The sequence below is a fragment of the Electrophorus electricus genome, chromosome 3 (genome assembly GCF_013358815.1).
Source record: "Electrophorus electricus isolate fEleEle1 chromosome 3, fEleEle1.pri, whole genome shotgun sequence".
Classification (NCBI taxonomy): Eukaryota; Metazoa; Chordata; class Actinopteri; order Gymnotiformes; family Gymnotidae; genus Electrophorus; species Electrophorus electricus.
In genome coordinates, this window is record NC_049537.1 from 18,869,138 (window position 1) to 18,941,226 (window position 72,089).

The following is a 72,089-nucleotide window of genomic DNA, read 5'->3' on the forward strand; positions in this document are numbered from 1 at the left end:
GAGAGACAATACCTGAGAATATATCAAAATCTACACCAGCATGTCACTATTTGCTATAGTGGCGGGTGATTCAAAGTCAGTCAAATTTACTTATATAGCACTTTTCACAACAGCTATTGTCACAAAGCAGCTTAACAAATGTCCGAGTCCAAGCCCCCAGTGAGCAAGCCAAGGGCAAGAGTGGCAAGGAAACACTTCATACAGCATGAGGAAGAAACCCTGAGAGGAACCAAGACTCAAAGCGGGGGCCCATCCTCCTCTGTCTGACGGACACCACAATAGCCAAAATATAAACAATAAAGAGAATAATAAATATAAAGAAATAAGCAACAAATGTCTATTCTGGTTTTCTAGAAGTCCTAGTCTGGGTTTGGCGGTGTACGTGTGTCTGAAACCCATCTTGCATGAGCGTGTCTGTCAAGGGCAATTAATAAGGAATTGGCTGAGGTGTAGGGGTGGTAGGCTACAGCAGGGGGGCATCAGGGGTTGGTGGAAGGACTCATAGCAGCTGAGATGAGTTGAGGCTCAGTAACAACACAACATCAGGTGTGGGTGTACCTCAGCGGAAAGAGAGAATATATTGTTGAGCATGTCCAAGTACAAAGGTATATAAATTATGGAGCTATAATGTGCAAAGATGGACTCCAGCAGATCTAGCTATGGTAGCACAGCTAAAAGGATAGAGCCAGAAGGAAGCACAGATGTGAGGGCATCCTCACAAGCAGACATGGTAGGTCGTAATGCACTAGGAGTTCGCTATGGTACCATGGGTAAGACCATTCAGTGCTTTGTAGGTCATAAGAAGTATTTTATAATCAATACAATTTTATAATTTTATAATAAATACAATTTTTATAATCAATACAATATTTTATCAATGTAACATAGCTAAGATAGGAGTAATGTGATCAAATTTTCAAGTTCTAGCAAGAACTCCGACTGTGGCACTTTGAACTAGCTGGAGTTTGTTTAATAACTTAGTGGTACATCCAGATAGTAAGGCATTACAGTAGGCCAATCTTGAAGTGATAAATGCATGGACTAGCTTTTCTGCATCATGTGAGGAGAGTATGTTCTCGATGCAATGTTCCTTAGGTGAGGAAAGGTGGTCCTAGAAATATTATTTACATGCACTTCGAATGATAGACTAGGATCTATAATCACACCGAGATCTTTAACTGTTAAAGAATGAGACCATCGAGGTTTATTATGCAATTAGAGATTGAAGTCCCAAATGTCTGTGGGCCTAATAGAAGCACTTCTTTTTTGTCAGGATAAAGTAATAGAAAGTTTCTTAACATCCAGTTTCTGGCATCCTTTATACATTCCTGAATAATAGTAAGTTGATATTTGTCCTTTGCTTTGGCTGAGACATATAATTGAGTATCATCAGCGCAGCACTGGAACCTAGCACAGTGTTTATGTATAATGTCACCTAGAGGTGAAATATATAAAAAAGGAGAGGCCCTGGAACAGATCCTTAGAAAAGTCCCAATTTATGTTCCCAAACATAATGATCAGCTAAATAAGATTTAAACCAGGAAAGAGCTATTGCCCTAATCCCCAAAACATTTTTGAGTCTATCTAGTAAAATGCTGTGATCTATGGTGTCAAATGCTACATTCAGATCAAGCAATATAAGCAAAGAGACATAACCTTGGTTGGAAGCCAAAAACAGGTCATAAACTAATTCTTTCATTGTTGTCTCTGTACTATGAAGGGGTCTAAACCCTGACAGAAAAAAATTCATGTATCTGGTTCTAATTCCGGTATGATCTTAGTTGCTGAGCTACAGGTTTTTCTAGGATCTTGGAAATAAAGCAAAGGTTTGTGATCAGCCTGTAGTTTAACAACTGACATGAGCCAAGGTAAGATTTTTTGCTAAATAGTCTGATTACTGCTAATTTGAATGATTTAGGTATGTAGCCAGTGTTCAAGAAGGAGTTTATTAAGTTTAGTAAAGATTCAATCACTTCAGGTAGAAATTCTTTAAGAAAATTCATTCTTCACCTTTCTGACCCCCTCACCCTCATTGTTCGGAGAGATTAAAAACCAACATATGTCAACATATGGCCAGAGGCTTTTAAGATTCCTTGGAAAGAAATGAGAGGTACATCCACACACTTTTGTGTTTCATCGTGAGAGCTTTGGGTTAAATGGCTCTCTGTGATAATGCCAGTTAGAGCTAATGTCCTGCTCTTCCCATTTGGGGGCAGGTTACTGTCTGAATGATTTACATGCTATAGGGCATTTTAGCGTTAAAACTAACCTTACACATATCTGTAGGGCATTACACCTTTAACACTAACCTTACACACATCTGTATGGCATCACACAGTTAACACTAAATTATACACGTTTGCAGGGCATAACACCATTAACACTACACATGTCGGTAGAGCTTTAACCTGAGCACAGGAGCACATAATACTATAATACCAAGCCCAACAGTGCCTGCATTATCTAAGAAGTCTGAGCAAAGTCTCCCTATATATATATGAAAAAATGACAGAGGTCTGGAGACAATGATCAGCATTGTCCCAGACCCTACCCAGCCCAACCACAGCCTGTTCCAACCACGGGCATCCAAGAAAATGATTCCAAACATTCAGCACTTTCAAGCTTAGGAATAGTTTTTTTTGTTTGTTTTTTTTTCTCCCCACAAGCAGCCAAGATACACCACACAAACTACAAATGAAATATATATCCTTTTTCTGTCTTGTCTGTGTAAATATATCACTTTACCTATACCCATTACATATACCCTACTCTCAACATGGGATTGTAAACAGATACACTTCATTCTGTTATTACTGTAAAACAGAAAAATAGACAGCAGTTCCAATTCAGCTAATGCTCTTTATATGGTTTACATTTAGCAAAGTCTTATATTATTTATGAATCAGTTATCAGAAGAACAATAAAGACACCTGTCCTACACCCCACCTCACATCCATGAACACCGTGAAGTGTTCTAAACAAAGTACTCATGGAATGTCTCAACAGTGGACTGCCCAGTGACTCTCAACTTGGCACTATATGTGCTAATGCTAACTATACGTCATAGAAGTTGCACAGTATTGACATTTGTAAAGCTGCTTTGTGACAACATCTGTTGTAAAAAGCACTAGATAAACACATGGAACTGACATGTTTATCCAAAGAAACATACCATTGCAACTGAGTACAAGCTGAAGGGCCTTGCTCAGAGGCCCAACAGCTGCAACTAAGAAGTGGTGGGACTTGAACTGGCAACCTCTAATCTACAAGTCAAGTACCTTAACCACTAACCTACCATTACCAGGTTTTTTGCTATTTAATCATTTTATGTGAAGCATGTTGGATTGCCACTATATATCAAAAGTGCTATATATATATATATATATATATATATATATATATATATATATATATATATATATATATATATATATATATATATATATATATATATATATATATATATATATATACATACAGCACATCTGTATGCTGGTATACTTATTATGATGATGCAGTTAAAGTTAATTTAACTAAAATGAACTAAGAGCTTTATTCAGACCACATCTAATCAGTCTAGTCCTGTAACAATAAGTATTTTAATATAGCATAGAATATTGTATAAAGTATAATACTATTTTGTATTGCTTTAAATTATATAAACTTTAAATTTTGATGCTATGGGGTAAAATTTTCAAGGAACAAAAAGGTGTAGATTGGAGTAAGGTGGGCTGTTGAATGGAATTGCTCTGGATAACGCTGTCATCGCTGTAAATGTGAAAAGCTCCACTGGTACCAAAGACATGCTGCACAATCTTTCCACCTTCTCCAGCAGGACTCCCAGCAGCCCATGTGTTCTGTGTGCAGGCAGAATGTCTTGACAAAACCTCTTCTCCCTGTCATCCCAAACTGCACAAACACCTGCCCCATTTTATCCTTCACTTTAGCACAGATCAAAGGGTGAATGCACAAAGATACCCATCGTTGTTTTCTGTGAAATAAAATGCTACTGTGTTATTGCAAAGATGCATGCAGCTTGATAATGCAGCCTTTGCAAAGTCAGAGTGAAGCGCTGGCGCTGATCAAGAGCGATCTCACATCAATTTACACTGCCGACATTTTTTTGTCTGGCTTTTCACCTCGGAAAAGTTGCTGCCTGCACAACTCATTGAGCTCATTCCAGTATCAGTAGAGTGCTTTAGCTAATTGTCTACAGTCTCTTTCCTTAGACACTCATAGAGTCCTCTGGGAAAGGGAGGAGGGTTGGTTGTGCTGTGTCAGCCCCACACCAAGGCATGTGTGCAACAGCCATGGTCTGGGCCTGGTTCCTGGCGCCCTCATCCTGGGGGGCTGGCTCTCACAGAGTGTTGCTAGGTATCAATCTATGCCATCAGCATTGCAATTGAGAAGAGTAGATATGCCAAGGCAGTGTGCATACGCAATGTACACAAACGCACACACAGGCACACACACATACATGTACACACACACACACACACACATACACACACACACACACACACACACAGGAGGATAAACCTGGGTGGTGCTGCGTCTGGGAGGGGGCCTATTTCCATACTGGCCACCTGAGTTGAGCTTTTGCTAGAGAGGCAGTGTATGGAGATGGAATTTGAGATTGGTATCAGGACTTGAACTCTCTCGCATCCCTGAATGATGACAATCAGTCAGCAGCATGGTGGATACACAGCTATTCATTAAAGATGCTATCAGCGTTCATGCAGCTCTTTCAGAGGAAGTTGCCACAGCGAGATCAATGGACAGCATCTCTGTGCTTTTACCCACCATGCTTTTCTTCCTCTTTCTTTTTCTTTTTTTTCTGACCGAAAGGACAAGCTGAGCACAATGATAATTCTGATGTCATCGCATAGGAGAGACTAATCTGACCCGGTCGAGCAGAAGAAATGGTGGCTGTTGGGCAGAGCTAGGCAAACAAGAAGGGCCTGGGCTAATGTGGATTTTTTAGTTCAATATTTATCACAAAAAGACATATAGCATTTAATTGAACAGAAAATAATTCATCTCGCCAAAGAATTTTTACACCAGTTTGTTTTGATATATTGACTATAAATATAAAATAATTCTTAATGATTATAGATACATAATTCACTTATCTGTGTTTCATCCATATACTTTTGACTGTCTGAAAAATTGTATATGCCATTATGGAATAAAGTTTAAGAGGGTTTTATTGCTAAAATTGTGCTTTTAAAGTAAAACAACATAATGTGCCATACGTAGGTTTCACATGGGCTAGAACTTCTGAATTCAGGTTAAAAAAAAGGCTTTGAGAACTGCATGCGACATACCAGTTCAATGACATCATGTCCTTGGATTTTTAGAATTTTCATTTAACAGTTACAATGTACAGTTAATTACATAACTCCATGATAATATATATTACATTTATTTTGTTGTCCCTGAATCTAGCACTGGTTTTATTAAATGTGATTTCCATATAAATGACAAATTATGTATTTATATAAGCTTGCCATTATTGCCTTAACTCATTCATTTCTGTTGAAAAAAAGTGATAATGGCCCAATTACATGCCAAAGCTGAATATTAATATGTTGGTTTGCAAATAATAAGATTCAGATGTATGAATGGAACAACAGCAGAACAGCAAGATACCAGACCATTGAGCCACTGGAATATTTTATAAACGCTAAAAGTGATTGAAATATGGCATACCTTAACATATGGCATGCTCCTAGATGGACCCACGTGCTTAACGGCAGGAAGTCATTAGTTAAGGTGTGTGCCGTGACTGTTAGACATTTTCATTTTAAGACAATTATGACCACAAAAATGTTTTTGGGTTGCGGTCATTAGTCCTCTCTCTCTCTCTCTCTTTCTCTCTCTCTATCTGTGAGTATGAGCATTCCACTGTGTATGTGTGTGTGTGTGCGCGTGTGTGTGTGTGTGTGTGTGTGTGTGTGTGTGTGTGTGTGTGTGCGAGCGAGTGTGTGTGTTTGTGTTGAGCTGCTGCAGACCTATAGAGAATTCATGCATTGAGCTGGAACACCATTTAGTCATGCCAGGCAGCTTAGCCATGATGTACGCACACACACACACACACGCACACACACACACGCACACTCTACTTCTTTCAGCACGTACTGTACCTTGTACAAGCAGACATACACCAAAATTATGTCTTATTCAATTCACTTACAATTAAATTGACTCATACCACTTTCATATAACTTTTTATATTCTTTTTCTTGTGTACACTTCTGTGTACTCATCATATTCCCCCATAACAAGAGGATTCCTCACAGTTTGGAGACTTTGGATTGCTTTGTCTGCATGTTCTCACTCTACCCATCCGAGGGAACAAAAGCAGAGTAGCACCCTTCACGTGTCTTTGAAGCCTGGACAATACAAGTGAAGAAGACTGGATGACCTGACCCAGCTGACAGCTCTCCTGCTTATCTCTGTCTCTCTTGCACACATTCACTCACTCACACACAGACAGAAATACACACACACTCACTCGTGCGCACATGCACATGAGCACATGCACACACACACACACACACACACACACACACACACACACACACACACACACACACACACACACACACTTGACTTGGGCTTTGACTGAAAGCAGTTAACAAACAATGTAATTTAACCCTGTGCAGGCCACTTAAGAGTGTGTATGCACAGTTTACTATGCCACCACTTCCCATGAAGTCTCTTGTTTGCATCAGTCAGAGAAGGAAATGTCTGTGATGAGTTCCCTAAACATTTGCATTCTGAACAATTATATTACGGTGGTAAAACTTTAGAGGGCGGAATTGAAGAGAGATGCTGTGGTAGTTGAAAAGCAGCTGCATCATCACAGGTTTGTGCAAAACTGCATGTATAACACAGTGTAACTGCATGTGTGCATGTGTGTGTGTGTCTGCTTGTGCACGAGCGCATGTATATGGAAGGTGTTGTAACCTCAGGACACGACGCTGTAGTCCTGGAGGGGTGGAGATATGAGGCTGTGGTTTCATGCTCTGTGTGCGATGTATCTGACGGCGCCTGCAGTCTGAGTGAACTACTGTGACTTGGTACCCTGGACTACAGCTGTCTGGTACACTAAATCATGTTTAACTTGGCTGACTTTAAAATGATCTACAAACTCCAAGTCATGGAGAACAACATAAAAATAACATAACACTGTACAAGATAATACCCATCAAATAACAAGTCAAGACTGATGCATCGCTTCTTTGTGACGTGTTATCAGCCTTCTCTGTCTCAGGTCATTAATCATCGATGGTGTAATATGACAGCTCGCTTTCAGAATGCGTCACATAGAACCTGTTCAATTTAAAACGAGGATTAAGGAACGTCGTGTTGTGGTGTCTTTTTCCGTGTATGCGTTGATCACTGTCGTTGCTTATTGAAAAGGAAGAAACAACTACATAACAAAACCGCTTTGAATCGAATCAAAATGAACTATGCAGAACTGGATTATTTTACTATGAACCTAACACTCTCGCAACTTGTGCAAATAATAAATGTTGAGACAAGCAAATTGTTAGGTGTTAACATTAATTCAAGGCTAACTTCAGTGATTGCTGAACTCAAACCTAGCCTTCCAGTGTTTTCTAGTGCAGTGAATCCCGAGACCACACTACGTTATTTTATCGTATTACACAGTCTTTCAAAGCATTTGTGACGCTCCGCGTTTCCAGAAAACTGCTTAGCACATTTGCATTGTGGTGTACATATACTAGTGGGAGCCCATTGTCCTCTGTCTTATGTCGACGGCATTATTTGCTTGGTCCCACCGTATCTTGCTCTGCGATGGCATGTCCCGTTCAGATAGAATTGTTTGCTGTTGGATCAGGTTGCACCTTCCATTACCTAGGCTACCGGATTTGTCTGAACAAACACAAAGTTAAGCCTTGAAAGACTGATGACCAACGACTTACTTCCGACTGAGTAGGTTAACAAACTTAATAACTGAGCTTGAGCAGTTTTCGAGTCCTACGGTAAAAAAGTTAAGCTATTTAGTCCAGTTACGCGAAAACGACTTGGTAAAGGATAATAATAAAAATAAATAAATAAATAAATAAATAGTAATAATAATAATCAATTTAATTTATATAGTGCCTTTACAATGAAAATGATATAGAGAAAAAAGACAATTTACATAATCAACAAATTAATTTACGAATAGGAAGAGAAGTTATGAGAAATTATGAAAAAATAGGTAAGTTGTGATTTAAAAGAGGAAAGTGAAGAGACGGAAAGGTTGAGGTAAAGTGTTCCATAATTTTGGGGCCATAACACTAAAGGATCTGTCTCCTATAGAGACCAATCTAATGTTGGGGATGGATGCGTCAGAAGACCGAATATGTAACTAACCTGTCATGTTTTGTTTTTTTTTATTCTAATGATAACATTCACATATATTGGATTTTCTTATTAAATCTGTATCTACTTTATAACTTTTTTTTTAATTAAAAAAGACATAAATATTCTTAGACTAATGTCAGTGTTAATTACTCCTCTGATTTATTTTCAAAAACCTTTAGAATTATATTTTTCATCAGATTCTGGTTGTAGCATGTATGCACATTGTCTGAAACCAAGACGAAGCCAGGATTGCCCTGTTTACCGCTAAGTTGAAGCTCCCCAACTGACTTTCTAAATAGAACATAAAATGTATCTCTATGTGTGTTTCTTCACTGAATCAGCGCATAATTTTGTCCATGTGCTTGTGCGCCTGTTAGTGTGGGTGAACTCGTATGTTTTCATTATTAATAAAAGGAAATGGTATAATCTCATTGGTCATTATTTTTATGAATTAGTGATTTTGCAGTTTATAACTTTTAGATTTTTTTTGTTGCGACGATTGTAATGTTATTCAACTGATTTGATATTTTATTTTCCTAATTATTATTAAAAAATAACAATAACAACAACAACGACCACGACCTTGATTTATGAAGTTACAGTTACACATTGCTTAGACTACAAACTAAAGCGCCAGTGAAAAACACATCAATGTATGTAAAACAGACTACATTTTGAGATCAATGAAGCCGAAGTAACAAAGCATAAGATACATATAAACTGATAACATATAACACATAATCTTCAGTAGAAACATAATCTTCGAGTAAAAGCCATCGTTTAAAAAATTAAATGCAGCTAATCAAAATTCTATATTGTCTACCATGTTTGTAGGTACTTTCAATAATAGCCTACATTGTTTGAGTTTAATCTTTTTTTATCGAATCAAAAGGAATACCGCACCAGTCTACTCATCATTAAATGGTCGTGGTTTCCCCGTTTCCGATATAAAATAAAAATGATGATGAAATAAAAAAATTATGATATGTGCATCTTTTGCGAGTGTTTCCCAAAAGTCTTCAGAATTTAGTTTAAAGCTCTGTGTTCATTCCGCCTCATTACCACTGCGGCATCGGGCATTAATTAAGCTTTTAACAGCCTAATAAAAATTAACCGGCAAACCCATGAAACCTTTAGTCAGTCGGGTTGGTTACACACACACACAAAAAGATTATCAATATTTAAAATGTTACAATTGAAATTAATATGACACACAGTTACACATAACTAGATGAAATAAAATTCCGAAATTGCTGTAGTGCAGCGCGTTTACATCACGTGAAGCGTAAGTTAAATATAAGGTTACATTACAAAGGCTATATATATATATCGGAATATGTTGTGCGTGTGTACCTTTATGTTTTACTATCTATCTATCTATCTATCTATCTATCTATCTATCTATCTATCTATCTATCTGTCTATCTGTCTGTCTGTCTGTCTGTCTGTCTGTCTGTCTGTCTGTCTGTCTGTCTGTCTGTCTGTCTGTCTGACTGTCTGTCTGTCTGTCTGTCTGTCTGTCTGTCTGTCTGTCTGTCTATCTTGCTTGCACAGCTGATAATAGTCCTCTTATCTAGTATACTGCAATATGACTACCTCTCTTTCTATATATGGTACATATACTTACATTTCTACTGTGAAAAAAGAAGCGGGAATTATTGAGATCGACAAAACCATAATTTCAAACAGTTTCAGACAGACATTTTAGGGGTGCATGGTCATGCGACCCCTGACTATCAAAAAAAAAAAAAAAAAAAAAAGGAAAAAGGTTATGGGCGATTTACAAAGCACTTTGCGATAAACGACACGGTTAGTTGGCTCCTTCAATAAGGAATCAAATACCTGCCGTACTACGTTAGGTAAGGTTTCTGGTTTTAAGTTTTAAGTTTTAAGTTGACATGAAAGTTTATGACTTTTCATAAAGTTTCATATCATAATATCATTCTAAACATAGCTTGATATTGATTTCGACAATTAAGCACCAGAACAAATAATACACAATACTCAAGAGGGCAGTTATTTTAAACATGCTTTTATTAGGCAAATTGATTTATAAAAAAATATAGAACGGCGACTTTGTTGCCACAATACGAACGTTGCCCTTTTATTAATTAAGCTCATTCTTAGGCCAGCATTTTTATGAACAGGCGTATATTAGTTGTAATTTTCCACATGAAGATTATAGGTCCATATGCAGAAAACAAGTCTCCAATGGTCTTCATTCAACTCAATTGCTATATCACTAATTTGTTTTAACAATATTGTTTTAATCATTAATAAAATGTTATTACAGAATCTATAGAAACCGCAAATATTGCAGAAATTCCATGTGGTAATGCCCACACGTCAAGCTATTAAAATTAAGTTACTCACCAATTTGCGCATCTAACGCTTCTTAGCCGTAACATTCTGAATTCAGTTAATAACTTACTGTTTATATACTGAAAAATAAACTGCCCTTCCAACTGGCTATGGGTTTGTTCTAACCAATGTTGCTTCTCTTTGGGGTAGGCTTAGATCTCCGTGGTTATGACGCTGTGGTAGGTAACGACAACGCGTGAACACTGCTCAGCGCCTCGTGCTGGTGCTTGCTCAGAGGACTAGGAGGCTTTCTGTCTCCGACTGAAAATCAAACAAGAAGGGTTTATGGAACAAATAAGTAGTAATTCATCTCTTTAACTAAACACTAAGCAATCCGAACATTTCGATCACTGCCAAGTTGAACGAACAAAAGTCTATGAATATTTTTACAGAGGCTGACAAGGTGGTTGGGTGTAGTAGTAGCCAATCATAGATTACTGGAACTCGCGTCAGTGCTTGCAAAATAATCAGCTGACTACCACGGAATTTAAAAAGCGTATGCTACGCGTAGCTACTCAGTTCTCTCGGGCTCTCTTAATGACTTGTAAATATAATATATAGTTGTTACAGCCCTATATGCACTTAAAATGTCTGGATTTTTTTTTTTTGCCAACTTAACACTTCATAATACCAACTTACTTTTTATTCACATAAATATCCAAGGTATCTCCAAGGTGCATCTGATATTAAACACATCTAACAGAACATGCGCGTAAAGCAGAAATTCGTTGGAAAATAGCTTACCGTCTGGTGGACGTTTGAATGTCATCGCGGTATGAATATTAGAGCTGTGCGTCATGGCGCCATTGTTTGGATGAGCCAGACTCGCGCCTTGAGACTGCCAGTGATGACCGTAGTTACCGGGCGGGCCTCCGTACACCCCGTATTGGTTAGTGGCAGAGTAGGCGCAGGCGGGAACATATCCGGAAAGGTTTGATGAAGACTGTCAGATATTTAAACTGTTATCTTATTTGATTAAAAAATATATTGTATTATATACAATAAACCAATACATTTCTAAACCTTTTGTAAACAGAAACAAATAATAACAGTCCAAAAGGTAGGCTTTACATTTAAATGCAGCTATTTTAATCATTCATCCAAGTAAATACATTTAAAAATGGCTGTAGTTCAGAATAACAAATAAAGAAATTAGGTACATTGTAATGTACACTATAGTAAGCAATATGCTAAGTCGAGCTTACCTGGTTATATTTAATATCAGCTTCCATATGTGATTTATCAATGCCATTGACTGCATGGGCGGAAGGAAACGACGCTCTATTAACGCTTGCCCAATCCTCCATTTTTTGCTGATAGCCATCTGGACCAGCAATCGCTATAAAGAGTTTGCAAGCACGCATTAACTCCGAAAACTCCAAATCATTATGTGCAAAATGTTGTAGATATTATATTTATTTATATCTACGGCAGTTTGTTGTATTTACAACATACATACATACACACACACACACACACACACACACACACACACACACACACACACACACACACACACACACACACATATAGATAGATAGATAGATAGATAGATAGATAGATAGATAGATAGATAGATAGATAGATAGATAGATAGATAGATAGATAGATAGATAGATACACACACACACACACATATATATATATATATATATATATATATATATATATATATATATATATATATATATATATATATACACATATATATATATACACATACATACGTGTGTGTGTGTGTGTGTGTGTGTGTGTGTGTGTGTGTGTGTGTGTGTGTGTGTAACTAAACAACGAATAGCATAGCTCATAAAATGGAACGACAAATAGAAAATCGGAAAATCGGAAATCGAAAAAGTTTTCCAAAGTCGTTTCGCAAAGATCGTCATAACATGATTGTTTTTGTACATTATTTAAAATGATTTGAATTATTCAAACAACAACACTTCGGGGAAACATGCGTTTGACGGGTAATAAATAAAATGTAATAAAAGTTACATTAAAATCAGTATAGTGCGTTCCGCTCTTGAATCAATTGATCAATGCAATTTAATGTATCATAAGCGCACACAACAAGGTCACCTGAACATTGTTCTTCTGATATTATACCAGTCAAGCATCAACTCGCTCGTTCTCTAATCAAATCTTAATATTGTATGTCACTATTTATCGTTTGTATTGATTATTTTGATAAATAAAATTATATTCTGTAACCCATCTATACAGCCGACTTACAGAAAATATTCAACAACCTATAGAGCAAAACAAAAATGACTCCAGAACAAATTATACACTATATAATACTACAGAAATTATACGCAAAATGTGAAATTACCTGAGGGATCCATGAAAGCCCGTATTCCTAGAATGTTGCTAACAGTGTGCACCGAGGGCCAGGCCCTGGAGAGGCTGACATGGCCGGCTGTTACAGACACGCCAGGAGGGTTTCCAAGTTTAGCGCCGGTTGGTGAGATGGCGTTGGGATATGAATAAGGATATACAGGATTGTAGGGAAGTTGCGGGGGAGAAGGCTTGCTGCCCTCATACTGACTTGGCTGTGAAAGATTTCCAATTTTATTTCTTAAAATACGACTGATAGAGCTCACTGATGGCACGTTGTATTTGTCGCAAACGCCATCAGCTAAAAGTCTGTCTCGTATTTCCCACGCAAATATTCCAGGATCTGCTTGCTTGTAATCCCTTATGCTTTTTACCACATTCGGCGTCGTGACCCTAGGTTTACTTCCACCGATGGCACCGGGTAAGATGGAGCCCGTCTCGTTGTATCTTGCTAAAATCTTGCTTACGCAGCCATGAGACACACGAAGTTGCCTACTTATGTCACAGGGTCTTATTCCGAGTTGTGCCAGTTCAACGATTCGTATTCTAATCGCATTGGGAAGAGGCCTTCCGTTGACAAATACGCCGCCAAGCTGATTCACCTCGCCGTACGTCTGCTCTGTAATATTGAAATACTGCGCATTAGTGACCATATTGAAATATGTAATAGGCCCACACTGAAAGCACTTGAAAGCTATTACTTTACATCATTTCGACGTTTAGGAAAGACTGAAATGTAATATTCCAATTAACAATATAATATGCAGGAATGTCAATGTCCAAATTTAGCTATACAGAGCTAAAAAGCATAACACAACTAAAATGATTGTAACTCATCAGTACTGAGAAGTAAACGGGATTATTCCCTTGCTTTAAACGCATCGCCACTTCTAACGTATATTTATTGCATGCATTTCACATTTCTTTCTAAAATTTTAGCGAAATATTAAGACTCTTACCCATTTGTCTTTATGGTGACCACCCTTTAATAGTTACTCTCGAAAGGAGTCGGTAGCCTTCTTCCCCTTTCTGCGCATTGGAAAAGTGTTTTTCCTCGCGTCTCCCGTTTGTGGCTATCCTCTACTTCTTTAACGAGTCGCCGTTTAGAACACAGACTGCAATGATCTTTCCCTTTCGACAGTGTTCACCCCTCAGGCTAGAGTGTGCGAATAATTTGAGGCGTCAGTCTCCCTGGCTAAGTTTCCAACTCCTCCCTGTTTCCACCAGACTCCGCCACCACGCATGCTGCTCTGCGCGATTTTCCGAACGTAAAGACCTTAAGGACATTTTAATATTCAGTCTATAAGATATTTCAACAATAAATATTAAATAGATACATAAAAATACAGTTCATCACTTACAAAATATGACACTAGCCAACTGAGTGATGTCCAGAGGTTATTTTCTGGTGTAATAATTTTAACTATCTGCAAAGTGAAGCCTATATTTGTCCACACGATTTATCATAAAAATGGATCAAAGATGTTCACATTTATCTTTAATATATTTCAATATTTATCGACACAATATTTATTTTCTATTCATTCTGTTCTTGTATAATATGGAGGCTTTAATAAACTCGGCAAAAAAACCCTCAATTCCAGCTGTCCAAAGCATAACGTCACAGATTGACTTAGACGTCACATAGACGTTTTAGTGTTAAGACTACGTTTTTGTTTTTTTTGATGCCGACTCTAATACATTAGCCAACTACTTGGAATCTTGTCAGTATAATTCGTTATAATGCATTATTGTGTGTTGGCCATCGGGCATCTAAAAGCCCAGCTACACTTTACCATAGAGTATTTCTATAGTGCGCCTGCGCGGTGTACGTGAACGTGGCCCATTGCGCCTGTCGGCCAGCTGTCAAAAATAAGGAACGTAGACTTTTTGCTTAAACTCTAACTCACTGTGTTAGAAACTGTCGTAAAACATTCTTGTGAAACATTCGTTTTCTGAAAGTTTTTAGGATGCCAAAATAATTATAATTGCTCTAACAGAACATTCTATTCTGTCTAGTCGGTCACTTGCAGGGTAAGGGATAAAGGGCCACCGTCTGGTTGGTTGTGAAACTACAGTGAATCCACTCAGACTGAGAAGATTAAACGTGCTACTAATGCACTAAAGATAATTTTTTAAATATAAATGTTTATGGGAAATTTTAGTGACCGTGTTTTAATGACCCGCACCTCTGACAGACCTAATAAAGGCAGCATTTGACACACAGTTCTAATACCTCAGTTGAGATGGGCTACATGTTTCTCATGGCTAATTTTTTGCATTACTCTTGTTTGATCTGTCATCCTTTGTCACTTGCTTCGTACGTGGTATTTTATTCCTTCTTAACCTGCTCTGCAAAATGTTATGTATGTGTGTGCGTGCGTGCGTGCGTGCGTGCGTGCGTGCGTGTGTGTGTGTGTGTGTGTGTGTGTGTGTGTGTATGCGGGGCATGTTTGTGTCTGAATGTGCGTGCGCCTGAATTAGCACAAAATCTTTTATTTTATGTATTTCACATTTATTAGTCCATCTGACTAATAATCTGGTTTTATCATAACTAATGCTATATACATTACTCACTGTGAGTTTATAATTGCTCAGTTTCAATTATATAAATCTTAAGGTAGCCGATATTGCTGACTTTTATCGATCACTGAAGTTGTCTGAGCCTTTTAGGAAATGCATTCCTAATAGTCGAATGACATCCAAAGTTTCTTAATACCTAGACACGTGAGTCTGTAAGTGTGACAGACTCGTGACAATGTGAGTATGTAAGTGTAAGAGCCTACGGACCGTAGCGTAGGTCTTATAAGCTAATGAATGCAAATACACGGAGAATTCATGGTTAGGTCATGACACTGACATTCAAATCAGCCAAACGATTTCGAGAACCTATTTTGTCCGTTACTTACAGCTAGTCTGCAGTAGTCTGTTTAGGTTATCAAAATTTGCATTTTTGCAGACACGTATTTTAAAAACTTGCTCTCATTATTCAGAATTGTTCCACTATTTGATTTCAGGTAAATTTCGATAGCGTGGTAGACTGAGCAGTTATGTAGACTGAGCAATTTTATTCTCCGCTAGCTCAAAGTGACAAGGTGTGAAACTCCGAACTTGAGCAAGTTAATGTTTTAGGCCGTCATTCTGCTCTGTCTGTATTTTCCTCTGGGTTTGCCCTAAAGCATCGTTACACAAAGATCATCTTTAAATGGTAGTAAGACTATTATACTGAACTCATACACCCTGTCTCTCTCATTTAAAGATGGGCAACGGGCCCCTGGTTGTTTGGCCTTACATAGGTAGGTTATTGTACATGCCATAATGCTGTGAAACTGCATCAACCCAATTTAAGAAAACTTAAAAAGCACACCATTTAAGTTTAATTGTTAGAGTGAGAAGCCTTTTTTTATTGGAAAATGCGTGTGAATTTACTGTATTATCCAAAGCGACTTACAATTCTGACTAAACACAACTTGAGCAATCAAGGGTCTTTTTCAAAAGCCCAACAGCCCAACCTGGCAGGGGTGTGGCTTGAACTGGCAACCTTCTACTAGACCCATTACTAGTCAACTACCTTAACCACTAAACTTGGCATAACGTGTCTTGAATTCCTGAGCTCTACCCCTTAGATGTCTCCGTTAATTATGTTGGACGCTGTCCTTCGTGCCCCTCTAGAACGGAATTGCTCTCTGGAAGAGATGGTACTGTTGGAATTATCTTAATTCTAACGTTCAATTCAAGTGTGATTGACACACGCGTGTGTGTCGGTTGTGTTCCACATCTTCAGAAATAACGTGTGTTCACAGTGTTGTTAGCGTAACTAGTAAAGTACTGATTACTGATCTCGCGTAAATACACGAAGGGAGAAAAGGTTTTATCCAATTGCTCCCTCGTGTGGCCAAATTGGTAGCGTGCATGTATTTTAAACAGAATGAGACAGGTATTTTAGTCAAATTTACTTATATAGCACTTTTTAGAACAGCTGTTGTCACAGAGCAGCTTCACAAATGTCCGTGTCCAAGCCCCAAGTGAGCAAGCGAAGGGCGACAGTGCCAAGGAAAAACTCCCTAACGTTAGAGCATGAGGAAGAAACATTGAGAGGAACCAAGACTCAAAGAAGGGACCCATCGTCACCTGGCCGACAACGCGCACAGTTATAAAAATTAGCTGAGGTTTTAAGAAAAATATATCTTGCATAGTACTGAGTTATTTCTATCTACGCACCCATGGAAATAACTCAATACTGTACAATATTTTTTTTTCTAAAACATTAGTTAATTTTTAAAACGGCAAGAAAAATCGAAAGCACCAAACAAAAAAATCGACATGATTAATATAGTAGTGCCCAAATCAGGGTGGAATGTCGGAGGACCATTTGCACCCTGTCGCGTGAATTTACCCAAACCACAATGTCGAAAAACAGCTACAGTAAATTAATCTGAAGATCAGTGACGTATTTAATGGAATAACCGACACCCACCACTAGATGGACACCTCCACCCTCCAATGCTACCAGCAACATCTATTGGAACCGAGTAAGTAGGCCCAGTTGTATGAACTTCTGTTCGTTGAAGAACCTTTCGTTCATTAAATAATGGAACAAGCAAGGAATTAACCTTTCGTTCATTAAGTGATGGAACAAGCACGGAATTAACACTCTCTCTCTCTCTCTCTCTCTCTCTCTCTCTCTCTCTCTCTCTCTCTCTCTCTCTCTCTCTCTCTCTCTCTCTCTCTCTCTCTCTCTCTCTCTCACCTGTGAAACTCATAGCGTACTTGTTTCGAAACTCCTGTCATGCCTACTTCACTCCTTTACCTGGAGTACAAACGAAAAAAAAAAACGTTTCGCACTTTCAAAATATCTGACCTTTGGCGTGCGTGATCGTCTCTGCTTTGACGTGATACGTTAACGTAAAATCATAAACAGTGTGAAAACAAACACACAAACCAAAATAAGATGTAGTCACTCAGAGTCAGGTTTTAATGCTGGCAATAATGGGTTCAACTTCTGTCCAACTCTGTGCTTTGAAAATCTCAGTCAGGAATCACCGTAACGTCATCATCGTTTCCGGTGGATTAGCTCGAGGTTTGCTGACAGAGCAGGGCAAAGCGGACCTACTGAACGCTGGTGTTGGTGCGTTGTTGATAGTCGAAACCTATGACTTTGCGGGTTGCAACAATTTTTGCTTAGTGCTTTAAAATTCAAATATCTTACTAAAGGTCTGATTTCGATTTTACAGAGCTACTGCTTAAGACACGAATGGAGGAATACTCTATTGAGAGTACCATGACAACAAGGAACAGCCTCAGATTTATTCCAAACAGTTAGGACGCATTGTGAGGGGGCGTCAATCAACCATTATTTGGTCTCCCCAAATAAATGCAAAACCTGATCTAGCACAAAAACATCCAAAGGGAGACGGACATTTGTCTACACTTCTCCTTTTGTCCACAGCTTAGAAATCGGTTTGTATGTGTGTTTGCTTAGTCCGACCACCCAGGACGTGCGCAGGACGGTCAAAAAAGAGGACATCGGCATCCACATCACATAGGCTACTCAGAGAACGAAGGTTTAAGGGGCAAAACATCATACATTTAATTAACACGGGAAAATAGCCAAATGTAATAGCCTAACGAAAATTGCGAATGAAATACACAAGAAGACAAAAACAAACATTTCTAATTACTCTTAAAACAGCTGTAATGTCTCAGACAATTACAGTATCTACACTGCACATAATGCATCCACGCGCTTAGAATATTTACACTGCATCAGCATTCAGCACACAAATATAAGCCCCCGAATAAAACAGCTCTTGTGGATATTTTTTTTGCGCAAATAGTAGGTAGTAGCCAATTATCTTACCAATATGCTACAAAGATACTTTCTGCGTTTGGTGAGAGTTTGGAATTTCTCAAGTAGCTTTAATACCCTATCAAAAGAACCGAATAACCGTCTCTGGATGCGAGTTAATTCTGTTGATATTACGTAAAATTGCTTCATTGAACGTGGTGATTTCATTTAAGATCACATTGCACCTGCAGATTAATGACTATGTAACTTAGACCTAAAATGTTATTACATCACCACCTCCTAACACCAGTTTACCATGTAAGAACGGAGCTTTGCATATAGTTTGCGATCAGTGTAAGTATCAACAATACAGATTATATTACATTTATTTAAATGGTGTGCACGCATAAGTGAGACCGGTAAAAAGCTTTTTGTTCTTGTTCTCCATCATATGCCGGTGACTATGTTTATGCTACTTGACTTAATCCCGAAGCAAAATATTGACCCAAAAGGTTTCCATAAATTGGCCACTTGCCATTTCAAACAATCTCGTTTTAACACAGACAGTCCATTAGAGGTAATATCTAATGTTCTTAACCAATTGCATTTAAAAATGTTTCTGCATGAGCACAAGATAATTATTAGCTACCAAAGGCTTCAATGTATTCACTGAGCACTTCTGAAATGTAAATTAGGAGCGAAACCGACCCATGCTATCTTTCTGCTTGTATCACATCATACTACTGAAGACAGGCTAAACCTCAGTGATTTAGACCCGCAAAAAACGGGCTCATCCACTTGACTCCCAAGATCCGCCCCTGCTAGTCTTCGCTTTTTTTTTTTGCAGATATCGATGCTGTTCCGCGGGTCCAGTATTTGTCGACGACCTCAAATGCACCAATCAGTCTGTTAACGGGTTACTTCGGTCAAGCCCTTGCAGTGACACTGTATTCATGAGCTGCTTCAGACAGCTCCGTCGGGGTGCGATGTAGCACGGTCAGCCGATGCGCTCTGCACACAAGGTGTCTGCCGCCTTCAAGGACCCAGCTAAGGATAACACGAGAAGGCTGTCGACTGGACAACGCAAGTACTCATAGTACTCTTATCTAAAGGTTTACCGATCTCAAGGCCACCTAAAAGCGTGCCACAAATCTGGCTCTATTTGTAAAATGTCACATAGCACAAAAACTGGATTCTCCGTGCGCGATATTTTAAACCTCCAGGAAGTAAATAATGATTTTGGAACGGGGGACCCTGAAGACGACACTGAAGAAGATACGAATGAAGACTCACAGTGTTCAACAAAAACTATAAAACAGTCCTCGCCAAGAAATTCACATTGGCTGGGGAATTCAGGTGGCTATCATTATCCGTGTAAGTGCTTATTTATTTCTAATTTATTTATCTATTAATCAATTTAACTAATAATGCGACAGGGAGTTAAACAGACATTTTAAAACTGTAGTTCTAAAGAAAATAGACATTTTTAAGATGCAGATTATTTGGAAAAGCTCAATTTGAAGAAACATTTATATGCTAGTAGGTCCTGATCACTAACAAGAATATTTTACATTATTTTATATTATGTTTTCGTGACGCCAACATCTCTTATAAGCAAAATGATTGTGAATAACCTTAAGTACAATCAATTTATTTTGTACTTTTCAAGTTTTTCCCGATTCCCGAAGTGATGTCAAGACACCGGAGCTGTCCACTGATGAGTCGCCCGACCGTGACAGGGAGCCGCTGGACGACTCCGAGGAGGTGGGGAAGAGAAAGAAAAGGAGAGTCCTGTTTTCCAAAGCGCAGACCTACGAACTTGAACGTCGTTTCAGGCAGCAGAGATACTTGTCCGCTACCGAAAGGGAGCACCTGGCAAATGTGTTATGTTTGACACCAACTCAGGTGAAGATATGGTTTCAGAACCATCGGTATAAAATGAAGAGAGCGCGTTCCGAGAAAGGCGTGGACCTTGGCTACGTTACCTCTCCGCGAAGGGTAGCTATCCCTGTTTTGGTGAAGGACGGTAGGCCATTCCATGCTATAAAACCCCAGGAACTCGCTGCCCCCCTGCACGCAGGATTACAATTTTCCCTTGGCGTCCAGCATCTCCATCAAGTGCATTTCAGCAGTCATATCAGTTCCAGCCCTATGACACCAGTACCCTGCTCTAGCTTAGCGCAGATACAGCGGTGGTCTTGGTGAGCCGGTCCATTTGGAGATCTTGCGTACAAAGCGTATTAGTTCAGTTTAATACCCTTGTCGCCATTTCGAAACTAGCACCTTTGGCTTGTTTTGGTACCAAAGGCAGTCTCCGAAAACGTTTTCATACTCTATTTTTTAACGCTGTTCACTGAATGAAGAGAGTATGATCACAAATAAAATTAGTGTTCCCTTATGTTTTAGTTGAGTCTGGTGATATTTTATATTAAAATGGTAGAAACCGACAAGCGCACAAGAATATTGCAACGTAATGTTTTCGCTTCCAGAGAACACTTGGGAAGCAAAAATATTTCTGAAATGTATAATTTTCCATTATTTTGATAGTTCGAGAAAAAAAGTGTTAGAATAAGTGTTATTTTTTCAAAATATTTATGAATTAGCGTAGTTCGTTTTAACATTTAATACAACATTTAAAAATCTGGCTGATTTTCAAATGAAAAGACATTTGACATAACAGCCTGAATTGTACAATGCGTATAATCTAGCCAAGTTTTGGGTGTGCACATTTCTGCACACAGAAAAAAAAACTGTGGCTGTTGTTTTTTTGTTTTTAGTTTTGATTAATTTTTTTATTTTTTTTGTAGGAGTAGACATGATCTCAGTTGAGTATCTTGTAATATAAATATGAAACGTGACGACATTAACAACCTAAACAAATGAGTAAAATCCAAAGTTGCATTTTTTTTTACCGGCGCAAAAAATGCCTGCAGGCTAAGTATATTTTAGTGAAAATATTTTGTACACCGACACGTTTGTACACCGATAAATATTCGTTTGAGTACGAGATGTCTACATATAGCAGACTTATAATGTGAACTGAAATGTGATATTAACCCCTAAATAGTGTGTAAAATTCAGGCTTGATCCTGGCTTGTAGTACATCCAGATAGTTTCCCATAAATAATCCTGACAGAGAAATAATAGTTTACCTATTAAATAATGCTACTTAAAATATTTTAGACGTGCCAGAAACGACTGTGAAAAGGTTATCAAAGCTTGTCTTTTCTGTTCAAAAAGTCAAGAAACTTTGCGCAGGGCCTGCATTTTGTAAAGAAGAAGTGGGCCAAATAGGCCAAAGTGCATTGTTAAATTAAGAATACGAACTGAAACTAGTAGGCCATCATAAACGTTTCAGTATGAAGAATCTTAAGTGTCCCCGTTAAAGGACCACACAAAGTTTACTCCGTAGTAAACACGTATAGGCTTACGTTTCTCTCACTTGTTTTGCGCAGTTGTTGTTGTTTTGTTTTGTTTTTCATTATTAAAAGTAAGTTATTTTGTATTTAATATCGGAGTGTGTGTGTGTGTGTTTAGGGAGGTAATGGGCTATTTCATGGAATTATTTTTAAATGATAAGGAACGCTTTGTTCACAAATGTGTAAAAGAAATGGAAATAGTGACTGAGTGGAATGGACCAATTTTACTCCCAACAATACCGAGATTCAACACATGATGGCAGCATTGGCCTATAATTGCTTATTTTAGCATTCGCGCTGCAATTTCAAATCGAAATTGGGTTGTACGTCTATTAATTCAGCGGAGAAAAATAATTTTAGTAATCATACCTGTTCGAAAGAATCTAATAAACAAGTATCTCTGGGTTCTATCTCATTGTTCCGAAATCTTCTGTTTTAGAATTTCATATGGCCGTGTCTCTAAAGTTAGGCCCGCCTCAGACTGAGATCGAGCCTTTAAACCGAGGTCACTTTTGGATAAACGTACTGCTAAATTAATCCAGAACTTACCCCTTGGAGCGCAGGAGAGGAGGCGAATATTACAGCTAGGACTACATGATTTCCAAGATGTCGCGTACTTCGCGCTGACGCGCGCAACCAGGCTACAACTGGGTCCGGATTGAAGTTGTAGGCCTACCTAGCATCTTAAGACATGACAACCGGTTTTGTTTATAAGATTAAAGAGAATTAATTTACTCAAAAGTGCATTCACGTATTTTAAGTCAGGATAAATGTTCAAAGATTATAAAAGAAGGCAACGGACAATGATGTGCTCGATATGTTTTTACTAAAATATTTTTAATATTGCATATTCTGTTTAGTACTTTACATATTAGAGTAGCATGAAAAATTATATTACTTATATTTTAATATACAGGGAGTTACATAATAGATTATTTTATTTATCAATTTCCTCGCCATAACTACCGAAATTTAAGTCTACTAATTTAATTTCTGTTAGCCTATAGCATTGTCAGTTTACATTAGCCTGTTAAAAGTATAAGCATTATTAATAACTTATGTAACACTTTGATGATACTTTCTGATTAAACCTTTAGTCTGACTTGCTGGCATTTAACTCAAATTAAATTAAGACCATGAGACCAAACTTTCAGATCCAGATTAGGTCTAATCTTAAACTAAATGGAATTGCCAATGTTGATTGAGCATCAGCACTGCAATTTAGTCCAAGCTTAGTCTTAACCAATGTGCACCTATAATAAAGCTTCAATAAGATCATGGACTTGGGCCACTAACTGTAACGCCACTATTTCAGTGCAAGCTGCTCTAGCCTCCTGCTTGCCACTTTAAAGGATCGCCGGCTTGCTGGATAAAGGTACCTTTTGAAGACCTTCTGGTCCCAGCACCTGTACAGTACACTAGACTTTCAGTGTCATTCACCAAATTAATATCCTGTAAATAAGACAGCTTGTGTGAATAGTGACACACTTTGTATTTGAGCCCACACATCCTAGCAGCGCCACATAACTCTCACTTCAAAAAGATTCCAGTAGGCTGTAGTCAGTGAAGCAAACCTCGATAGCACTGTGAGTTCTAATCCTCCACTGATGCAGGCACCCGCTTACCTGAGTGCGTCATGCCACCTGGAGAGCTCTGCTGTTGCATGGGCAGCTAAAACCTATTAACAGTACTGAAAAGTCCTACTTAGACAGATGATATCACACCACCTTCTGGTGAAACGGGGACATTTCAGAACATGATACTACTGGCATCAAAACCCAGTTGGCTCCTAAAATGTGCTCTGGATTACTATCCTGTTTTTGCTTGGCAGTTGTCTGCTAAATATTGCTATTAACATCCACCACCAAAACCTCAACTGGATCATTTCCTCTGAGGACCATGGACAGACAGACAGAAATGGGATGACTGATGTCAGGTGTAAACACTGATGCCACAGTAAGATACTCAGGCTGAGGAGAGGCTACCTTGTTATCCATAAACTTAGATAGGACCCATGGGAAAGGGTTTCATGCTGGAAGGCAGTGCCAGTGAAGCTGGCTATGGTTATGCCAGGCTGGAGTATGCTTCAGGAATGTACTGCATCTCACACTACTACACAGGTGTCAGCTCCATCCCTTTACTCCACAGGTGTCAGCTCCAACCCCTTTACTCCACAGGTGTCAGCTCCAACCCCTTTACTCCACAGGTGTCAGCTCCGTCCCTTTACTCCACAAGTGTCAGCTCCATCCCTTTACTCCACAAGTGTCAGCTCCAACCCCTTTACTCCACAGGTGTCAGCTCCAACCCCTTTACTCCACAGGTGTCAGCTCCAACCCCTTTACTCCACAGGTGTCAGCTCCGTCCCTTTACTAAACAAGTGTCAGCTCCAACCCCTTTACTCCACAGGTGTCAGCTCCGTCCCTTTACTAAACAAGTGTCAGCTCCAACCCCTTTACTCCACAGGTGTCAGCTCCAACCCCTTTACTCCACAGGTGTCAGCTCCGTCCCTTTACTCCACAAGTGTCAGCTCCAACCCCTTTACTCCACAGGTGTCAGCTCCAACCCCTTTACTCCACAGGTGTCAGCTCCGTCCCTTTACTCCACAAGTGTCAGCTCCAACCCCTTTACTCCACAAGTGTCAGCTCTGTCCCTTTTGCTCTCTACTAGAGGGTAAATATTGTTCTTTATATGGTCTTTATATGGTAGGAATGTAAAGCTCTGTAGCAGGGGCCTTAATCTGTTTTGAATCAAAAGTTTAATCATTTTATGAATTGAATCATTGGAGGAGCAGGACAATGTAAGAATCTCACCATACAGGAGAATCCCACACTTCCTGTAACATCCACATCTGTTTCAACAGGACTTTAAAGGGTTTTTTTTTTTGTTTTGTTTTGTTTTTTTCCATTTTATGTGAAAAAGGTTCATTTTCTACTAGAAAATAGGACAACAGCATGAATGATAAGGGCATAAATAACATTTAAAAAAAAAGAAAAATAGACTTTTGACACAAAATACTTTTTACTGAATTTGATATTCAGGCTAAAATCCCTTTGCTATGAAATACTATTACATTGATACTTGCAGGATTTTGTTGTTTAATAACTAATAATTTCAATTGTATTCACTCACAGGCATTACACTTACATGCATATACAGAAACATATATGGAAATATTCTGATTACAAACAAATTTATACAGCTTAATATATGAATTAACCTGAATGTATGCATTCGCAAACTTATTCTTCCCAACAGAGCGAGTTGACTTGCCTGCGATCACCTTTATGGCATTCACCTGTCCAGTGTATGACTACAGCTTTTTTTTTTTTTTTTTTTTTTTTTGGGGGGGGGGGGGGGGGGGGGGGGTTCAAGAAGTTGTTCATATCTTGTGAGATAGCTAGGAGCCACATTTTTGGTTCTCACCCCATTTCTCAAAATTTCACACCTATAAAATAATCTCTCAGCATTATAACAACTTCAAACAATCTCAAATTTACAATAAAGAAATATATGCCACTTTCATTTAAAAAACCACATTGCATGTACACTAAATAAATGCATCACCAGATAGCCAGGTTGAAATCGGATCAATATTTATCGGGAAAATGCAAATATGCTACCAACATACTACCAACACAAATCAAATGGAAAAAAATCAAATCAAAATTTATTTATATAGCGCTTTTTACAACAGATGTCATAAAGCAGCTTTACAAATGTCCAAGTCCAAGCCCCAAGTGAGCAAGCCAATGGCAAGAGTGGCCAGGAAAAACTACTTAGAGCATGAGGAAAAAACATTGAGAGGAACCAAGACACAAAGAGGGGACCCATCATCACCTGCATAGTACTGAGTGATTTCTATCTACACACCCATGCAAACCTTGAGAGGAACCAAGACTAAAAAGGGTGGCCCATCCTCCACTGGCTGACAACGGTCACCAGAGTAATAATTTTAGGAGAAAAATAAATAGAAAATGAAAAAATAAACAATTAATGTCTAGTTCAACTTTCTAGAGGTCCTAGTCTTGTCTCGATGGTGTGCATGTGTCAGAAATCCATCTACCGAATACTGGTGTTCGTTTTTACATCTTGCACTATAAGTAAACAAATGAAGTATAGTTAGAGTAAAACTTTGGCGTTTGTACTTGAAGGTGGGTCCCGAATGACCACACTGTGTGACGTAACGGGAGAGCGGGGTTTTGTTGTCAGAGAGACATATGTAGGTGTGGCTTCTATCTTAGATGCGTCTCAGACCACTTCCTGAAGTGGGCCGAACGTTCGGATTTCCGTTTAAAATGCTTTTGGGGGGTTGGACGCTTAAGATGAAAGTGCATACAGGCCCATGGATATATAAGCCTGATACTCAAGACGTATGAAATGACCAAGTGAAAGGGGGTGCTACAGATGAATCAAAACTAAATCTACGTGGGCTTATTTGGACAGGGAAAAAACAGCAAAAATACAAAATTCAAAGGAAGAACCTTGGAAAATTTACCAGGGAACAACATTTTTTTTTCAAAGGAAATAAACACTTACGACCCTGATAAAAAGGTTTTAACATAATTATCTTGGATCACTGATCCTGAAGAATACAGTGTACATGATCAACTCAGCGTATTTGAAAGTGCTGCCATCAACACTTCCACTGTTTAGCAATAATGTGTATATGTGTGTATCAAATTCAAAATGTCTGATGCTTTTGAAAAAAATATCTGGGGAAATTCAAAAGGAGATAAAAACTATAGGTAATCTAGCATGCATATGTGCAATGAAAAATGCAACCCAGTTTCATCTTAATGGTCTGACTACTCATGAGAAACCTGAAGCAAGAAGTGTGGTCACGAGCCTTTCACGTGCTTTGTGTGTGTTACTGTCCAAAAACTTCTGCACAGACACTGTTGTTTAGATCCTCTGTGCCCTCGGTTGTTTTGTTTTGGTCTTCTGCTTAGTCGACGGAAATCGTGAAGATTTTCTTCATTATTTTCATCAGGTCTGCTGCAGAGGGGCCAGGTGGCCTGGACCCTGCATTTAAAGTGGGCCGCCTCTCCAGAAGCAGGGAGAAGACAGCTGCTTCGTCTACAGCTCTTCAGAACAGCAGAGGATTAAACCTTGAGAGAGACAGACACACACCCACACACGCAGTGGGGGGATGAAGGAAGCTATGTGAGACAGAGAGAAAAAGAAAAATAGGAGAAGGGGATTGATTGGTGAAGCATATCCCAAAAAAAGTCCAAAAAGAAATACAGCAAAGATGCATCTTATCCAGTGATGGATGTAGACTAGACCGTGGAAAAGATTATGACATTTTTGCTTTAGTGGAGAAAGGTGAAATTAAGGTCAAATAAGTAAAGCATTATTTAAGCCACAAATTTGTTTTGTATTTATTGATTAAAAAACCATTTAAACTCCCTAAACATAATGGTGGTAGGGGTTTAAACAATAAATAGTAAGTTACACTAATTTATTATAAATTATTTAAATCACATTGTACTGTGGGTAACTGCAGTGAATCAACTTGTTCAATTTTGCTATATAATATTATTGTTATTCATTATTATTTCCTATTACTAGTTATGTCACACTTCCGCCATTTACAGTTTACATTTACTGCACGTGGTGGAAACGCTCATCCAGAGCTACTTACATGTTTATTAGTATGACAGTATGTGATCATTCCTTACTTGATGGAGTCTGTGGAGGGCATGGATCATACAGTGTCTGTCTGTCTGTCTCTCTCTCTCTCTCTCTCCTTCACTCTCTCACTCTCACTCTCCCCCACTCTCCCCCACTGAATATATTGCAGAAATTGTTTGGCTTTATGTATAGTCAAACATAATGATAAACCTGCTTCTCGGCACACTTTGGTGCAAAGACAATAAGAAAGAGGGCATTTGTCTTACATTTATCTTCATGAAATTTGTAGTTTGTTGGACATTGTCTGTCTATTCTGGTGTGTCTTAGCAAACCATCTGAGATTGTATCTTCAGTATTAACTATAACATGGTCCCAGTGTTGCCTTTCAGACTTTGGTATGTACGTTGCAGTCATTCACTGAATATGATGGAAAGGTAATTAAAGTCTTTATGCTGAAAACTCTATGGAGACGAATTAAATAATTAACTTTCAGTCAGACAACACAGTGCCTCACAGTAAACTGTGAAGCTTTGTGAAATATGCGAGGACTTCTTTTCCAGCTGTGGTTACCTACATTAGGCTAACAGTTATGATCAAGCTATAAACGGAGCAGGATAGGCAGTAATACTGTTGGCTGCATTAACGTTAGCATTAGCAACGTTTACCACTTATGAAAATACTAGTGACTATCGTATTCTCATTAAAAGTGCAAATTCTGAACAGATTCCACAACTTTACCAATTAACTGAGAGTAGTACTGAAAAAGAAATACTGATTTATACATGATCTGGGGGATGAATTCCTCTTTGGAGATCTCTTTGAGGAGGCACAGAACTTACATCATAAAAGACCTATATCATTCATAAACGTTTCTTTCAGAATGACTATTTACTCTATAGATCAGTAGACCTAACTCAAAAATCGTTCATGCAGCGATTGTTAAATTAAAAAGGTTTCCTATGGGTATATTATCGTTTACCTTGAGTATGTTTACTTTCTATTAAGCATCGAATTAAAATTTTACAACTAACTAACAATGAACACGAGCAATAGTGATGCAAGATGAATAGGCTATCAATTTATATATATGTATTGGCAAAAAAAAAAAAAAACACAAACGCAAATTCGGTGCATTAAGTCCGTTACTCCAGTCAGTTGCGTAAACCCAACAGATCAGGATCAGATATAGGAAAACAACTTTATTTTTTATTCATGCAAAATTAGCAGTTTTCGCATTTCAAATTCAACCCAAATCTGCTCAAAAGATTTCGATCTATTCCTGATAATACGTTTTTCCAAGGAGAGAGATAGGCTTAGTTAATGATGTGCATGAATAAGATTCTGGCGCGCCACACTAATGGCATTGGGTTGGTCGATGTGGTACATAGAACATTTTTACGCTTAACTTCTTCAAAAATGTAATTTTAGTCATTTAAAATTCTGACGGTGTCTTGGCGTGATCTCATTCTTTGGAATTGCTAAACAGATTCAAGTCAGGTAACCGACGCGCAAGCGCTGCTCATTTATGCCACTACCATTCTCAGATTCGTAAGCAGAAGCGGGGGAAAAAACTGCACGGAAACATGAGTTGAGAGCACGAAATCACCAACATCTACTGTTGTGAGAAAAGATTGTAGAACCAAATCTTCTCCAGGATTTATATGCTTCGCTATAGCTAAATACTCCTCATTTCGCCGTTTACCCGTCTTATAATGGCAGTCACTGCTATAGCTTAATAGTTCCACCCTCCCATATCGACTCATGGCCGATGATGTTCTAAAGATATTTAAACGAATTCAACAACAGCTTCTTAGAAGACTTGACCTTCGTTTGGGGTCTGTACTTGTAGGCTATAAAAGAGGTAACGCGAGGTCATTATAGTCTGGCAACTAGTGGCCTATAAAACAGACGTTATTAAATCTGACGATTTGAGACAAAACTTCTTTAGTCTCAGCGTTGGGGGGATACAGATTTTTAGGCATTATATCTAACTGCTCTTACGTAGCACACAAATTTAAGACTTTTAATATTAGAAATAATATGAAGTAGGAAATGTGCTTAAAAGGTTATTTGTTCAGAGAGACGGCAGGCCTAAGTTTTGCCGATTGATCTGTCTACTTCGTCAACAGAACCTTTTCTGGATAAGTATATTCTACGCAAAGCAGCAAAAAAGGAATAAAGAAAGCATTTGGCTTTTGGTGGATTCCAAATGCAGGCCATATCTCGCTAAAAGATTAAGTATCCCCTGTCTTGTTTGACAACATCGGAGACTAATATTCTATATCGGATGATAATAATAATAATAATAATAATAATAATAATAATAATATTATTATTATTATTATTATTATAATAAATGAGATTACATCTACATTGTAACGTAAGCTACACTTCCGCACGTGTTTGTTAAGAAATTTAAGTAAGTTTACGTCATCAATATTAGTTGACTTAACCTAGAAAGACTGACCTTTAACATGCGAAATTCTAAAGTCATTATAATTATATATATATATATATATATATATATATATATATATATATATATATATATATATATATATATATATATATATAAAAAGTGTTACCTCCATTACAACGTCGCGTTCTGACGCCCAAGTAACGGTTAGTAAAGAAACGTTCCAGTGAAAAAGTCAGTAAGGCGGGATCCATTCCATTAGTTGGCCTGCATTAAATCCGATTGGACGCCGCGATTCGTTTTGGGCACCTCCATTAGCATCATTGCAATACTTAAATAACATGAATTGCGGGAGAAAGAAGCCAGGCGATGAAGAAAAGACGTTCAAGTGGGCTGTCACTTGCGTGCAGCGCTTGGGTGGACCTTTCACCCCATCAGGGAAAGGTATGCGTCCTCAAGTAGTGCGACTGTACAGATGTATACAGACGTATATGTTCATTTCGAAAGACTCTGGCGAACAGCATAAAGAAAATCCTGAGTATTCGGACCACACGAGGACAATTCAACGGTCTAATGGAGCACAACAATGAACGTTAAAATAGAAGCATCACTACAACATTTCGCAAAGCAGAATCATTTACTCAAAAGCGCCAACAGCAGCAAAAATAATAACGTGTATCTAATATCCCAATGTTTAAATAATTGTAATATTCTAAACTGAACAACTCCATTTTTTATACCAACCTTTACGTGAGTGTGCGAGTAGAATGTTGTGTGCGACTGAGCTCGCTCCTGGGTAGGCCGTGTGGTCTTACTGAACCTGTTTAGTTTGGTAAACTGATCAATCAAGTCAGTCAGAAAAAAGGTTGGTGGCAAGAAATGGAGAACAGTGAACGTAGTTTGTTATTTTAGGATTTCTAGTCCTCGTAAGACTTATGGCTTACTTCTTATTTAAGTTTATAGCGCCTTCGCACCCGTCTAGTTTACGAACATTTCTGCTGCGTATGAGAAAGTCCATGGAAAGCCTTAGGTACGCAGTCCTGACCTCTCCAAATCTCTCAGGCCATTATTGCGTGCCCATTCTACACAGACGTCGCGTGATTTTTCAATCGAACAAGATAATTTTGTACATTATCCTATTTTTAAAAGTTTTTAACAAAACCATATTTTAAAAAGAAGACAGATAATACCGCAATGCATCTAGACTTACTGTACTTTTTTCCTAGGAAAGCAAAACATTATTATACCACAGTGTAGCATATGCTACCGTTTGATAAAGCATGTCTCAGTTCAGTGGCAGTATAATATTCTGAAGGTATATTGTCCCTTTGTGTAGCCTATTACATAGGTAATATACGAAATGTAATTTGCCAGTCACCATCATAAGATAATTGGAACGGTTGGAACCTTTTGATGAAAATATTTTTAGACTCACACATACAAACACGGATCCTTTGTATTATTATTATTGGCTATGGATTATGTAATATATTAATTCGTTAAAAGCACTGTCTGAGCTTCAAAGCTTGCCTACGAAAATAAAGGGTAAGGACACCTTTAGATTATTTTAAGGTCTCTTGGGTTCCTGGCGAAATGTATGGGCCAATCGATTTATGTATATTAAGTGATAGGCAACGTGGCCCATTAGACTTCAGCTGTTCCCGACACTTGCCTAATGAGCTACGGTCGGTAAAAATATAGGCTGCACAAAAGGCAAGTAATGGATCAGATGATAAATTCGTATAAATAATGAACAATTCAAAACAATTGTGGTATAAATAAAAAGGTGATTACCTGAAACATTTTTCTTCAACCTGCGTCTACCCAAGGATCCATGTTGAGGTAAACACATATACCGCTGAACAAGCCTCAAGAGTGAAAGTGAATAAAGAGAGCACTCTGTAGTACAGATCACTCTGCAATATAACGCTGTAGTAGAACATTCTGCAGTATAAAAGGTTTTATCACCATTTTATGTTGTTCGATGCGTACTGCGGCTCTAGGCGAGCTAGCACTGCGTTTTGTGGCCCGTGCCATGCCCTCTGACTTAATGGTCGACGAGGTTAAGAGGCTCCCCAATTTGCATACTGAAAACCAGGACTAGTGAAAAGGGGGGGAAAAGATTTTTGGATTGCAATCGTACGCTCTTGTCAACGCAGTCTTGTTTATCTAAAAATATTCTGTACCGTGGCTTTAAAATGTCTGATTTTAATTTGATAATTCTATTCCCGTGTACAGTAACCTCTTTTTAAAAAAGGTTTTACTTTCAAATGCAGTAGTTAAAAGCAAAATTAATCTGTAGAAGTTATAACAGTGAAAAGATAAAGGAGTTGTGTTAATTGTCAAATTGGATAAGTTTTGCTCCGGTATCACATTTTTATTACTCCATTAAAAGCTAAAGGCTAATCAGACAATTTCGTCAAAGGCTGTTTTTATGATCTTAATAAACCACCACAAGACGTGCCTATTAGTAAATGATGCAGCCTGCAGTGTCCGACAGAACCATATTAAAGAATCACGAGTTTGATTTGAATATATGAAAAATATTTAAACGTTTTAGCCAACACCTGATTAAATTATGCTATAAAGCGCTACATTGAGTAACGGTGAAACGACTAAGTGTAAATAATCTATAGGTCTTTTATGGCAGGACATTGATGTACATTAACCAACCTCTACAAACACCACTCTGAGGTTTAAACAAGACAAATTGGAGATTCAAAACGTTCGAATAGCATCTTCGCTTAGTCTATGTTTGGGTCGTGTGTAACATTTTCTTCAATTATCCTTGTAAAATGTCAATGGCCATTGTTTGCTCGTTTGGGGCATTGCTCCGCCTCCTATGTTTGTCGTAAACCTTGCGTCTGGCTAGAATGAACCCAAGATAAGAGCGTCCACGACTCTCCTCCTTCTCCAAGGCGATCAATTGGATCTCTGGCAGACAACGAGCACACTTACGCACTGCACGCCGAGCAGCTGAGGAGCGAACACAGAACCACGGGTTTGTGGCGGCTTCACCAATCTATCTGGCGGGCTGAACCATGTCCTTGAGCCCAAAGCACTCAACCCCTTTCTCAGTGACAGATATTTTAAGCCCGATCGAGGAGACCTTTAAAAAGTTTGCAGGCATGGACAGCACACCAAACCTCGCCTCTCCCCTTGGTGCGTACCGGCAACCTCAAGTGTCTCAACCCAGCATGCAGCAACACAGCATGGGTCACAACGCCGCGGTAGCGACGAGCTATCATATGCCACACAACGTGTCTCAGTTCTCACACACTATGGGAGGATACTGCAACGGGAGCATCGGTAACATGGGCGATCTCCCGTCATACCAAGAAACCATGAGGAACGGCGCAACAGCAACGGCTTGGTACGGCGCAAACCCAGAACCTCGCTACCCAGCAAGTGAGTTTCACAAAGTAACGTTACTTAAAATGGGTTCATGTAGTTAACGTAAAACGGTCATAAATAGTTGGAAAACATTTACGAACACATTTCTAATAACTTGTTAAATTTCAACATTATCCTCAGCGCACCCAAGATACGATTTTTTAACAGAATTTGCAACCACGACTGTGTTAAACATGAATAACTACGTTAGTAACAGTTATACTTCTCTCAAGTTCCCAGGTTTATGGGGTCATCCACTGGTATGAATATGGGGACACTGACAGGGATGGATGCTAAATCAATGGTGACTTTACACGCTGCGCCAAGAAGAAAACGGCGCGTTCTCTTTTCTCAGGCCCAGGTGTACGAGCTAGAACGGAGATTTAAACAACAGAAATACCTCTCGGCGCCCGAACGAGAACATCTAGCCAGCATGATCCATTTGACGCCGAATCAGGTCAAGATTTGGTTTCAGAATCACAGGTACAAAATGAAACGCCAAGCGAAGGACAAGGCGGCGCAGCAGTTGCAACAGGACAGTGGAAACTTGTGTTCCCAGCAACAGTCACCGAGACGAGTGGCCGTTCCTGTGCTGGTCAAGGACGGCAAGCCCTGTCAGAACGGTTCTAACACACCGACATCGGGGCACCAGCACGTACAGCAGCATCAGAATAGTTCCACGGGCGTAATGGCAGCAGTCGGGAATCATCAAAACCAAACAGTCGACACGTTAGCGTCTGCTGACGACCTGGAAGAAATGTCACCCAGCCCGCCTATTCTCCACGGCCAGATTAACGGTTTGTCTCAAACGGACGCCGCACTCATCGAATACACCACTAACATGGTCAGCTCGAACCTGCTTTACGGCAGAACTTGGTAGGCTGATATTGGAGGACACCCCCGCCCCACTTCTGCGATGAAATGAACTGAATTGCACGTTATGGAAGATCACCTCAAAAGACTCGAAAAACAATTAAAGAGAGCATTCGAAATGGGCAGCTATGCGTCCATGTAAATGTGTGGATTTTATTAGGTTAAATGCATTCAGAATATTGTTACAAGAAATTGTTATAAGCAGTATATTGTGAGTGATGAAGAATCCAGGCTAAACGGATTTGACATTAGCTTGTTACTCCTGTTAAACTTTGTAAAATACAACTTCTAGATTAACAAATGATGGAAAAATGTAGGATACATATCTAACACGGGAACAAGACGTTGTTCAGGTTTATAAAGTGTTTTAAGTCTTTTATAAGTTAAGAAAAAATGCTGCTGTTCAGCAACATTAAATTTAACAATAAAAAACACTAGTCGAACAGTCGAAGCCTTTTCATATAGCGACACAAGGTAATTATTACCATTAGAATATTTTCCGTTTCTGTGATGAGAAAAATAACCAAAAGTTACCGCTATACATTAGTTTCTATAATGCATTTTAAAAAGCAAATTATAAATTGCGTAGTTCAGGAGAATAGATGGTTTGTCATACTATAAATGTTGCCGCTTGACATAACTGATTTACAGCCTACACTGAACGTACCATTAGGCAAAATATTTCTGAAAGCCTAATAAATTCTCGCAACCCCCTTAAAAACAAGTTGTTTTGAGACGGGCTTTCGCAACATTTCTTTGCGTTTAATAGCATCGCGTTTCTGTAAGCCATATCCCACAATTTTGGATGTTGACGCAAAATTTGTCACTTATGCTAGATGAGTTAAATTTGTTTGAACTTGCATTTAAAAAACAAACAAACAAACAAACAAACAAAAAAAACCCACTACTACACACGAAGTTATATTTACAACACACCACTGAAAACTTACTATGTGCCTACGTAGCAGTTACGACGGAACAATTTGGTATAGAACAGTTTTTGTGAAGTTTAAGACTTTGCAGTTCATATCGCGGTGTACATTATTTTAAAAACTAAGCAAATCCGTTGTTTGGGGAAAACGCAATCTTAAAGGGTTAGCAATTATAAGGGAGAAAAATGCTGAAAGAATCTCAATCCTTTCCTCTCAGCTATGAAAATGCTTCATACTACACTGTTTTAATCATTCCATTTTCCTTTGAAGGGGTCTTTAGAATCATATAACTAAAATAACTATAAATTTTGAGCGACCCATAAAAACTCGATCCAAAATAAAAGATACTGCAAAAATACAAACAATTTTTTTTAGACCGGACCCTCTATATCACGGCAAAGGACAACATTTTAAACTTTAAATAGCTCTGCAATTCAGGTGGGAATTGGAGATAAATAATCGAAAAGCTGATCTGGAAATATTTGCCCAATTATCCCAATACTAACAATACAGAGAAAAAAAATAATCCACCATAACCAAGATCATCTTTAACTTTTATAGCTTGTTTTTCATAGGTTTTACAGGCATTCATCTTATTTTTAAAAAAAACCAGTACATAAGAACATGTTTTCTGAGTAAAAGTATTTTTCATAGAAATGAATTGCCCACCAAAAACAAAAACAACCCCCCCAACCCCCCAACCCCCCCCCCAAAATTTCACAAAAACCCCACCAAAAACAAAGGTTTGAAATACAACAGGAGACACCATGGTTGTCTTTAGAGAAGACTGGAAATTCAACTCCAGTTGTAGCGTCTGGCTGGTGGAGGCAAACCATAATTTCTTGCAGAACTATAGCCCTGGAAAACACCAAGAAAGCTAGATAAGGACTAAGTTTATATCATGGAGAAGTGGGCAGGGAAGTACTGAAGCTGCATTCAGGATTTCCTAATCAAGGGTAAAACGCACTGTATTTCTATCGGCTCCTTCTATAGGGCCTTAATTATAGACAAATTTGCTTAAAGCCCTTCTATTTGAACATAAAATCAACCCTAACATGGAGTGTCCAGTGTAAGTACCTCGTGTGGTCCGCGGTCATCTCTGCGGGGCGGTGGGTGCTGCTGGTAGTTGCCTGGTCCTCCGCGCCCTCTCTGCAGGTTTTGCTGGTAGGCCGAGCCTTGAGCCTGTATTGCCCGTTCCCAGCCTTGAGCCCCATGCTGAGGCCTGAGGGTTAGAGGTACTCCATCAATACAGAGAGCTCGTAAGCACACAAGTAGGCCTGCCCACACATGCGTGCACGCGCATGCACGCAAAGATAGACAAACGAGAGAGAAAGAGACTGACAGACCAGTGCGCACACACGGACAGACGTCAGCCAGTAGCACCCATGGGCACACAAATGGACAAAAAACAAACAAAAAACAGACATGCACAGACAGACATGCCCACATTACTCATGCCTGTGTGCTCACACATACAGCCAGCCGTACCTGGACACATACACCCCCCACCCCCACACACACCCACCCACCCCCACATCTAGCTGTTCATGCTTAGTATATGCATTACCATCTCTAATGCTGTACAGACTTCTTTTATGGTGAAAGAGACCCAAATATTTGTCATGGAGGTCACACTGCCAAGCATTTATAGTATAATTTCAAAGGAGGAATCCGGTGGTCTTACACCACAGCCACTGCGCTTCACCATAAGCTCCTGATGGCAGCATTCCCATAACATGCAAGCTGTAGTAACTCGTTCTGCGTTATATATCACTATCTGGAATTGTTTCCAGGTCTCAGAGACAGCATTTCACCATGAGGTGAATGAGCTGGAAGACTAAGCTTGAGAGGGGCTTCTGTGCTGGAGTGGAACACGAGCGAAAGCTCTAAGCATCAACACTGAATGCAACTCTCATTTCTTACACCAAGATAAGCAGCTCTTGATGTCAGGAGGGAAAAGAAAAGAGAAATTGACACCCTGGGCAATAAAACGAAAGGTTACAGCCATTAAAGTTTTCTCTAAAAAAGTAACTGGCTAGTGTGATATGGTTTTATACACACGCACGCACGCACAGAAAATATCCTGAGAGCAAGCGCACATGTGAGAGAGAGAGAGAGAGAGAGTGTGAGTGAGTAATGCTAGCCATCCCTCATTACTCAACCATGTCACATTCTTCCTCATGCCGGCCTTAGCAAACGGCTGTGGAATCCATAATCCCTGCTCCAGGTTCCTTATGCATGCTGTTCGGCTCCGTCTGAAGTAGTTAAAGAAAATGCACACAGTCGCCACTAATAACTACTGACCTAAAGGTGACGTGGGCCTACAATGGGCCTGGCAGGCCTGAAAAGTTGCAGCAAAAAGCAGCTTATTAGTACTTGAAGAGGTCTGGAGCCAGAATCAATGGCCAGTCTGTGTGACCACTGTGGCCCAGGCACGGCTGCGATATTGGTGCAACAGAATTAGTGCTGCCTCATTAAGCCCTGCAAACCTCTCCAGGAGAACATTTGTTTAGCCTGTCCAGAAACTAATTCCATCCTAAAGCACCACCCCCATGAAGTAAACGGGTGAGTGGGTTAAAAAAAGGTGTGGGTGTGTGTGGGGTTGGTGGGGGACAAAAGAATGACAGCAACATTCACTACACTTGCTGATCCATTCCTACAGTGTTCGTGCATGTTTATGGGGTTCACATGTGTAAGGGATGTCATGTCCAACAAGAAACAAAGTCACGGAGCCAAACGCACATTTGCGGAGGGGGTGGCAGGCAGCACTGCTGGAGCGTGCCTTACCTCAGGTACTGCTGAAGCTGCGGTGTGGGCGGGGCTCTCTGAAATCCCTGCAGCCTGGAATCTGGGGAGAAAAAAAAAAAAAAAAATTGAGTTATTTGTGAAGCTCAGACTCAGTACGTAAATCCAAAAGGTAAAAACATAAGAAAATCAGTCACGGTGGAGTATGGCAAGGGGCCTTGAAAATAAATGGAGCAGTCTTGCTCATTTTAGCGTTGATGAATATCTTGAGCATCAGTTTTGATCAAAAAATTTAAAAAGTCAGTTTCAGTGACGCAATTAAGTCAGTGTTGCTATATGACTGCTTCAAATGACAATAGGGTAGAGTGCACGAGAGAGAGAGAGAGAGCGCAAGCGTGAGGGAGCGAGCGAGCGAGCATGAGCACAAGAAAGTGCTGCATTTGCATTTGTCCCCCTCTAAAATGAACTAAGCATTCAGTGGGCGCCATTGTGGCGGACTCAAGTGCTCTAGTTCCAGAGCAGCGAAGCCCTTCACAAAGCCACACTTTCAAAAAGTAGTCAGCGGCTTCTTCCCAATCTACCGTTGCCAAGGCAATACCCAGCTGCAGAGCTCAGCTCAGACTTGTTTGTTTTATAGGGGCAGACCTGGTGAGTGCTGAGATTGGAGAGAGAGAGAGAGAGAGAGAGAGAGAGAGAGAGAGAGAGAGGGGAGGGGGGGGGACACAGCATGCAAGAAAGGAGGATGGCACAGACACAATCATGAGGCCTGGGGCAGAGGCCAATGAGAAGAACTTCATCTTAAGAAAAAGGCCATCATTTGCAAACATGGGATTCAAGCTGCTGTAAAAGGTGTTTCCATATTTGGACGGACACGGACACACTTTATTTAGCAAATCCAGGTTCTAAAACTACCCAGAAGGGTCACAGTGGAGATACTCCACTGGACTCCCACAAAGAGCTCATGTACCTACCGCTCTACGCATTTGCAAGCAGACAAGAAAGATACAGAGTAGAGTAAAGATGACAAGCCATCATAGAAGACAAAAAGATGTCAACTGCACAGATGCCGTTCTCTCTTCATCCAGCAACGGCCAAAGGGGGGGAAGAAGAGAGCAATGGTCATCTTAAATCTTCCCTGCATACAAGGCTAATGTAAAGACAGCATTACAACCAATTCACCCAGAGGATGAATTCACCCATCTTAATAGACCCAGAGTACAGCTCACAAACAGAAGAGTATAATAGCGGCTGAGCAGGTGAACCAGAGAACATACAGGATTACAAAAACAAACCGCTGGGAATTCTCCTCTCATTTACTTAACACAGGGATTACAGCCATCCAATCCACATCTAAATTCTCATGCACTCACACAGACAAAGGCATGCATGATGGTGGAAACCATCATAGCTGCCATGAGCCATATAAAATGTAACTCAGCCTTCAGATCCTAGAATTAATGCAAAATAAAACATGACCATAAAGAAAAACATTTATTGTAATCTAAAACAAGCAGTATTTCCCCAAAACTACAATATATGGATTTGGATTATTTTAATTTCTTACAAAGTGCACACACAGAGTGCACCCCCACCCCCATAAGATCTAAAGGGAAACACAGCCTGTAATGTGCTACTTTACCAAAAGCTGTTTCAATTAAAGCCAGCAAATGCCTGTAGCAGGTCTGAAGTTCTGCCCCAGGACAACTTCACAGGGGGCAGTGGTACAGGGAACTTTAGCTAAGGTTTCAACCCTCTTCATAGCACTGCACCAATTACAGACAGGCACACACCCCCACACTCACAGGGGTACACACATGGGCACACACCCCCAACACATACAGGGGCGTGCACACACGGAGAGGCAGGCACACACACACGCCCGCTTGCATAAAAACAATGCCCGACATCCTGAGAGGAGATGCAGCAAGGTTCTACTTATGGGTTCAAAGGTCAAGGCAATAGAATTTCAATATCAAAAGATGTAATTAATTACAGAAATTCTCCAAGATTAAATCAACGTTCCAATAAATAAGTAGTTGTTCTCGTCTCCCTCAAATTTTAACAAAGCTTTTAGCTGGATAGGTACAGCAGAGGCCATGGGGCGACAGGGCTGGTGCATCTGGGCTAGCACTATAAAAGGTAAGCGCTCCTTCGCTCCAGCCTTTCCAGCCAAACGCCACTCCTGGGGGCGGATGGATCGCTCTACCATAATTGAACAGCTTTGGAAGCCGCCATGAGCCACAAATGCCATTCCAAGTTCAGCCTCAGACAACTGGACATATGACAAAAGGAAGCTTTTCTTGAAGTCAATGTAGGAGTATTGTGTGGTGATATTTTGAGCTATTAGGCAGAGAACCACCAAAAGGGGTGCAGGGTGTGGGACTCACGCTGGAAGGGCGGAGGATGGTCTCTGAGGGGTGGGCGGTAGTTTCCCTGGTGATATGAGCTGGGAGGCGGGGCACTGCTGTACTGACCACCCCCGTGCCTGCCAGCATGGGGTGGGCCGTGAGCATGCTGACCACTTCCTTGTTGATGACTGTTCACGTGATGGCTGATTGACGAACGCCACAACACAAAAAGATTTCCATCAAATCACTATTGTAGAACTTCAACATGTTAGTCAGTCATTCATGGCTGTCCAGTACTGATCAACATCGAATTTGAACACAAAGGAAAACGGATCCGAACTCAGTGGTGGCTCTGTTTCTTTCTCCCCCTCTTCTGTGTAAAGCTACAAGCACCTGTATGCTCGGTCTAAATCAAAGCCAATAATGGCATTCATTAAGAAATTAAGGCTGTGGTGGACAAAAATCTACATAAATCACAGACCTATGCATAATTCAGCATTTAACAACCAGGCCTGATGAATCTGCCCGATGTTCAAAAGCAACGGTTCTAGAACTCCTCCAAATGCTTTTGAACAGTATAAGGGTGGCATTGTTAGCAAAGAGGGAGGAAAAGAACAGAGCCAGTGCTGATGGTTCATCATTGTCCTACCCTAGCGCCCTGAAGGCAGACTGGTCCAGGTGGACCTGATGTCGGTTGGGGTTAAAGCCCAGCTGAGGTCTCCATGGGCCGCTGGAGGACTTCTCCCAGTCACCTGGCTTCAACACCTTACTGGGGATCCTGGAAGTTCATAACCAGCCGGTTTGATTAAAGCAAACCTCCCTGCATGATCAAGTTGCAAATGCTACTGGGAAAAATTAAATTTGTGTTTTTTTGTGATTCATACTGGCTGTTCAAGTGGAGTGTCATTTGAAAATCATTAGGTTCACCATGTCGCATTCGGAGCCAAGCGTGCCAAGAAGCCGACTCGTTGGCACATAGCCATTAGCTTTAATGGGGCACAATGTGAGTGAAATGTTCCATTTATTAAAATCAATTAAATATATCAAGACAATTTATAAACATTACTTCGCATCTGAAAATTGCTTGAACGTGATCTCTCCAAAAAATGTATTAATTTCAACTAATGAGAAAGGTCATTGGATTCCACACCAATGAACTTGTTAGAAAAGCTTTGAAGGTGAAAGGTGCTATATAAATTAACTTGTCTTGCTTCACCGCATCTCTGAATTTAACCTTTACATTAGTTATGCAAGCTATGAGCTCTCCATATTCTTTTTAGTGCACAGTCCATAATTTGTACTGTTTATTCTTTTGGCCAAATGTAGTACTCATTATATTCCTTAATCTGACACAGTATCCACAGAACCTCATCTCAGTTTTGGATGTTGCAAACAGTATACGTTGCTCAAATATTTTTTGGCCCAGAAAAAGAGACAGCAGCCAATTTATTCAACCTAGATCAAGTCATTTCAAATGAAGATCCTCTGGCATCCAATTGATCAGAGCAAATTTCAGCATCCAATCAAGAACAAATTTCTAAGAATTTGTAATCATGAGATTACAACAGGAATACATGTGTAAACTTAGACCATCCACTTTTTTGTGCATCATGTGCAGAGCACCTCATATAAAGTGACTGTTTACTGGAATTTTCCTTTAATTTAAACTGCTCAGCTCTAATAACAAGCCTTCATTCTGAAAGAGTTAATCATAAAAAATGAGGGCATATACATACTTAGCGCCTGGCAGGATGACTGCCTTGAACACGTGTCCTTCCTCATACTGTGGATCTTTGAATTTGATTCTGCAAAACCAGGGAAAAAAAAAAAAAGTATGATTATATCCCCGCTATAGATCAAAACAAATTCCTCTTATTGAATTCTTCAGTGAAGGGGGGTATGGGTGGTGGCTGGGAATATATCAAAGGGTAGACCATCAGAAGGCCAAGTATTAGGTGGCAACACTGTTCAATAGAGGAAAATTGACCCCAGTCATTCAGATAAATTGTACCAGTCCAGCGCTCAGGCTGCAGCCTTGGCATTCAATGAGAGTAACATGACTCGACTCAGCAGGAGATTCTATAGCAGTCAGTGTGGAGGGAAGAATGGAGGATAGGGTCTGAAAGGCGCAAAACACAAGAAGCCAAGCTCGGAGCCGTCGGCCCTTTTAAATGACGGGCAGACTGTATGTGAATTATAATCAGCCAGGAATACAAAAGACATAAATGGGGGAACTTGAACAATGCATTAACCATTTTATATTTGTTTGGCTGGAATCAGTTTTATAGAGATGATTCTGAGTGTAGGCATATTTTTAAATTGACACCCATTTACCTGTTTAAATGCAATTCAACACCCTCACAGGAACAAATAAAGTTTTAAAAAATGCTGCACGTATGTTTAGGCTAGTGATTTTAAGAAGTCCTGGAGTATGGATGAGTGTGCCTTACCCCACTGCCCTGCTGGATGGAATGTCTCTCAACATTGGGACCGGAGACTCTACTGGTCTGACATGGGGGGAGGGGGGGGGAGGAGTGAAGTAAAATGTTTTACCTAGCCAACAGGGCAACCAGTAAGACAAAAAAAAAAACAAGAACAGAAATGCCAGCTCCTTACTCATCAGGTAGAATGGGCTCTTGATCCAAATATAATATACCTTGGGTTCCATGGCATAGCTCAGGAGGGATCTGGGTCCCCTGTGTGAAACAGCAGAGATGCAGAGAGCGTCAGATGGCACAGCAAGCCCGCTGCACAGCATCACGGCGCAAGAGGGTTGTCATCTTTTACACAGCCTGGTGAACGCTTAATCCCTGACGTAGCACTAACAGTTTAATTAGCACACTAACAAGGAGTTTAAGTGCAAGTAAATCTTGCAAAGCACACACAGACACCAACCCCAAACCCTAAATGGTAACCTTGTTAGAATACACGGCAACAACAAAACAGTGAGAAAAATAGAGGAGAGGCCGAGCAATTTCTTTTTTGTTTTAAAGTGAAAACTATATCAAAGATTTCCCTTATAAACTTAGAAAGGATCCATTAGGCTATTTTGGCTAAACAGTCTGTGGCAAATAAGGAAAACGTGACACTAGACAGACTAAGTGTTAGATCACAGAAACATTTAAATATCATTGGGTTTTACTTTCTAACGGCACTAGGTTAGACCTTAGCGCAACACAATATTTAATATTAAAATCACATCAGATGGGTGCACGTCTGTAATGGGTGGGTAAAGGTAAAAAACACAAAACAAACAAAAAGGTACATCACCACTGGCATGACATTTGACAAACTATGTGGAGCATAAACAGAACTTCAAAATGGGCCTTAAAAGCACTACAAATACTTCCACAATATAATGAATCACTTTGATGTCCATTTTATGGTAATGACTGCAAACACTAGTGTAATTCTGAGGGGCCAGTGATCGCATGATTTCAGTACTTCGTTTACAGCATCATGAAAAGAAAGGAATTTTTTAAAATTTGATTTATTGAGAATTTGTAAGAGTTGGATTCCATCAACTCTTAATGGATCCATTAAACCCAGATTAACACCCAGCCCGCCTGACTGGCAGGGAGAGCAGAAAGATGGTGCTTTAGGGCAGGATGGGAAAAGGGCAATATTGCATACCTCATGAGATTCTGAGCGATAGAGCTCCTGGATGAAGTCACAGAGAGGGTGGGACTTGGAGACAAAGACCACATCACTGCCCAGGCTATTCCTCCGCACTACAAGCCAAACACACAGGAGAGCGTGTCAGACAAAAACGCTGAATGACCATAAGGGATTGCGCCAAGTACAAAGTGTGGCAGCATTAAATCAACAAGCCTTTTTACAACTAATAATGGTTAGTTCACATTAAAAGCTGCACAATATGAACAAAATGCATACAGTGCATAAGAATACATTATGAAAATACAGCTCTACATTGTGATTACCACATGCTTTGCATTATATTAAAAGACAGTAACGACTTCGTGATGTGATCAGATTAAAGACTGTCCTCTTATTTATACCAATATTATTTACTCTGGTTCACTTTGTATATGCTGTTAAATCTGCAGTGCTTAAAAAAGTCAGGATACATTAGCGCTCATGTGTATAGCGCAGCCTTCTGTAACCCAGCACATCCTCACAGCCCTCATACTGAGATCGTCTTCGTGTGGGGTTTCTCAGCACTCACCCTCCTCTGATGTCAAATCAGGGTACACCTTCTCCAAGGAGGCCCTCAGCCTCCGCTCGTCCACAAATGGCAACAAGGCAACGCCTTTAACAGGACAAGAATATAACCAGAGTTATCAGAGACACCTTCAACAGGGCAAGAACGTCACCATAAAAGGCTGTATTTGGCAGCAGTCATTACATACCCTGCCAGGCATATTTCTTCCCATTTAAATCAATTGCAAAGTCATCAGGGTAGAAGTCAATGATCGAGGAGTCCTGTGTGAAGTGGAGATTAGAAGATGTACAGCAAAACAGTGACATCAAATCATCAGGGAAATTGAACAGTCAGCAGCTGCAACCGTTCCAGGGATCTGCAGAGCTGTAGGCCATTGGGGTCGGCTGTGTGTCTTATCTGACTGGACTCACCGGGTCAGTCATCAGGGCCCTCCATGTTGGAGGCAGGAAGTTCCCACTTGCAGCAGGAAACACCCCCATGAGCTGCTCTAGGGGACTGAACTATAAATAAGGAAAGAAGAAGAAAAAAAAAAAAAAAAAAAAAAAAAAAAAAAAAATCAAACAACAACAGAGCAAACATAATCCAACATGGTCTAAAATTAAGCCACTTCAAGATTAAGTGCCTAACAATGCATGATTTCAAGTTGGTCAGGATGAAAAAAAAAAAAAAAAACCCAAATAAAACTACAGGTTGCACCTACCGGCTTGGTCCCCTTTTCAAACTCCATGAACATGTCCTTGATGTCTTTAAAGTCGGATGCGAACGGTGCATAGTGGAATGGAAAATACCACTTCCAGGATGCACAGCCCTGTGAAAAAGTCAATACCCCTAATAAGCTATGAGCATGGCCAGACTTCAGCAAATTTAATAGACACAGAGAAAAAAAATAAAATAAATAAACCTACCACACACACACACACACACACACACACACACACACAGACACACTTTTAACCTACTAAATACTTAGCTGTATAACCCAAGTGTATCCAGTTATGTTTTACATTCAACTCTCATGTTTAAGCCATCCCATTATTCCTTTCCAGCAGTGTCGTTGTGTGTTATTTAAAACACATTCTTTCTTTCTTTCTTTCTTTCTTTCTTTTAATTAAATTCATCAGCTAACTGCCAAGGTCTTCATGAGTTGAATTTGCTGTGCGAGAGGAGGATACAGTCAGCTCTTAAGGGCTGAAGCCCTCCAGGGTCTCAGCTTAAACTCCCAAATGCGAAGGAGCTTAATATACAAACGATGCAAAACCTCAGACCAATCTCGTTTTTAAGAGCGAGCCAAGAATGAATTACGTCGCACAATTAAAGAATAAAGCCAAAAAGAGGGCAGGTCGATGAACTCGTACCCATCCTCTGAACATGCACTTTACCTTTGTTTAGCACACTCCATGAATACAGGCACATAACCTTAACATAATTAAGAAAATATTTTACAGTCAATGGTACAAATGATTTTACCCCTATAAAACCCATAAATGCACTGATCCTTGGCTCTGGAATGTCCCTTTTCATGGGACGTGACCTTCACTTTTAAGCAGAGAGAAACTAATGGTCTGTGTGGTTGAGATGCAACCAGCCAGCCTGAAACACCAGCCCAATACACCATGCAAATCCAGCGCAACTCTGCAAAGTCCTACAAGCTGGTCCTGTAATTGTGCCTGACGCACAATAAAATATGATCATTGTCAGGATCCAAGATTTAAAAAGCATTATTAACAGACCACACCATACATGGCATGTGGAGGAAAGCCATCTTAAATGAGGTACACAAAACCCCTGTGAATATTCAGCCACTGTATTTACTCCTGAAAATGCATCCTCTTCATACATCATTTGTCTGTCTGTCTGTGTGCGCGTGCATGCTTGCGCAAGCGACAGCCCACAGAAAATCCGTGAACGTGTGTCGGAGGGCAGCGCACTCATCTCCAGCAAAAGCGAGAGCTCATAATGAAGCCATTGAGCAGGTCCCGTGGGAGCGCCCAGCATCCTCGAGCATGTGGGGAGAATCGTGCACCCCGGCGTACAGAGAACACCCAATTGCCACGCGCAAATCCCCCAGCCGGCGCTCTAATCAGACTGGGATCTGCTGTGCAGAATGCACCGCTAATTACTGAATTTAAAAGCTAAAGATCAAGACCTGCGTTTACAACTGACTACATTATACAGGCCTGCTAGAGGACAAGGCAAACACAGGAAAGGCTGCTTGATCCCATAAGCAGCGAGCAAACAGAAGGCGGAGGACCCCACTATTTTATGCCTGAGTGTAAAGCATAAGGTATGTGAGCTGCCTCCTGGTACAATCAATAACTAATAAATAAAATCTGAAACTGGGGGAAAGAATGGAAGCAAATTAATGTGTACATACAGCAACTAATGGCATTTATAAAATAAAAAGGTTGTTTGGACAAAACGAGGGAAAAAAAGAAACCATTATATAATCTGTCTGGGAAGGTTATATGTTGCTGCAGATGTCATGGACGCAGACACCCACCTGATAGTAGTACCTCAGAACCCAGCACAGGCCTTCCACATAAGACTTGACCACTTTTTTGCGAAAGTCGTCATCTGTTTCGTCCACATCAAACTTGGTTTTGTAGTAGCGCTGTTTCCAGCCCTCCTCCCATAACCTAAGAAGAAATCAAATTGTCAAGCCACTCATTATTATGTAACAAAACTCCCACTCACACACACGCTCAAAGTGGAGGCTGACAATACGTTATTTAAAAGAGTGTGGGAGGGAATGACTCCATATCCCTTAACCCAGCCAGCAGTATAATGAGGTGGTTTCATGTGTCAAAACATCAAGTTCTCTCCGTGCCCGTCTGCCCTGTGAAATATCCAAGCATGGCGGGATCCATTAGGAAGCGTAGAGAAGTGTGTTTCACAGCTTGGTGCTGGGGCCGGCTGTTGTGGTACGCTCTGGAATGGTGCCAGCACTCAGCCCGCACAGTTAAGTGCCAGCGGCATCTGTCCAGCCAATCCTCTACGCCACCCCATTGGGGCAAGCACAGCTGCCATGAATACCAATATAGCCCCAAAGGACTAAACAGCTTTGGCAAGCGCGTCGCAGAGGAATTTTTCAAAGAATATTTCTCCTTGGCGTATTAATGGCTGAAGCATGGCTGGAGGGGAGATTAAGGATGTGGAATTGTGAGGTCCGAACAGCGCAGTACCTGACGTTATCTTCAGGCTCCGGCTCGCTGTCGCTATCTTCGGCTTTCCTCTTAACGCCGAGCCTGTCCACACCGTCACTGCACCCTGCACCATCCTGACACACCAATGGAAGACCAGTCAGTAAGGTCAAAGCACTGCTTCACTAAGAAACCACAAGACAAACTGTTAGTGTGCCACTTTCCCAAAGAGATCACCAGTTGACAAAGGAAGGGAAGAAATAAAAAACACCACCACACACAAATAAGAAGACACCTTACAGAAAATGCTCCTTATTTGACTCTAAAGGCCATTATTATACATCTCATTTTTGTTTCTGCGCCTTTACTGACATGACAGTATCAGCCATCTTTGAGGACAGAGTACTGTGGGTGCTGCTGCATCTATGAGCTGAGCTTCACTGGGCATCAGAGTCTTAAGGCCACAGCAGCTCATCCCCACGACTGAGGGCTATGTGCACGCCTGAGTTACCTCCTTCACCACATCAAGTCCCGGGGCAGAACAGAGAAACCAAGAACCAATACCGCACCAAACTACTGCAGGAATGCATCGTTTTATTTATAGCTGTTTGTGGTGTTCGTTGTCAACCAGATGAAGATGGGGCCCCCTCTTTGAGTCTGGATTCCTCTCAAGGTTTCTTCCTCATGCTCTAGGGAGTTTTTTTCCTTGCCACTGTTGCCCTTGGCTTGTTCACTGGTGACTTGGACTTGGACATTTGTAAAGCTGCTTTGTGACAACAACTGTTGTAATAAGTGCTACACAAATAAATGTGAGTTACGATCCAGATTCAGAACAGATGAAGGTGAAACGACTACACTGACTGCATTTCCACCCAAGGATTCATCACGACTTCAATCTTTGGGCAGTTATCCCTTGCCCATTTTGATGGTACATTTATATAAAAAGCCACAGAACATCATGCAAACGTGTCACAAGAACTTCACCTAGACCGGGAGCCATAGTTAAGAGAGAGAACAAGGGGGCCCAGCCACCCACGGCCCCTCACTTCACTCGAACCTCATTCATGTGCTAATGATCTCGATGCGGCTCCACTGAGCAGCTCATAACATGCAGGTCCACTAACAACTCACAGCGTATTAATCTGAGAGAAATTAAAGTTGACAGTTTTTGCTTGATGAGCCACAATCTGTAGTGGAGGATTTGTTTCTCAGGGACACATTTTGTGTGTGCGTAGGCACATAACAGTTAATGACAAAGAGGATAAGATCATTTTTAAAAAAACAAATTAAAGGGTTAAAGAAATTATAACCATGTTAAAACTCCATCTATATTCCGCAATATATAAGCTGTGTAGATTCAACAGAACTTTGGAAAGAAGTTATAGATACGTGCCTTACTTCCATTCCTCAACATGGCTTTCAAGGACTCAGCAGCATTCTGGTAAGGGTGGGGAAGAAGGACAAAAAGCCATCAAAAGCAAAGCATAAGTCACAGAAGGTGCACCATCCTTAACGTGATGTCTTTAGCTTACACTGAAATCTTTGGAAGTGCGGACTGCTGTGTGCAGGGGCGTACCTTGTTCTGCTGGTAGCGACTCCCCTGCATCCTCATGTCGAAGGCCGTTTGGCGTGCATTCTGCACAGCCATGGGTCTGTCGCGCCCTCCCAGTGCCTGGGGAGCAAACTGACCGCCAGGAAGAAATGCCGGGGCCTGTTCTGTCTTAGCACACACACACACACACACACACACACACACACACACACACACACACACACACACACACACACACACACACAAAATTATACCCCATCCTAGTCCCAAGGACTCTGCATTATGCAATGCCTTTATTTATTTACTCCCTGCTCCAGCTCAGCCAAGTCAGCTCATGTTGGGCACTGCAAAAAGTCCAATTAAGTTTAAGCAGGTATGTAGTAAGTGACCCAAAGGACTTGGAACGGGCAGATATACGTAGAATTATAGCAAAGTGCATGTGTGCAGGACATACATTCATTGTTCTGACTCCTAAATGTAAGTGACTGCCAGTTTCATTCAAGGAACAATCCCCCGCCCCAACATTTCCTCCATCTTCCAACACTGAGGCAACAGGTGCACCATTCATTATACATGAATATTCCACCATAAATCAAATAAGAAAATCCTGTATTCTGTAGCACTCAATTAATACGACCTTGTGCACAGTTGCAATTCACGGGCGGCGCGTGAATCTGAGTGCGTGCAAAGTTCAAAGGTTTTAAATAAACACCTTGACATTGCTTATAAACCACTTAGAAAAACCCTGTTTCCAATGAAAGGCGAGTTTAAAGAAAGGCCATAAACCAATTTCACTTACTTTCAGGCGTTTCTTCTTCTCCTTCATTCTCCTTTTGAAATTTTCCTGCAGGAAAAACATGAGTTACTTCAATTGCTCGCTAACAGCTGCCACGGTGAAGTGGGATCTGGGGCTATTCCTGGATGTGTGTGTTGACCGAGTGCGTTTTTACCCCTGTGCTGCTGCCGCAGGGCGCCTACGTACCTCGTCCTCTTTGCGCTTCTTGAAGATGTTGTCCTCAGCAACCCCCACGGCCTGCATTATGAGCTCCACTCGTTCCAGGTTGACGAAGCCATTCTCTGTGAGGTAACCCTGTGGGAGAGTGAAGGTTAGGGGACGGTTTCTCTTGGCCCCTGTGGGCCGGGCCCAACCACAGGTGCAAGAACACATGGCAACATGGTCCTTACCCCAGTCCTGTGCACGACATCTTTGTAAATGCTCACAAGCCGATCTATGGCACCCTCTCTGCATGCCCCACACACAAACACAAAGAAACAAAGAAAGTGAGAGGCAAGCTACTACACAAGATAGGTTGAGCATCATCAAAACTCCAATAAAACACACAACAGGGTTGGGGGGGGGGGGAGAGATAACATATCACACAAGCTACATGTATTAAATCAAACAGGATTACTCTGAAGATATTTACATTTTGTAACGGGAAGATGCCATTTCCATAACCTTTATAAATGTATTTTTACATTTAACAACAGTATAACGTCCTACTACTATAAAATTGGATTGTAAGGTGAGCGAGGGAAGACAAAAAAATAAAACAAAACCTCAAATGAAAACCACTGTTCTCCAGAAGACAGCATTTCAGGCAAAACACTCCAGACACAGTACAGGACATTCGAAGGTCGTCTTCACAGACCTGATCTCCAAAGATGGCAAATGGGGCAGGAAGTCGTTTCCCACAAAGAAGCACATGAAGACCCAGTCATCTACGCTCCGCTCAAAGTTGAAGGGAAAGGGCAGGCTGGCCATGGTCAGCTCCCGCTGCAGATACTGGGGAGGAGGTGGAGTCACAGTCAGTGCAGCTGTGACTCCAGCACAAGCAGGCTGATCGCACTGAGGCAGCATGAGATATTAGGACACGCTCTGATATAATCTGGCCATCTCAATAGTCTGGCATTATACATGTTTTGTTATTGCTGTTGTCATCATTATCATCATCATCATTAGTAGTAGTAAAGTGTTGGCAATAAGATCGTACCTCTCGCAGAACACACAACCGGATGAATATAAACTCCTGCTCGGAGACTGGGACTGTGTCTGCAAATTCATCATGCTAGAGGACAGATGTAAAATGCAAACAGATCACAAACTTCTTAATCAATGAAACCAACTGTGGCGACACTAGCTAATGAACAGGATGTGCAGAGGGTCAGCACCTCGCCTCTCTTCTCCCGGGCCACTCCCTGGCAGTCTTTAATCTCATGGCCCATCTGCCCACACAGGGCACACGGTTTGGGCTTGTTGGGTTTGAACTCCTCCCGGATGATAGTGAAGTTGGGCTCGTGTGTGGCCAGGCCCAACATGATCAGATCAGCTGGTCAGCACAGGGAACACCTGATCAACGCAAGCTCAAGACATGCTGCATGTATACGTGGGATCAGAAAACACGGTGCACATAACATGTCCTTGGAAAGAACAAATGTATCAACAATGATGACATCAATCACAGCGTACATGCAGCCAGTTGTTGAATATTGTGATGAACACAGTAAGAATTAATGACACATCTGGTAATATGTAATATGCACATAAATGTGGCTCACACAATGGTGGCTTTTGCTAAGAGGGACCCTTCAGAGTTGCTGAAAGGAGTAAATACACAAGCCCCTCTTAAAGCTAACAAGATGCAGCATTTTCCCCTTCCATTGTCTACTAAGTGCATCATATGCAGTTGATTGCTGCACTCTTTATACTGCATGTCCAGTGTAATTGCTCCTATTCACAGCAGTTTCCATCCATTACTAAGCCAGTTCTATAAATCCCACTCAAGCATCGACAAGCTTATTATAGCAATTTCTCTCCAGTGCAGAACAGAACCGAGGCGCAAATTCAGGACAAATTTCATTTTGTAAATATTACGAACTTGTAAGGCGCAGAGACCGAGGGGAATCAACATGTGGATTAATAACAAGTGTTACAATTTGAGGGATGGAATATTAAAAAAAAGAAATAAATGATTCACTTACCATCTGCACCACAGAGGCAGTGATGAGTGTTTGGGTCATGATTTGGCTGAGCTGAAAAAATAAGGGGGGGAAAAGGGGGGGGGGAAACAAAAAAAAACAACAAAAAACATACATATATACGCATATATAAACATACATAGCAAAAAAGCCCAATGAATATCAAAGTAAATGTATGGCTTAAACTTGCTGATTCAATTAACAAGCCTACCTCTCTGTCTCCTGATAAAATCCATGATCTTATGCTCTCCTTCTCCAGGAACACTGGCATCAGACAGAAAGACCTGCCATTCCAAGGTGGACATCAGTTATAACACCCAATTTAGCAAACATGGCCGCACATTATATCCCATTCATTAAAAAGGGGAAAAAGTTACTTCATGTTTTCAATATTTGGCAGGCGCACTTATCCAGAACTGCTTACATATTCAGCATGACCATGTGTTCATGCTTGGGAATCAAACTTATGAAACAAACAAAAAGATACCTAGGTAGGTAAATATTAGACAATAGACAAATAAACACACAAATAGATAAATAAATGCCTATTTCTCAACATAAAGAAATGTAAAGAAGCAAATACCCATACTTTTACATTTAATTTAGTGCCCTATGACCTACTGAGAGAGTACGCCACCCAGGATCATTGGTCAGTCTGTCAGCAATGTAGTATCGCAAGCATTTGGCCAAGTTGTCCATGAATTCTGTGCCCTTTGAACAAAACACAGAAAAACAAATATTAGCAAGATTTGCAAAAGTAATGTATAAGCAGTATAAAACAGACCATCAAAACAGGGTAAAACACACAAAATATAAACAACCATTACCAGAAAATATGAAAGAGCTGCTTTCTTAGACAAGGATTAAGCCCAGTCCTGAACTTGACTGCAGTGTCAACGGTGACTCACCACCAAAACTCTATTTAAATCTGACCTTGATAAATTATGTAGCCCCTATTACACTTAATTATTTAACAGTTATTTTAAAAACAAGTTAAATCTCGGTCACTTACAGGAGTGATGCAATTGCTGTCAAAACGCTCTTTTATTTCTTCAGGTGGCAGGTATCCACCTTAAAATAAGAGCCACAGACACGGCACAGATATTCAGTTAATTTGTTTAAAGCACATAGACATCACAAGCACCACCTTAAAAGCTTCAAGAGGTAAACATCCATCTCAAGGAAGGAATGCCTTCACATTTAAGAAAGAAAAGTACAGAACTGATCAAGGATGGTAGAGAAGCTGTAGATGATGTGCAAGAGGCCTGTATTGTTCAGTTAAGCAACACTGTTGCTGGACAAGGAAGCACCCAAAGCATGACCCTACCCCTCTGCAAAACCTCCTCCCTCATCCGATGTTTTTCTTCAGTGAGTTCCATGCCTTCTTTGGAGGCCCGGAACCTTCTGGATCTCTGCTGGTTCATTTTGGCACGGGGAGCCTGACAAAGAGAGACCATGAACAAGAAATGGATGTGTCTACTGAGCCCCATTCCTGGGGACAACCACTGAGAATCACATGGCCCTTTATGACAGACCTGGGCAGCATCATCATGCTGACCCTGAATACTTACAACCCCATCGATTGCCATGTAAAGAACCCTCCTGGGACGAATGATGTTGAAGAGCCGGTCAATATACTCAAAAATAGCAACCATCATTTCATCTTCATTTTTGGGTGCTGGCCTGAGAAAATGATGAAACTGGAATTGTCAAAAGGTACTCTAAAACAATGGACCTTATGCAAGAACAATGTCATATTCCTGTAGATTTATACATACTTTTGTAAATTCATTTCGTATGACTGTACTATGTTAGACTCATCAACCACTTGCAAGTTGTCAAATTTTCAAAATCCAGTAAATGAAAACATCACTATAACATTAGTAGTGAAATTAAGAGCACAAAGTGGGAGACAAAAGTAACTCAGACTGTTCCCACTGTCCTGCAAGCATTAATAAAATAAGGTTTGATGTGAAATCAGATTCACACACACACCTTGTCACAGCAAAGTGGAACATGACTAAAACGGGAGGAAGTCAAAGCAAAGATAACAAGAAAATTAATGTCATGATAGGTGATGCTGCACTGATATATGGTGAAAAAGAGGATGACCCCTGCAACTGTCAATATCAAAATCATGCTTTAAATTTGATTTTAAAAAAGCTAATTTTGATTGAAGGTTAAGTTGTCACTATATATCAAATCAATAGGTAACAACATAGCTCACAAGGTGTAGCTGATGGATAACTTGCCACGATTTAAATTTCTATGCTAAATTGGCAGATTAAAGTGTGAAATAGTAGTGACTAAATTATGTTGCAACATCCTGTTAGACATCAAGTTTAATTATACATTCCAAATCAAATTTCTCTCATACTAATGAAATGGACAAAACCTATTTACAATATATTAGTCCATGCTAAGCTTTTCCCCACTGAGGAATAGCTGTATACGATTTGTATGACTGGTCTAGTGAATTTTATTCATGCTCATGAAAACATTCTAAATATGAGAAAACTGGCAAATGCAGCAAATCCTTATAAAATCGCACACAAGCCATTTAAGAACAGATGTTTGTATGAGTGGTTCTTGCATGAGGCTCATTGTTTTGTACTCTGTTAACTTTCCAAATTCAGTTACTCACTTGTCTTCGGGATGCGTGCAAGGGTGGATAATTCCATTCATATCCAAATAAAGGTTGTCGAACTCCACCTCATTCGGGTTGGGCTTACTAGTGTCAACAGGTATTCGAACGCCATTACATTCCTTAGACTAAAAGGAAATTCAATAAATACTTGTTAGGTGCTTTTGAAAACAGTTGCTACACAACTCTATTAGCAACAATGCACAGCAAATATGTACAATCATTTGCACTCATGATATATAACTAGCTACAACATTTACAGAATTGACAGACGTTCTTCTCCAAAGCGACTTACATACGCTTAACGCTATCTGCTTCACTACGTAAAGACTTCAACCTGGGGTGCCCGTGGAGACACTTCAGACATTTTATCGAACTCCGTTCAAAGAATTCAGTTAATTAGCTAGCTAAGCTAATTGCTATGATAGCTTGTTAATGAACCGAAACCTAACTAAAACGAAAACGGAAGGAATTTATACTACATGGTAAACGTGGATGGCAAATGTTCCGGCCGATAGCTAATATTACATTAGCTAGCCAAGCTAGCTGTTACATCTGCTAAGCTACGTAGGTTACCTAACAAGCAGTCACATCGACAGCTATTTAGCTAGCTAGATTGAAATAATTAGCTAGCTAATTCGCAAAAACAAGGGTCAGTTAGCTACACCAAGGTCAGGTGCCTAAAAAGCATAATGTAGACGATCTCTATTGCATTGCTACAGCCAATTCAATTTTAGGGAACTCTAAACTGAGTAAAGCAGCTAACTATATAACCCAGCTAACTAGCATTTAACTAAGATAGCTAGCTATAGTTATGGGATCCAGTTACGGGTAGCTTGCAACGATGCTAACGTTACTATACCAAACATATAGTTTCACGTTCAAATTACCCTGCTAACAGCAAACAACTATCCACTCTCGTGTGACTAGTGAGTTATCAAACGTCTAGAATTTGCCGCTTAATTGTTTGGTAACTCCAGATTGCATTTTTCATTTGCAAGTAATAATATGGCTGGTTAACTAGCTGGCTAGATACTGTTTTGCCCAACTAGCGTACTTGCTAGCTAGCATCTGGCGCGTTTAGCATCATTGCTTAGCTTACCTTCTCTTCCACACAGTGAACAATTATAGAAGGATACTTCCGACTCAACCAACGAAAAAATGCAGGGACACCCATCGCCCTTAAAATACTCTTCAAGTGAAAGCTTTAAAATTAATCTAAAAACAACGCGGCTACAATCGTGAAATCCGCTAGCAAGTATGGCAGCGTGCATAACAACTGAATAACAACACGTTTGTTATGTAGCCTGCTGTGCATAGCAATGATTTATCTCCGGGTTCACGAGGAAGTTCCTCGAAGTCTAACCAAGCACCATTACGCCCCCCACAGTCAGAGTGTATTTTTTTAAGTTAACGGGAAGGCTTTCACCCTACTGCGTATTGCTTTGCATATATGGGTGTTTTATTTGTTCCAATTTGTAGTCATGACTAAGACCTATTTGGATTTTGTGAAGTTAGGCTTTAGCCCAGCTTTGTCTATTAACCGCTACGTATGATAGTTCTTAAAGTTCCTCTCCTGTCACTGATCAAAACCATAAAACCCCGGTGACCCCCTCCAGGATGAAACCTACGGCACTGCTAACAGTATCCCTCCTAATAGGTGTTCGTGTGCTCCCTGTATGACAATGCCCACGGAATTAGAAAACATTTGTTGTCTGTTAGAATTATTGTACCTAATTAATATAGCCATCATCTAATTTAGCAGTTTATCTATCTGTCAAACTGTTTTGAATAGCATTTGCCCTATCTTTCTTCAGCCAAGCCATATAATGTCTTGTCAGCACTCGACATGAATCATCGTGTAACTTTGCAGGCTAATGTCTAACATTATCTAGCACACTGCAATTTTTGTACACAGTCACCGGATAAAACACAAGAAAAATAAATGTACCGGCACGCCAACATGTTGGCTTGTACTCGCTGTACCCCCGGGATAAATGAATGGAACAGTGTTGAGCTTTAACAGAAGTTTTAAGTTTAACGTTTTAACAAAGCCCATCTGTTTTTGAGTAAAAACCTTCATAACAGTGCTATGGAAAATGGCTACTGCAAACCAGAGTTTTCTCAGAAATTTGGCTGGAACTGTCAGATTTTTCCAACATGGCAATACATGTATATACTGTTGTATAATACTAATACTAATACTAATACTAATATACTACTACTACTACTACTACTACTACTACTACTACTACTACTACTACTAATAATAATAATAATAATAATAAAAACAAAAACTCACCAATCGCTCTTTAAAAACACACATAAAAATGTAGGGGCCCTGGATAAAATAAAGTTTAATTTGTTCTGGTGTTTGGATGTGTGCTGGTCATGACTCTCCTCATTAGCACCTCCTGCTAAACGAGATTCAGCAGTGTTGTCTTTATCAGCTTCTTTGTTTAAATGAATTTATCCATAGAACCTCTTATTGTTAAATTATTCTGTTATATTTTTTTTGCCAAGTCATTTTTTTCTGACTCTCTGCTGCTTGACCTCGGCATTTTTGTCAGCTAACGCATCTACACACAAAATTAAACAGCCTTGACTGAACTTACACTTCTGTAAGTTTATTAGATTTACATACTAATATTGTAAACATTTCTGTGTGCCTATATGTGCTCCATGAACATGTAGGTTATATTAATTTTTACAAAGAAATTAATTTAGCATCTTTCCACCAGGGCTGTGTAAAGTTGTGCCCCAAAGTGTTCTCATCTTAGCAAGTAAATGTGAGTTGAACAGCGATGTGTTAAAGTTCTGCTGTATGGTTTTGTATGTGTAAACAACCATTAAATGATAAATGATATCTGTAAGCAAAGGTTGTAGGCTGTTTTATTGTCATTCCTATTTTGTGTCATTTCACAGTTGGGCCAATTAAGCCCACCAGGCAGTTCATGTGTAGGACAGTGGCGTGATCATGTAGCGAACAAGGGGTTAATGTCTTTTAATTGCACTTACAATGACAGGCCAACTCTCTGCTTCTCTGTACTTTTGCTAATAATATGGGTTCAGCCTATATATAGGGTTCCTATAAGACTCATCTCTACGCAGAGGCTTTGATCTGGTCTGATTACGTATGCAGAGATTAGTCCTTATCTTTAATTTTCTCTTCACAGCTGGACAATGTGCACTCTCCTCCCATCACGTGCACAAACTAAAGGCTTTATTCATTAATGCATCTTAATGTTTGAATATTTTAACATACCCCCCACTCACCATCAACCATCAAACGCTGGATGCCCAGTTTCCTAACTCCTTTTTTTTTTTACCGATTTGCCAAAGAACATCCGATTTTTTCTTTTTTTATTATTTATTTTATTTTTTTACTATCATCGTCAATTTCTTCAGAATGATATTAAATGTAATGTTTTTAGCTATACACCTAAGAGTAGCAGTCTCTATCGGGGATGTTCTGGGAACATTAATTCCAAGGATCACCATTAATCACGCAACAATTGCGTCTTGTATTGAATACTCAAATAACTAAACTATGAACAATTATCTAAATTAAGGAAATGCAACGTAATACATATTAAGGGTCAAGTAAGGCCGCGTTATAAAATTTTCCTCGAAGAGAGCAGCCGTTTATTACGACGCTTTAATCGTCTCAGTGTTTGAGGCGCACTCATTCTGTGTGCCTCAATATTCGTCTTCTTAAGCGAACTAAAGGTGATGCCAGCAGGGACTTTGTTTCAAAATAGTGCATTACAATTGCAAAATATTGTATGGCATTGATTTCTTTTTAAATTTCGCATTCAACACAAAGGCTCACCGATCCTTTACGTAACCTTATTTACGCATTATGTGAAGAGACTGGAGCCCCTTTACTGATAAAAATATAAGATGGTATGCGTTAGAAATCAAACTTAAACAAACCAAAAGAAAGACCGTGAATTATTATTTTATTTTGCCATTTTCTATCATTTTACACATTGCATCGTTTTAGTATTAGCCTGTGACATCTTTACTTCACTTGGTTTCCTGCAGGGCCAATTGATAATGTAACAAGAAGGAGACATACTTTGCCTTTAGAACCCAGTATTCCCTCATATTTACGTATGACTTTTTAAATAAATAAAAGCTTATTTTAACATGCAGGTTTAAGATTTTTTGTACATTGAGCTACATTTGACAATATCTTTCCACCTTATTTCCAAAGAAAATGGAAAGATAAAACTTGCTTTTCATGCTTGAGGATGAATAAAAGCCTGCTGTTCTTTCATCTGCTAATCTTGAAATTGCATGCGTTTATCTCTTTCTGTACTGTTGGTTGCAGATGATAGTTTGATGTTGTTTTGCGCGGTAGGTTTGTTTAGTAATATGACATTCTTAAGCAAGTGTACTCACTGCAGAAGGGGGCCCTCTTCTGGTCTGTATAAGCTGCTAGGTCAGTACAATGCAAAAAATGTTTTTGTGCCAATCCAAACCCTAAGAGATTCCATACTCATCACATGCCGATGTTAATACAGACATGGAATATCATGGATTTCTTCTGCAGACCTTTGTGTTATATCATTCCCTCCTCAGAGCCCATGGTTAACTGATGGCCTGAGGTACAAAATGAATGACCTGGACAGAGTCATTTTATTTAAGTGATACAATCAAGGTAAATATATAAGACCAATTTTGATGTGTTTTCACATGCCCATACTATTCATTCAGCTGAAATCTCTAATTACCAGTTAGTGTTCTAGCATTCAGGAAAAGAAAGAAAAAAGAAAAAGACATATCAATTTCTCATTTCCAAAGTCATAATAGGGAAATAAGCACAGATAAATGTGCTAATGGTTGTTTTTTTGTGTCGTCTGAATGTATTAAATCTGCACTCTTTATTTGGCATGAAGTCATTACAATCCAGCCAGTTCTCAATACCTTTCTGCAGCCATTCAGTGGAGCACCAATGAGAATTTACCATCTACAGCTGGCATTCAGGAAACACCTCAGTACAAGAACACTGATCTGAGTTCAGAATTACATCTGTGTCCTAGTCTTAGTCATCTTGTTTGCAAAAGTTCTGCTGCTCCTGAAACAGTAAGCCTACACTTAGCTGCTTTGTGCACACAGGTCCAGATCTCATTCTGCATTCATCACATGAAACATTAGGACAATGTGTCTCTTAGAGGTTCCTGAATGGACAACCTTAATACTCATGTAAACAACTGGACACCAATTACTTAATGAATCGGCCCTGCACATAATGAGGTGCCTCACAAAGGCCCATAAATGCATTTGCTCAACATCGCAGGCTATTGTCATTATATCCTGGCTGCCTTCCTGTTGCCTGCTTCTGGCTATGTTACAGCAGAGCCAACCTGGTCTTCAGCACACAGTTTTAAAATTCTTTTCTGAATCTTTAATGTTGTGATTTTTTTAAAATGATCTAAAATTGCCACATGAGTGTATTGTTAAGTTATTAATATCTAATTGGAACATATCTACGATCTATGACATCAACATTTCAGGGAAATGTTTCAAAAGCCCACACCCCTTATATCAGTAAAATCAGAATCAGTAAAATGTTTAAGGAGAGAGTACAAATGGATAGAATTATGTACTCTTACCACAACTAAGGTTAGCAGTTAAAAATTCATGCTTTTGATTAAAAGTAGTATTCAAATTCCATTCCAAATTCCATTCCAGTTTGAATGCATATATTTCTAACAAGTGACCATGCTACGTTTAACAAGCTTCTATAGCTTCTATGAATTTCAAATAAGCCATTATTCAAATTCCATTCAAATTTTGAGATTCCCACAGCTCTCTTGAGCACGCACATTTATAAGTAGGAGTGACCATGCTGCTTTTAACTAGCTTCTAGAAAATTCTGATGAGCCATTATCCTTGCGTCTCTCTTCTATCTGTTGATTAGCAGGCCTGTACATCCAGTCGTTTGGGATGCCTCTACATGAAAAGCTTAAGATGAATTCAGAGAGCACAATAGATCAATTTACACCTCCAAGGCACGCCTAGGGTGTTGAACCATGGGGCCTTTCAGGACACCACTGAGGAGGAACCTCTTCAGGTCCGCTTTGTTTAGTAAAGAGAATGAGAACCAGTGGCGGCAGTTATCCACCTTGTCTGACATTCATACGTAAACGCAATTAGATTTGTCATGGGCATATTGGTGGCCACATTAGTTCAACCAAAGGTCTACTGATTTTACTATTGCAACATAATTTATAAAATATGCCTATTTATCATAATGTTCAGCAGACATTATTATGATATTCTTGTAATATGCAAACATGATGTGATGTCTTAGCAATATGTTTACGTAATAGGTCTGGCTGAAACATATTATTTGGGCAAAGGGTCTGTTTAGCCATTACCATGCTCAGTCTTGGACTAGATTATGGAGATAATGGGGAATCTCAGTTGAAAAGCCTTTCTTGATATTAGACTTAATCTCTATCTGGAAAACATGCCCAGCATCATACAAGTAATCCTTAAACTGGACCAAAAAAGAGGGAAAAATGTTTTGATGGCAAGTGATGGTTAAGGTGCTTCAAATAATAGTCTGCTAATTCCAGTAATTGTCTAGATGGCTTAGACTGAAGTGGCTTAAACATTTGCTACAAAAATGGCTTTTATGGTCCATTATTTTGATAATTTGATATTTGATAATGGTAGTGCAGAAGACAGTAGTCTGAAGATGGAGGTAACATCCTATAGGACATGACAGATGAAAGGCCTCTCTGGGTCAAAGAAAGCAAGCAAATTAACCAGCATGCAGCTGCTCCAAGGAGCCGATCTGATCTAAAGACATCGACTCAAATATGGTGATGCTCACAAAAATGACCAAGCATTGCTAATCCTCTGAAACTTTTTTCAAAGTTATAGTTTTCTATAAAAATGTAATGTAGCGCTACCTTTTCTGCAGTTTGCTGTGTTAAAGTAATAGGCTAGTTATTATTGTAATGTTTAATGAAATAATTCCAGACATGCTTTACTATTTTTGATGTGTTCTGAAATGTCATGATTTTTTAACCATTTTATTTTTATTCATAGTAATTGCACTGGATTCTGCACTAAGTGTCTATAATGATAACTTTCAATTATTGTCAGTTTTTAGTAATGAAGTTGCTGACTCGTCCATTTGTCTTGCAAATAAATCACTGTTTTTAGGGATCAACCAGATGAGAACAGGGCTGCTTTAACAGGCCTGTTCTAGATAACAATACGAAACTCAAGGTATGGAAAACACATACCTCTGAATGTAGGTGTACTTCATCTGGGCTGAGAACTGTTTAGCACTTAGGTTGCTCAGGGAAAGATCATAGTTAGTTATTGATTGAATGGACACTGCTGGTTCTACAAGCAAGTGGTTATACATGAGTAGAGATGTATAGGGACAGAGTTCCACAAAAGAAAATTCAAGGTTTGCTCTACAAGTCTCCAATGTTTGACTGGACAATACAACGTGTTTCAGTATTGTGTTGTGTTTTTAAGGTTGCCTTCCAGAGGTCTTCATTTTTGTTTTCTTCTGAATAGCTGCTTTTGTATGCTAGAAAATTGCCTGCCATATAGAAAACTACAGAGTTAATGGAACTGCCTTCACATTCATGACCCACTACAAGGTCATAAGGATGCCTCTTAAAAACACTGTGGTTTTGTGTCTGTATGAACTGAAACATTTCTTCACAGAGTGACCTTTCTGTAAACTGTAAGCGGTAGGCTAACCACATTCTCAGTTTATGTAGGCCCTGTGTCTTCTAAGTGCTGGAGTAAATGCACTGTAAAATGTAAGACATCCACGAATCAGGTTTGTATTTACAAAACAGTCAGTCTGGGGACCTTCAGTGAAGCAACAAACAAATAATGAATGTTAGTGTAACTTTGCACACATGCATCATACACTGTATCTTACAAGTCACATGTCAGCAAAGCACAATGAAGCTATGTTCTTATCATGCCAGCTTGGATGCATCGGATAACGGGAATGGTCTCAAAATGTCTGTGCATCTGTGAAAACAGGATCTTTTTCCTCCAGCATAATTGAAAGGGGTGGGCTGAAATACAGCTCTAAAGCCCTCTTCGTGGATGCAGAGCAGTTTAATTGGGCCAAATTGATGTGAATTGAAAGCACTCTGTTAAAAGCAAGACATCACACTGGCAGGCGGCCTGATCTGGTTGGTAATATGAGCGTGTGAGGGCCCTTTGCCTCCCATTAGCATGGAAATGCAGAGAACGAGCATTTGGCATAAAGGATTTTAATAACAAACACGTTTTCCCCCTGTTAGCCTCTAGCTGGAGTGGGATTCAATTATTTTCAGAGGCCGTTTGCTATGCAGTCGTGTCCAGGTTCATTTCGGCCAGTGAACATTATTGTAGCTTGTTGCAGCTTAGCAGCTTGTTTTAGCCACGATCTCTGAGGTTTGGAAATAACATGGTCCCATCTTCATCTATGTATATCATAGGGTGTCTAAGGAGTGGTTTTAGCCATTGAACATTACCTCAGTTAGAAGCCATGTGCTTATGAAGTCCACCACATTCATGTTGCACATCATCACTAAGGTTTAAGCTGTTAAACTCTATGCCTGATGTAAAGAACAGAAGACACAGTCACCCGTTTACCTGCAGTGGTGGCATGGAGTCTGTGTGAGTAGACAGTCTGCTCAGTCAGTCTGCTTTATTCATTATGTCCTATGTCTTTAAGGACCTTGGTCAGATCTTAACCAGCATGCATCACTAGTCTAAGGAGCGGCTGACAGGGCAGTACAGTGAAAGAAAGTTTTCAGTGGAGGATCATCAATAACTGTATTTAGGACTATGCCTCTTTTGTGAAGCTCCCCATCAGTGGGTGAGTGCCTTCAAATCATGTTCAGCAGTTATCATGGCCAAGACTGGTCACAGATACCTCAAAGAGTTCTATACATATTCCATTTACCCCCTCCATGGACTGGATTCTGTTATGTCATCATGTTAGGAAATGAATATGGTAGGCCTTGTTTCACCTATTCACATAAAGGGACACACACCATTCCATGCCATATTCTGCCATCCAGATGTATGATTGTGGATCATAACAACAACAACAACAACAACAACATGTACAGAAAGACCTTCTCTCTCCAAGGTCCCTGCTTGAAAACATCATTTATTCAATGCCTTTCTTGGACTTCATATGGAAGATGATCGACTCCTTTCACATTATTTATTGATGCTTGGAAAAAGTGGAGTGTCTTCACCTTGTCAGTTCATAGTCTCTGTGCTTCAGTGTTCCCAGTCCAGTGCCATGGTCAGCCACAGGTCTTGGCTGGAGGAGTAGCTGGAGTATTGCTGGTGAGAAGAGAGAGGCCTGAGTGCGGTCAGCCACTCAAAAAATCTCATTTGCTCAATTGGGCGGTCATGGGCAAGCAAGAAGGTCGGATTCAAGGTGCTATCCAACCATTCCAGCCGGTCACAGCGTGTTAACCAGACAGAGCAGAGCAAATCCATTTGGATTTTCTTTTCTATTTCAGCAGGAGTGCCTCGAACAAGAGGGTCCTGGCCATCACAATGGCAACCTGAAACATATAATTTCGAGAGGGTTATGTGACAATTTACACTTTAGGTTTTCAGAGCTCACTGTCCTCTGACATCATCATTGTTTTTTCTGTGACAGGAAGGAGTAGACTGGTTAAGATGTCAGCCAAAATTACAGGGTTATAGAGACAGTGCATATATATATATATATATATATATATATTACACAATATATAGAGTTTCAGTTACTCGACATAAGTGCAGGATCAGTGGTCATTTAATTATTCCACAAATCAATATGTTTGATGACTGCAAGGGACTCTGCTGTCTGGACAGCCAGAGGAAGTTCATTCCATCATCTGGGAGCCAGGACAGAGAATAGACATGCTTGTCTTCCATGAGACTTGAAGTATGGCGTTTCAAGCCGAACCATACTTACGGTTCGAAGTACTTGAGGTATGGACTTTGACCATTGACATCACGGACTGAAGGAGCTGGTCCGTTTTTGGTTTTGCAAGTGAGCATCAAGGTTTTAAAACTGATATAAGCAGCTGCTGGAAGCCAACAAAGGGAACATAGCAGCAGAGTGAAGATTGAAGAACAGTCTTGCTGCTGCAGTCTGGACAAGTTGTAGAGGTCTGGTGGCTCTTACAAGAAGACCAGAAAGTAGCAAGTTGCAGTAGCATAGCTTTAAGATTACAAGAGACTACACAAGCACATAGGCAGCTTCCTGTGAAAGAGAGGGCCAAATCCTTCATATGTTACAAAGGAGAAATCTGAAAGACCAAGTCAGACTTGAAACATGAGTTGAGAATGACAACTGGTTGCCCAAAGTCATGTCCAGGCTATGAGCAGCTTCAGCTGGTGATACCAGCAAGTTCTCAAAGGAAACTCTGAGGTCATGGTAAAGGCTGGGAGTTCCTGGGATGTACAGAAGCTTGGTTTTACTGGGGTTGAGCTTCAAGTGTTGAGCTGTCATCCATGATGCAATGTCAGTCAAGCAAGCTAAGATACATTTGGAAACCTGAGTGTCAGAGGGTGGGAAAAATATAATTAATTGGGTGTCGTCAGCATAGCAGTGGTAGGAGAAGCCATGAGATATTACATCACCAAGGAAACGAGTATAAAAAGAGAAGAGCCCTGGGGGACACCAGTGGAGAGTCTACATTGATTGGATGTGTATCCTCTCCATGTTACCTGATAGGTCTGTCCCTCCACACAGGACTGCAACCATTTCCATGCAGAGCCAATCACACAAAGGCTGGAGAGAACAGAGAGGAGAATATTGTGGTTTACTGTCTCAAGGCTGCCAAAAGGTCCAGAAGAATCAAGACAGATGACAGTTTGGCAGCATGAGGTTTCTCCATCACTACTATGAGGGCTGTTTCTCTTGAAGAATCATACAATAATACAAATTCATAGCAAGCTGCCATCTCTTACTGTTAGCTGTAGTGTCCATTAACTTGCCATGCTGTTGAAGTATCCAGCATGGTTGCTGATTCAGACTGGTAGCTACATACAGAGCTCAGAGTGTCCTCTTTGAGAAAAGGCAAATAATGATCAAACTAGATATGTAGAGGGGGCACTGTTTGGCTTAGTGCCATTAGAATAAGAGATTACTCTAAAGTGCAATCATGAAATTTGGCAGACACTCTTATCCAGAGTAACTTACATATTTATCAGTAGAATGTGCTCCCTTAAGAATTGAATCCATGACCTCTGTGTTGTTTGTATCTTGCTCTACCAGATGAGCTACAGGAGCACTAAAGCCTTTCTGGCAGAGGTGGGATATGAACACACAATCTCTGCTGAGTCTGGAGCCAGAATCCAATGCCTTTGAGCACTTGGATATGCAAAAAAACAGGTATAAGACATATTTTTGTAAAGGGTCACTAAATTCTACTTAGTATTATCTAGTATTAATAACAAAGTGTTTCCACACACATCTAACTACTGAATACTTCTGGCTGTCGACTTTGTCACAGACATCTCAGCCTCCAAGGGATACACTGTAAACATTCGACTATGACCGTGGAAAGACAGTAAACCATGAACTGGGTAAGTTCCTGCGTCTCCACTGACAAACCTGAAGTGCCTACATCTCATGGGAGGAGTACACCCAGAACTCTCCCCACCATGCAGGTACTATGCAGGTCTTCCCCTTTGAGTGTGTATTTGGATACCAGCCCTCACTGTACCTGTGGAACTCCCCGACCATCATTGGCTGTCTACGCATCTGTGCTGAAGCCCGTGGTCACTAGCCCACTGGAGGATAGCAATGCTGCCACGTCACCACCACCGCTGCTGGATCTGGAGGCGGGGTCCGGCTTATAAGGTGAGTGCCCTTTTAGATTCGAGGAGGGAGAGTAGACAGCTGCAGTACCTAATAGAACGGGACGGGTACGGCCCAGAAACGAAAAGCTGGGTACCTGCATCACAGATCCTGGTTCCTGACCTGTTGGATCTCCTTCCACTACGCACACCCGTCTGAGCCAGCCCGTCATCTAGGTAGGCCCTGCTCTCAGAGGTCAGTAGGACCTTTGCGGGGACCAGGTGGGAGGAGGTACTGTCATGGTGCGGCACGCATCCAGCCTGAGGGACATGCCCACTGCCATACCCACATATTTTTGTAAAGGGTCACTAAATTCTACTTAGTATTATCTAGTATTAATAACATAGTGTTTCCACACACATCTAACTACTGAATACTTCCCGATATATGAAAGACAACACTGCATGGAGCAAGGTTCATACTGTGTCAGTTAATGTGGAATCCAAAGTCAATAAATGGAAGCTTCTACAGGCTTGCCCCTCCTCTTCTCTACATATTTGTAAAAGAGTTTAGAGTCCAATGCAAACCTTATTTTTAAAAATGGTGTCACAGTTGTCCCCTCCCTAGTGTCCCTGTCACCTTGGCAACACGATCTTCTGTCCTTGTTTACAACCTGGTTTCTTTTCCATGTGCTTCTTTGTTTTGGTTCCATTCCTTAGTTTCATTTTCTCTGTGCCGCAGTAGGTTCACCTGTTTCTTGTTTCCCGCTCATTAGCACCTGTATTTAAACCCTGTGTTTGTTCAGACTCGTGGCTGGTCATTCTGTAATGTGCAGTGAACATGAGGCAGATGCAAATGCTGAGACGAGAGATTTACTATGGGCAAATTCACATTCAGAGTCGATAGAACGGTTCAGGGTCAATGAGTCAATATGAACAGGTCCAGAAACAGAACGAGATGCATAACAAAAAGAAAAGCAAAACACAAAAACAGAGAAATAAACAAAATAGGAGAACCGAGAGATACAACTGACATGGCAGAGATGCTAGAACAAAGAACACAAGCAGCGTAAACATGACAGGTCTTGGTGAAAACACCACAACCAAGGCTAGGACAACCAATGACCAGCCACGAGACTAACCAAACAGGATTTATATACAGATACTACCAAGTGGGAAACAAACAGGTGAAACTAATGAGGCACGGAGAAAACTAAACAAAGGAACAGAACCAAAACAAGGAACCACATGGAAAGGAAATCAGGAAGTAAACAAAGACACAAAATAGGGTTGCCAAGGTGACAGGGACACTAGGGAGGGGCCAACAATGACAAAGGGGGAATAGGGGGGTCAAAAGAAAACAAGATCCTGGATGAGGTAGACCCACACTCCAGAGTAGTCAGCACTAACACACAGGGCACAATTATATGCTCTTAAAGCAGACATATTTTTGTTGTCTTGTCAGCCATTTTGAACCTCAGAATGTCAAAATAAAAAAGTAAACATGAACAACACTGCAAAAATTCACCTTATAACTATGATGGGTGCAGGGAGGGAACGAGATGCAAATGCAAATTTGGAGTGTCTTTATTCTCCATAATAAAGTAAAGTACAGCAGCAAGCTGGCTAAATAACAGGGCATCTAGAAACAGTAGAGCAGTGGTAACACACAGGGTGTCTAGAAACAGCAGAGCAGTGGTAACACACAGGGTATCTAGAAACAGTAGAGCAGTGTTAACACACAGGGTGTCTAGAAACAGCAGAGCAGTGGTAACTTTCAGGGCATCTAGAAACAATAGAGCAGTGGTAACACAAAGGGTGTCTAGAAACAGCAGAACAGCGGTAACATTCAGGGCATCTAGAAACAGTAGAGCAGTGGTAACACACAGGGTGTCTAGAAACAGCAGAGCAGCAGTAACACTCACGAGTAAGCAGGGAGGAAACAAAGCTCAGCACTGGACAACCGTTCCTGTGGGCTTAAATAAAAGAGAAGCAAAACACAAACAAGGGACAGGTGAAAGCAATCAATAATAAGGGGACTGGGAAAGGGGAAGGTGCAACATGTGTGTGGCAGTAGGCATGTCCCTCAGGCTGGATGCGTGCCGCACCATGACAGTACCTCCGCCCACCTGGTCCCCGCAAAGGTCCTACTAACCTCTGAGAGCAGGGCCTACCTAGATGACGGGCTGGCTCAGACGGGTGTGCGTAGTGGAAGGAGATCCAACAGGTCAGGAACCAGGATCTGTGATGCAGGTACCCAGCTTTTCGTTTCTGGGCCGTACCCGTCCCGTTCTATTAGGTACTGCAGCTGTCTACTCTCCCTCCTCGAATCTAAAAGGGCACTCACCTTATAAGCCGGACCCCGCCTCCAGATCCAGCAGCGGTGGTGGTGACGTGGCAGCATTGCTATCCTCCAGTGGGCTAGTGACCACAGGCTTCAGCACAGATGCGTAGACAGCCAATGATGGTCGGGGAGTTCCACAGGTACAGTGAGGGCTGGTATCCAAATACACACTAAGAGTGGAAGACCTGCATAGTACCTGCATGGTGGAGAGAGTTCTGGGTGTACTCCTCCCATGAGATGTAGGCACTTCAGGTTTGTCAGTGGAGACGCAGGAACTTACCAAGTTCATGGTTTACTGTCTTTCCACGGTCATAGTCGAATGTTTACAGTGTATCCCTTGGAGGCTGAGATGTCTGTGACAAAGTCGACAGCCAGATGAGACCAGGGTCTATGTGGAGTGGGGTAGCAAGTTTCCTACTGGTCAGTTAATGTAGATCCAAAAGTCAGTAAACTGCAGCTTCTACAGGTTTGCCCCTGCTCTTCTCTACAGATTTGCAAAGGAGTTTACAGTCCAGTGCAAACCCAAACATTAGAATCACTAACCAGGGGACTGGGAATGGGGAAGGTGTGTGTGTGTGTGTGGCAGTGGGCATGTCCCCCAGGCTGGGTGTCTGGTACACCATGATAATAATATCACCTCTGTACCATCAGAACAGCTTCCACAAATTATATTGAGCATCAATAGTAAAACAAACCATCTAATGTGCACATTAAACGGGCCAAGATATAGTGCACACAGTAGTCTCCTTGAACTGGCCCTGGCTGTAGCAACCTCCTTTGCTTCAGGCTCTCTGCCCAGGGTCTCCTGTTCAAGCATCAACCTTGGGCTGGACGAATTCGTTGCCATGTTTTTTTTTCAGCTGTCATGGCTATCAGCATCACTGGACACAGTGCAGTTTTGAAAGCATAGCCACAGACAGAATAAAATTACTGGTGTACAAAAGATGTGCAAGTCACTGGGGGAAGATCTGTCCTTTCTGTTTCTTGCCTCTTTCTGTGGCATTGTTTAATGACGCTGATCCTGTTTTAATAATTTAAAAAAAATAAAATCCTTTTTTCATTCCAAAACTTCTTGAGAGCTCTCTTCCACAAGACAGCCACAGGAAGTAACTTAATCAAGTAATTATTGCACCCCTAAAAAGATTTTCAAATTTAATAAACAACTTTAGGCTGTGGCATAACAAGACTCCACATAAGTTGCCTCTCTGAGCTGAGAAGCATGCTCCGCTGAAGGGTTTGTCTACTAAGAGCTACCCGTCACAAAGGAAGAAGGGTGGGCAGACACCCATCATTTTCCTCTCCTCATCACAAAGCCTCCCGTTACTAATCATAAAACCTGAGAGAATCTCGAGAAGGTGACAGGAAGGCCCCCCTCCAACTCTCTCTCTCTCTTTCACACACACTTTGATGCTCTCAACTAAGGAAAAATCGGATTTGCTACTTGATAAATTCATACTGCCAGATTTTTTTAACTGAAACCTAGGTCAGCCAAGTCAAGTATATTATATTGATTACAAATTAACCTTATTATTTTGTCTAGTAGAAAGTCACCATAAAAATCCCATAAATCTATAGTTTAATAATAACATTGTAATATATAACTTGCCGACAATATTTGGGTAGTTGGTACTTAAACCACATTTTTCATGTGATAATACAGACCTACAGGGAACTGTTGTGAGGCCTTCATTTTTTTATTCTTACAGTTGTGCACATCCCTAGGATTCACTAAAATCAGTTCACCATAAAATGATGCAGCAGGTTTGGCAAGTCCCAGGAGAGCAGCATTCATGCAGACAGGATGTTTCCACCACCATGGTGGGTGGAGGTTCACTTCTGTTCAGACGCTTTCAACAGATGCGTTGTAAAAAGTACTATACAAATACATTTGCAGTGAATTGAATTTCAAATACTTGTTAGGAATTTGTAATGGTGGTATTTAATTAGCTGGATCCTCTGATCCAGCTCTGCCATGTAACTCTCATGGCCTTTGTTAAGGAAGTGGGATTTTCATCTCAGATTTCCTTTTCGAATAATTCCATAATAGACATTAAAGAGAAATGTTCCCAATTGGTAGATGCATCGATGATGACCAGCTTGTCATAAAACAAATCTCAAACAACACTTATTAAAGCAAAGCAGAGGTGGTACAGCCAGGAGCAAATGTCATGCACTATTAAAGCACCTTGTTGTGAGGATTGCAAGAGAGAGAAATTGAATTTACCTGAGAAAGCAACTGGCAGCAGGTCAGTAGATTGGCTGTGCTGTTGTGAGAGGTGCTGATTACATAAACACAGACACGATTATGGCGCATCACAGGCAGAACAAGCAGTAGCCATTACTGAAACCATTAAGCTTTATGGAGCAGAGAAAGAGAGCACACGTGAGAGAGAGAGAGAGAGAGAGAGAGAGAGAGAGAGAGAGAGAAAGAGAGAGAGAGAGCACAGCATTCTCATTCAGGGATTCTGCTGGTTACATCTTTTCTGCTACTGTGCTGTTTTAAATGAAGAGTTTAAACCATGAACCACCTAGTGATATTGCTTGTTTGTGTGTAATATTGTGGGATTCAGTAATTGTGGGATTGTGCTGTTTGTGGAAATGTGCGATTGTGTTTATGGACTTGTGTGATTGAGTTCCTGATTATGAGGCATTAAATTTTTTTTTTCCATCACCCACTTTCACTAATTTCAAAAATTATTATGGACTACTTCATATTTACTATATGCTACAGGTATTAGTATTTCACATTTGATGAATGTAAATATTTTGTTTGCCTCTCAGTTATTCATAATATACTGTATATATCTGTCTCTGGTTCTCCAA

General features: G+C 40.3%; 4 protein-coding genes across 5 annotated transcripts; 2 read left to right on the top strand and 2 right to left on the bottom strand.

Moving 5' to 3' along the window:
* Window positions 1–10,457: 10,457 nt before the first annotated feature.
* Window positions 10,458–14,203, bottom strand: pax1b (paired box 1b). The gene is made up of 5 exons (XM_027000822.2): window positions 14,040–14,203; window positions 13,076–13,699; window positions 11,949–12,082; window positions 11,488–11,686; window positions 10,458–11,004 (listed from the first exon to the last, which is right to left on the bottom strand). The coding sequence occupies exons 1-5, from the start codon at window positions 14,041–14,043 to the stop codon at window positions 10,910–10,912; spliced, it is 1,056 nt and encodes a 351-aa protein (XP_026856623.1). The 5' UTR covers window positions 14,044–14,203; the 3' UTR covers window positions 10,458–10,909.
* Window positions 14,204–19,752: 5,549 nt separating this feature from the next.
* nkx2.2b (NK2 homeobox 2b) lies at window positions 19,753–21,328 on the top strand. Its single transcript, XM_027000847.2, has 2 exons — window positions 19,753–20,242; window positions 20,538–21,328. Exons 1-2 carry the CDS (start codon window positions 20,038–20,040, stop codon window positions 21,071–21,073), a joined length of 741 nt encoding a protein of 246 aa, XP_026856648.2. The 5' UTR covers window positions 19,753–20,037; the 3' UTR covers window positions 21,074–21,328.
* Window positions 21,329–33,378: 12,050 nt separating this feature from the next.
* nkx2.4b (NK2 homeobox 4b) lies at window positions 33,379–34,689 on the top strand. Of its 2 annotated transcripts, XM_027000786.2 has the most exons (3): window positions 33,379–33,745; window positions 33,964–34,404; window positions 34,465–34,689. In XM_027000786.2, the coding sequence occupies exons 1-3, from the start codon at window positions 33,379–33,381 to the stop codon at window positions 34,608–34,610; spliced, it is 954 nt and encodes a 317-aa protein (XP_026856587.2). In that variant the 3' UTR covers window positions 34,611–34,689. The 2 variants fall into 2 exon arrangements, with proteins under 2 accessions (XP_026856587.2, XP_026856586.2); XM_027000785.2 differs by having other exon boundaries at window positions 33,964–34,689.
* A 1,560-nt stretch (window positions 34,690–36,249) lies between these two features.
* On the bottom strand, window positions 36,250–56,433 carry xrn2 (5'-3' exoribonuclease 2). The gene is made up of 31 exons (XM_027000784.2): window positions 56,229–56,433; window positions 55,127–55,254; window positions 54,054–54,165; window positions 53,810–53,921; window positions 53,495–53,553; window positions 53,104–53,193; window positions 52,694–52,766; window positions 52,486–52,536; window positions 51,676–51,833; window positions 51,498–51,572; window positions 51,156–51,289; window positions 50,689–50,746; window positions 50,486–50,593; window positions 50,303–50,347; window positions 49,528–49,671; window positions 49,345–49,389; window positions 47,994–48,088; window positions 47,312–47,447; window positions 45,512–45,619; window positions 45,222–45,311; window positions 44,999–45,071; window positions 44,815–44,898; window positions 44,262–44,359; window positions 43,245–43,324; window positions 43,079–43,135; window positions 42,365–42,433; window positions 41,278–41,406; window positions 40,668–40,831; window positions 38,323–38,383; window positions 36,613–36,757; window positions 36,250–36,393 (listed from the first exon to the last, which is right to left on the bottom strand). The coding sequence occupies exons 1-31, from the start codon at window positions 56,301–56,303 to the stop codon at window positions 36,331–36,333; spliced, it is 2,919 nt and encodes a 972-aa protein (XP_026856585.2). The 5' UTR covers window positions 56,304–56,433; the 3' UTR covers window positions 36,250–36,330.
* Between the last annotated feature and the right edge of the window lie 15,656 nt (window positions 56,434–72,089).

Coding starts and splice junctions, on each gene's coding strand:
- nkx2.4b (XM_027000785.2), top strand. CDS start 33,379: ATGTCCTTGAGCCCAAAGCACTCAACCCCTTTCTCAGTGACAGATATT. Junction 33,746..33,963: donor AGAACCTCGCTACCCAGCAA/GTGAGTTTCACA, acceptor ACTTCTCTCAAG/TTCCCAGGTTTATGGGGTCA.
- xrn2 (XM_027000784.2), bottom strand. CDS start 56,303: ATGGGTGTCCCTGCATTTTTTCGTTGGTTGAGTCGGAAGTATCCTTCT. Junction 50,594..50,688: donor ATGTCGTGCACAGGACTGGG/GTAAGGACCATG, acceptor ACTCTCCCACAG/GGTTACCTCACAGAGAATGG. Junction 43,136..43,244: donor GAGCCCATTCTACCTGATGA/GTAAGGAGCTGG, acceptor CCCCCATGTCAG/ACCAGTAGAGTCTCCGGTCC.
- nkx2.2b (XM_027000847.2), top strand. CDS start 20,038: ATGTCACATAGCACAAAAACTGGATTCTCCGTGCGCGATATTTTAAAC. Junction 20,243..20,537: donor AGGTGGCTATCATTATCCGT/GTAAGTGCTTAT, acceptor GTACTTTTCAAG/TTTTTCCCGATTCCCGAAGT.
- pax1b (XM_027000822.2), bottom strand. Junction 11,687..11,948: donor CTGATATTAAATATAACCAG/GTAAGCTCGACT, acceptor AATATCTGACAG/TCTTCATCAAACCTTTCCGG. Junction 11,005..11,487: donor ATTCAAACGTCCACCAGACG/GTAAGCTATTTT, acceptor TTTGATTTTCAG/TCGGAGACAGAAAGCCTCCT.